General features: G+C 40.5%; 4 protein-coding genes across 4 annotated transcripts in view; 1 reads left to right on the top strand and 3 right to left on the bottom strand.

The window, feature by feature from the left end:
- The window catches only part of nup35 (nucleoporin 35), a 13,142-nt gene extending 7,479 nt beyond the window's left edge, over window positions 1-5,663 (bottom strand). Inside the window, exons 1-2 of the mRNA XM_080018748.1 lie at window positions 5,433-5,663; window positions 1-131 (exon numbers count right to left, since the gene is read on the bottom strand). The exon at window positions 1-131 is cut by the window's left edge and continues 67 nt beyond it. Coding sequence (XP_079874874.1) covers window positions 1-131; window positions 5,433-5,445 — 144 coding nt within the window. The 5' untranslated portion in view covers window positions 5,446-5,663. The remainder of the gene's footprint in view (window positions 132-5,432) is intronic.
- A 14,362-nt stretch (window positions 5,664-20,025) lies between these two features.
- tbc1d8 (TBC1 domain family member 8) lies at window positions 20,026-45,226 on the bottom strand. The gene is made up of 20 exons (XM_080019275.1): window positions 44,591-45,226; window positions 31,420-31,530; window positions 30,854-30,972; window positions 30,531-30,759; window positions 30,078-30,318; window positions 28,529-28,736; window positions 27,829-28,023; window positions 27,529-27,681; window positions 27,323-27,458; window positions 26,898-27,112; window positions 26,639-26,756; window positions 25,757-26,042; window positions 25,509-25,635; window positions 25,289-25,384; window positions 25,128-25,196; window positions 24,760-25,006; window positions 24,189-24,254; window positions 23,695-23,778; window positions 23,503-23,591; window positions 20,026-20,523 (listed from the first exon to the last, which is right to left on the bottom strand). The coding sequence occupies exons 1-20, from the start codon at window positions 44,712-44,714 to the stop codon at window positions 20,107-20,109; spliced, it is 3,330 nt and encodes a 1,109-aa protein (XP_079875401.1). The 5' UTR covers window positions 44,715-45,226; the 3' UTR covers window positions 20,026-20,106.
- Window positions 45,227-46,052: 826 nt separating this feature from the next.
- Window positions 46,053-57,479, top strand: pdcl3 (phosducin-like 3). The gene is made up of 6 exons (XM_080019708.1): window positions 46,053-46,111; window positions 53,920-54,040; window positions 54,126-54,216; window positions 55,227-55,370; window positions 55,580-55,788; window positions 57,117-57,479. The coding sequence occupies exons 1-6, from the start codon at window positions 46,106-46,108 to the stop codon at window positions 57,257-57,259; spliced, it is 714 nt and encodes a 237-aa protein (XP_079875834.1). The 5' UTR covers window positions 46,053-46,105; the 3' UTR covers window positions 57,260-57,479.
- A 226-nt stretch (window positions 57,480-57,705) lies between these two features.
- On the bottom strand, window positions 57,706-59,847 carry nms (neuromedin S; the record flags this gene model as incomplete). The annotated part of the gene is made up of 4 exons (XM_080018995.1): window positions 57,706-57,792; window positions 59,104-59,157; window positions 59,360-59,386; window positions 59,836-59,847. The coding sequence occupies 4 exons, from the start codon at window positions 59,845-59,847 to the stop codon at window positions 57,706-57,708; spliced, it is 180 nt and encodes a 59-aa protein (XP_079875121.1).
- Window positions 59,848-72,089: the final 12,242 nt, after the last annotated feature.

Here is a 72,089-nt window from a genome sequence, read left to right as displayed (position 1 = left end):
ATGGCTGAAGGTCCGGGGCTGGGGGCTGGCAGGGGCTGGCACGTCGCCCATCAGGAAGCCGGGCAGGAACTGGGCCCCGGTTCCGGCTTTGGGGGACGTTGGCGACCCCAAGGTCATTGGCTCCGAGCCCGCTAGGAGGATAAGAAGGGCAAATGGTAATTTGTTACTAAATGCTATGTTTTATAGGTAGCGCAAGAGAAATAGTACCACGGTAGTAGTACCGCAGTAGTCGTACAGTGAGAGAAGACGGTTCAGGAGCTGTCACAGCAAACGCTCAATCATCCTTGGTTTGTAGCTTGGATTTGGGGACAGCCAGGGGCCCCTGGTCAGAACACCAGGCCAGGGGACTCAGTCATTGAGGTCAGCCCGTGTAGGTTAGAGGAGATTAAGAGAATTTAAAATCTATTCTGCAGTCGATGGGTATCCAATATAGAGCGGCCAACACCGGATGATGTGCCACCTCCGTCAAGTCAGTCTAGCAGCCGCAATTTAGGGCAACTGGAGCCGAGACACAGAAGAGGCTCGCTCAGGGGGAACAGGACATCGCCATGATCAAGACGGCGGAGAGAAAAACCTGAAGTACTTTTTCCAGACTGTGAAGGAAAGTTTCTATCATTCATTTCATTTTGAATCATTATGTTGAATCATTATGTTGAATCATTAAGTTAAATAATGATGTTAAAATCATGTTAAATCCTAAAGTTGAATCATGATGTTGAATCCTAAAGTTGAATCATGATGGTGAATCCAAAAGTTGAATCATGAGATTGAATCATGGTGTTGAATCATGGTGTTGAATCATGGTGTTGAATGATAATGTTAAATCATAAAGTTGAATCATAATGTTAAATCATAAAGTTGAATCATGATGTTAAATCATAATGTTGGAATCAAATTATGGAATCAAAATGTGGAATTAAAATGTGCAATCAAAATGTGGAATCATAAAATTGAATCATGATGTTAAATCATGATGTTAAATCATGATTTTAAATCATGATGTTAAATCATGATGTTAAATCATGGTGTTGAATCATGAAGTTGAATCATGAAGTTGAATCGTGAGATTGAATCATGAAGTTGAATCGTGAGATTGAATCAGGATGTTGAATCATGGTGTTGAATCAGGATGTTAAATCATGATGTTGAATCATAAAGTTGAATCATGATGTTGAATCATAAAGCTGAATCATAATGTTGAATCATGATGTTGAATCATAATGTTAAATCATAAAGTTGAATCATGATGTTGAATCATAAAGTTGAATCAGGATGTTGAATCATGATGTTGAATGACAATGTTAAATCATAAAGTTGAATCAGGATGTTAAAATCATGTCAAATCATGATTTTAAATCATGAAGTTGAATCATAAAGTTGAATCATGAAGTTGAATCATAAAGTTGAATCATATAGTTGAATCATAAAGTTAAATCATGATGTTAAATCATGATGTTGAATCATAAAGTTGAATCATGGTGTTGAATCATAAAGTTGAATCATAAAGTTAAATCATAAAGTTGAATCAGGATGTTAAATCATCATGTTAAATCATAAAGTTGAATCAGGATGTTAAATCATCATGTTAAATCATAAAGTTAAATCATAAAGTTAAATCATAAAGTTAAATCATAAAGTTAAATCATCATGTTAAATCATAAAGTTAAATCATCATGTTAAATCATCATGTTAAATCATAAAGTTAAATCATAAAGTTAAATCATAAAGTTAAATCATAAAGTTAAATCATAAAGTTAAATCATCATGTTAAATCATCATGTTAAATCATAATGTTAATTCATAAAGTTAAATCATAAAGTTAAATCATAAAGTTGAATCAGGATGTTAAATCATAAAGTTAAATCATCATGTTAAATCATAAAGTTAAATCATAAAGTTGAATCAGGATGTTAAATCATCATGTTAAATCATAAAGTTGAATCAGGATGTTAAATCATCATGTTAAATCATAAAGTTGAATCAGGATGTTAAATCATAAAGTTGAATCATAAAGTTAAATCATCAAGTTAAATCATAAAGTTAAATCATAAAGTTAAATCATAAAGTTAAATCATGTTAAATCATCATGTTAAATCATCATGTTAAATCATAAAGTTGAATCAGGATGTTAAATCATCATGTTAAATCATAATGTTAAATCATAAAGTTAAATCATAAAGTTGAATCAGGATGTTAAATCATAAAGTTAAATCATAAAGTTAAATCATAAAGTTAAATCATGAAGTTGAATCAGGATGTTAAATCATAAAGTTAAATCATCAAGTTAAATCATAAAGTTAAATCATAAAGTTAAATCATCATGTTAAATCATAAAGTTGAATCATCATGTTAAATCATAAAGTTAAATCATAAAGTTGAATCATAAAGTTGAATCAGGATGTTAAATCATAAAGTTAAATCATAAAGTTGAATCATAAAGTTAAATCATCATGTTAAATCATCATGTTAAATCATCATGTTAAATCATAAAGTTGAATCAGGATGTTAAATCATCATGTTAAATCATAAAGTTGAATCAGGATGTTAAATCATCATGTTAAATCATAAAGTTGAATCAGGATGTTAAATCATCATGTTAAATCACAAAGTTGAATCAGGATGTTAAATCATCATGTTAAATCATACAGTTGAATCATAAAGTTAAATCATCATGTTAAATCACAAAGTTGAATCAGGATGTTAAATCATCATGTTAAATCATAAAGTTGAATCAGGATGTTAAATCATCATGTTAAATCATACAGTTGAATCATAAAGTTAAATCATCATGTTAAATCATACAGTTAAATCATAAAGTTGAATCAGGATGTTAAATCATCATGTTAAATCATAAAGTTGAATCAGGATGTTAAATCATCATGTTAAATCATAAAGTTAAATCATAAAGTTAAATCATAAAGTTAAATCATAAAGTTGAATCATAAAGTTAAATCATCATGTTAAATCATCATGTTAAATCATCATGTTAAATCATAAAGTTGAATCATCATGTTAAATCATAAAGTTAAATCATAAAGTTAAATCATAAAGTTGAATCATAAAGTTAAATCATAAAGTTGAATCAGGATGTTAAATCAGGATGTTAAATCATCATGTTAAATCAGGATGTTAAATCATAAAGTTGAATCATAAAGTTAAATCATCATGTTAAATCATAAAGTTAAATCATCATGTTAAATCAGGATGTTAAATCATAAAGTTAAATCATAAAGTTGAATCATAAAGTTAAATCATCATGTTAAATCATCATGTTAAATCATCATGTTAAATCATAAAGTTAAATCATAAAGTTGAATCATAAAGTTGAATCATCATGTTAAATCATCATGTTAAATCATCAAGTTAAATCATCAAGTTGAATCATAAAGTTAAATCATCATGTTAAATCAGGATGTTAAATCATAAAGTTGAATCATAAAGTTAAATCATAAAGTTAAATCATCATGTTAAATCAGGATGTTAAATCATACAGTTGAATCATAAAGTTAAATCATCAAGTTGAATCATCAAGTTAAATCATAAAGTTGAATCAGGATGTTAAATCATCATGTTAAATCATCATGTTAAATCATCATGTTAAATCATCATGTTAAATCATCAAGTTAAATCATAAAGTTAAATCATAAAGTTGAATCATAAAGTTAAATCATAAAGTTGAATCAGGATGTTAAATCATAAAGTTAAATCATAAAGTTGAATCATAAAGTTAAATCATAAAGTTGAATCATAAAGTTAAATCATCATGTTAAATCATCATGTTAAATCATAAAGTTGAATCATAAAGTTGAATCATAAAGTTAAATCATCATGTTAAATCATAAAGTTGAATCATACAGTTAAATCATAAAGTTAAATCATAAAGTTAAATCATAAAGTTAAATCATCAAGTTGAATCATAAAGTTGAATCATAAAGTTAAATCATAAAGTTGAATCATCATGTTAAATCATCAAGTTAAATCATACAGTTGAATCATAAAGTTAAATCATCATGTTAAATCAGGATGTTAAATCATACAGTTGAATCATAAAGTTAAATCATCATGTTAAATCAGGATGTTAAATCATACAGTTGAATCATAAAGTTAAATCATCATGTTAAATCAGGATGTTAAATCATACAGTTGAATCATAAAGTTAAATCATCATGTTAAATCAGGATGTTAAATCATAAAGTTGAATCATAAAGTTAAATCATCATGTTAAATCATAAAGTTGAATCATAAAGTTGAATCATAAAGTTAAATCATCATGTTAAATCATAAAGTTGAATCAGGATGTTAAATCATCATGTTAAATCAGGATGTTAAATCATCAAGTTGAATCATAAAGTTAAATCATCATGTTAAATCAGGATGTTAAATCATACAGTTGAATCATAAAGTTAAATCATCATGTTAAATCAGGATGTTAAATCATAAAGTTGAATCATCAAGTTAAATCATAAAGTTGAATCAGGATGTTAAATCATCATGTTAAATCATCATGTTAAATCATCATGTTAAATCATCATGTTAAATCATCAAGTTAAATCATAAAGTTAAATCATAAAGTTGAATCATAAAGTTAAATCATAAAGTTGAATCAGGATGTTAAATCATAAAGTTAAATCATAAAGTTGAATCATAAAGTTAAATCATAAAGTTGAATCATAAAGTTAAATCATCATGTTAAATCATCATGTTAAATCATAAAGTTGAATCATAAAGTTGAATCATAAAGTTAAATCATCATGTTAAATCATAAAGTTGAATCATACAGTTAAATCATAAAGTTAAATCATAAAGTTAAATCATAAAGTTAAATCATCAAGTTGAATCATAAAGTTGAATCATAAAGTTAAATCATAAAGTTGAATCATCATGTTAAATCATCAAGTTAAATCATACAGTTGAATCATAAAGTTAAATCATCATGTTAAATCAGGATGTTAAATCATACAGTTGAATCATAAAGTTAAATCATCATGTTAAATCAGGATGTTAAATCATACAGTTGAATCATAAAGTTAAATCATCATGTTAAATCAGGATGTTAAATCATACAGTTGAATCATAAAGTTAAATCATCATGTTAAATCAGGATGTTAAATCATAAAGTTGAATCATAAAGTTAAATCATCATGTTAAATCATAAAGTTGAATCATAAAGTTGAATCATAAAGTTAAATCATCATGTTAAATCATAAAGTTGAATCAGGATGTTAAATCATCATGTTAAATCAGGATGTTAAATCATCAAGTTGAATCATAAAGTTAAATCATCATGTTAAATCAGGATGTTAAATCATACAGTTGAATCATAAAGTTAAATCATCATGTTAAATCAGGATGTTAAATCATAAAGTTAAATCATCATGTTAAATCATAAAGTTGAATCATAAAGTTAAATCATCATGTTTATTGAAATGTACCTTGTAGCTCCATGGCTGCCGGTCAGGACCGTCTCGCGCGGATCTAAGGACCCGGAAGCGTACCAACAGGCTAATGCTAACCTGACGCTACCGCTAAATAAGTTGCTGCTTAACCACAACGTAAATAACATATATATACTGTATGATAATTAAGATATAAGATAGATACAGATGTGTTGGGTCTTTATCCGTATTATGTTTAATGGGACCGTTTATCGTCTCTTTTAAATGCCTCGCTTCGCCGTACGAACCATTAATGCTGGATTCTACTTCCGGGTCAAAGATGCGTTCACGGCGAATTGGAAGTGTGAACTTCCGGATATCTGGCCAAGTGATTGTAGTTTGGAGGCGGGTTGCTGTGTCTGTTGGACATCTGTATTATTATTAATACGAATATTAATATTTAAGAAGTTGTTTCTGCGGGTTTCTGCGGGGTTCTGCGGGTTTCTGCGGGTTTCTGCTTCTCAGTGTTGGAGGAGCTGCTGTGAAACGCCAGCGCGCGTCACGGTGACGTTTTGACGAACCGGAAGTGGTTTGAAACTTTTTTTATTGAATCTTTTCAAGTTGACGAGGATAAAAGCAGAGATTCTATGAAACATTATATGATATAATCATTTCAATACTATATAATAACATATACTGTCTAATACATGAATTATATTCATCTATATTATCAGAAATATTACTCATATTTATAATCTACTTGAATCATATTTACAATGTATTTCAATCATATTTACGATGTCTTTTAATCATATTTACAATATATCTTAATCATATTTACAATATATCTTAATCATATTTACAATATATCTTAATCATATTTACAATATATCTTAATCATATTTACAATATATCTTAATCATATTTACAATATATTTTAATCATATTTACAATATATCTTAATCATATTTACAATATATCTTAATCATATTTACAATATATCTTAATCATATTTACAATATATCTTAATCATATTTACAATATATTTTAATCATATTTACGATGTCTTTTAATCATATTTACAATATATCTTAATCATATTTACAATATATTTTAATCATATTTACGATGTCTTTTAATCATATTTACAATATATCTTAATCATATTTACAATATATCTTAATCATATTTACAATGTATTTTAATCATATTTACAATGTATTTTAATCATATTTACAATATATCTTAATCATATTTACAATGTATCTTAATCATATTTACAATGTATTTTAATCATATTTACAATGTATTTTAATCATATTTACAATGTATTTTAATCATATTTACAATATATCTTAATCATATTTACAATATATCTTAATCATATTTACAATGTATTTTAATCATATTTACAATATATCTTAATCATATTTACAACATATCTTAATCATATTTACAATGTATTTTAATCATATTTACGATGTATTTTAATCATATTTACAATGTATTTTAATCATATTTACAACATATCTTAATCATATTTACGATGTATTTTAATCATATTTATAATCTACTTTAATCATATTTACAATATATCTTAATCATATTTACAATGTATTTTAATCATATTTACGATGTATTTTAATCATATTTATAATCTACTTTAATCATATTTACAACATATCTTAATCATATTTACAATGTATTTTAATCATATTTACGATGTATTTTAATCATATTTACAATGTATTTTAATCATATTTACAACATATCTTAATCATATTTACGATGTATTTTAATCATATTTATAATCTACTTTAATCATATTTACAATATATCTTAATCATATTTACAATATATCTTAATCATATTTACAATATATTTTAATCATATTTACGATGTCTTTTAATCATATTTACAATATATCTTAATCATATTTACAACATATCTTAATCATATTTACAATGTATTTTAATCATATTTACAATATATCTTAATCATATTTACAATGTATTTTAATCATATTTACAATATATCTTAATCATATTTACAATATATCTTAATCATATTTACAATGTATTTTAATCATATTTACAATGTATTTTAATCATATTTACAATATATCTTAATCATATTTACAATATATCTTAATCATATTTACAATGTATTTTAATCATATTTACAATGTATTTTAATCATATTTACGATGTCTTTTAATCATATTTACAATATATCTTAATCATATTTACAACATATCTTAATCATATTTACAATGTATTTTAATCATATTTACAATGTATCTTAATCATATTTACAATGTATTTTAATCATATTTACGATGTCTTTTAATCATATTTACAATATATCTTAATCATATTTACAACATATCTTAATCATATTTACAATGTATTTTAATCATATTTACAATATATCTTAATCATATTTACAACATATCTTAATCATATTTACAATGTATTTTAATCATATTTACAATATATCTTAATCATATTTACAACATATCTTAATCATATTTACAATGTATTTTAATCATATTTACGATGTATTTTAATCATATTTACAATATATCTTAATCATATTTACAATGTATTTTAATCATATTTACGATGTATTTTAATCATATTTACAATATATCTTAATCATATTTACAATATATTTCAATCATATTTACAATGCATTGTAATCATATTTACAATGTATCTTAATCGTAGATTATATAGTTTAGGGTGTTTTATAGGATATAGTTAAGGATATAGTTTAGGATTTTGTTTAGGATATAGTTTAGATATGGTTTAGGGTATTGTTTAGGATATGGTTTAGGCAATAGTTTTATTGTATTGTTTAGGATATAGTTTAGGGTATTGTTTAGGATATTGTTTAGGGTATAGTTTTATTGTATTGTTTAGGATATAGTTTAGGGTATTGTTTAGGATATGGTTTAGGGTATAGTTTTATTGTATTGTTTAGGATATAGTTTAGGGTATTGTTTAGGATATTGTTTAGGGTATAGTTTTATTGTATTGTTTAGGATATACTTTAAGACAGGGGTGGGCAAACTTTTTGGTTCAGGGGCCACATTGACTTTTAGAATTTGACAGACGGGCCGCGTCAGCACAAGATGCATACATATCAAACATAAACAGAAAAAAGGGATTACAGTGTTAATACGCTTACCTTTTCGTGGGAACAGTGTTGTTGATCACCCATTTTTGCCAGTGCATCCAAGTCTGGTGTTAGTTTTGTTATGGTCATTTTCAGAACAGATCTGAGGTGTTCATCACTCAACTGGGGTCTGTGGGGTGCTTTGTTGGTGTTCATTACACTAAAAGTCTGTTCACGCACATATGTAGAGCCAAACAACACCAGCATCCTCTGTGCCATCTTCTGAAATTTGGCTGCGCTTAATGAAGCATAAAACTCATCTGGTTAAAGAGAGTTGAACTTCTCCTTTAAGACAGTGTCACATTGGAGATCAATCAGTTCCAATTGCAACTCCTGTGGCGCCGTTTCAGGGTCTTGTTAGAAGGGACATGACACCAGCTGAAGTGACTTGTCAATTTTTCCAAAATCAGAGAGCCGACAGCAGAATTCTTCATGCAGGTCATCCAGTGATTTCCTGTATTTTTTCACGTTGCGTGGCCTTTTTCAACGTAGCCAGTGTGGGGAAATGAACGAATGACTTGTTTGGCATTTGCTTTGAGAGTAAAGCCAGCTTGGTTTTGAAGGCTCTGACATTTGTTTGCATTTCATGCACAAACTGGTCTTTCCCTTGTCGCTTCACGTTCAGCTCATTCATGTGTGTCAGTATGTCCATAGCAAAAGCTGAATCACAAATCCAATCTGTGTCACTCAGCTCAGGAAACTTGTCAGCGTTCTCAAGTAGCTCCAAAAATGAGATAATCTCCTGTTTGAGCTCCCACACTCGTTGACATACTTTCCCCAAACTTAACCAGCGGACATTAGAATGGTAAAGCAAGTCCTTATGATCAGCGTCAGTTTCTTCAAGAAACGTAATAAACTGACGACTGAAGAGAAGTCCCCTCGCTCAAATAAAGTTAACAAGTTTTACAACTGGCTTCACCACGTGGTCAAGCTGCAATACAGATTTACACAGTGCTTCCTGGTGAATTATGCAGTCTAGGAAAATTACCTCCTGCTCAGGGTTTTCCTTTTTCACCCTCTCCTGGATTCTTTTGAGCAGTTCGACGTTTTTTCCCATCATATTTGGCGATCCATCCGTGGTAACGTTGGCGAGCGTACTCCAAGGCAGCTTGTGCCTCTTGATGACCGCCGACACACTGTCATACAAGTCCTCTCCCTGTGTTTTCCCTTTTAGGGATTCCATGGCCAAAAACTCCCCCCTTTTCTCAAAATTTTCATTAATCCCTCTGATAAAAATTAAAAGCTGAGCGGTGTCCTTTATGTTATTATTTTCGTCCAGTGCCAAAGAATATAATGTAAATGACTCCGCTTTTTTGTTTAGCTTGCTAGCTAGCTTCGTCAATTAATTCAACACGGCGAGTCACTGTCCTGGGTGATAAGCAATTTTTTTCAAATTTGTTCTTGCTCCCAGGACACAAGATACCTGCTTTTGTTTGTCGGATAAAAGTGTTTTGCTGATCCTGCAAGCCAGCTGCCAACCTCTGAGCGGTAGCCGTCCATTATGCGTTGATTGGTTGTAAGCGTAATTACCATGCTTGGGAGAAAAGTGAGGGCTGATGTATTCCTTTATAACCGCAATTGTTCAAGTTCAAGTTCAAGTTCAAGAGATTATTTGTCACATACATATACATACGTTCATACTTTGTTGACAAATAAGACATACAGCCTTTGACCAGACTTAGGTAAAAAAGTATTTAGTTGTCCATTCCTTATTAAACACTCGGCACTCACTGTCAAATTTTCTTTTCTTTGGCTCACTCATTGTTGCAGATGGGTTCAGAGTAGTAGCAGAGTAACAACAGAGAGAAGCTCGGGCTCCGCAAAATCAAGTCACTGTGCCTAATGCGCCACCTGGTGAAACGCCAGGCATTACAGGTCAAGGTCAAATGAATGCAGTCATAATTATGAATTCTGTACCAATCTTCGGCGGGCCGGATTAAAAAGGCCAACGGGCCGGATGTGGCCCGCGGGCCGTAGTTTGCCCACCCCTGCTTTAGGATATAGTTTAGGGTATAGTTTAGGATATAGTTCAGGGTATAGTTAAGGATATAGTTTAGGATTCAAGAGATTCAAGATTCAAGATTTTTTATTTGTCACATACACATACATATTTAGGATATAGTTTAGAGTATAGTTTAGGATATAGTTTAGGACATAGTTTAGGGTATCGTTTAGGATATCGTATAGGATATCGTTTAGGATATTGTTTAGGATATAGATAAGGTATTGTTTGGGATATGGTTTAGGGTACAGTTTAGGACATAGTTTAGGACATAGTTTAGGGTTAGGATATATTTTCGGGTATAGTTTAGGATATCGTTAAGGGTACAGTTTAGGATATAGTTTAGGGTAAAGTTTAGGATATCGCTTAGGATATCGTTTAGGATATCGTTTAGGATATCGTTTAGGATATAGTTTAGGGCATAGTTTAGGGTATTGTTTAGGATATAGTTTAGGATATAGTTGAGGATATCGTTTAGGATATTGTTTAGGGTATAGTTTAGGCTATAGTTAAGGGTATAGTTTAGGATATGGTTTAGGGCAGGCCTGGCCAACCCGCGGCTCGCGAGCCTCATGCGGTTCTTTGGCTGGTTTCATGCGGCTCTTAAGGGGCTTTCACATGACAAGCGTCAAAAACGCAGAAAAAAAAAGCGCAACCATTCATTCCCTATTGTGATTATAAAATCGCTATGATGTATCACTCGTTTTCCACCGCGGATCACTTCCTCATTTACTCAAAGCGGACAGCAGCAGGAGTCATGTCCCATTAACGCCTGTTTTATTAGTCCTAATGCCACGTTTACACCAAAAGCGCCGGGGCGGCGCGCCTCCATACAAAGTCAACGTATAGACGCGTTCCAGTCGACTGGAACGCGCTCCAGTATAGACGCGTTCCAGTCGACTGGAACGCGCTCCAGTATAGACGCGTTCCAGTCGACTGGAACGCGTCTAACGCGGCACAAGGACTAATAAAACACCAAATAAGATTCGAAAAGCTTTGGAAGTTTATTTTCAACACTATTGACATGGTTAGTAGTCAACATATAAGATGGATCGGCCGGTGAATTGCGTTGCGTATCCGACATCCCCGATGAAGGCTGGAGGGGTGTGTGTGTGTGTGTGTGTGTGTGTGTGTGTGTGTGTGCGTGTGCGTGTGCGTGTGCGCGTGCGTGTGTGCGCGTGCGTGTGTGCGTGTGCGTGTGCGTGTGTGTGTGTGTGTGTGTCGCGACTCGCGAGCGACACGCGAGCTGCAGCCAGTGTTGCCAGATTGGGCCAATCTGGCAACACTGATTTCTAGGGTCGCGAGCGGACCGTGAGATCATTTCAGTAGTAAACAAAGTGTCAAGTTCGCTCTCATAATGGAGAAAAAGCACAGCAAAACGAAAATATGAAGATGAACACAGGACGCTTTTGACAGAGTGGGAGAGTTTATATTTTTTTGTTGAACGTAATGGCAAGCCATTCTGCCTTATATGTCAGGCGTCATTAGCGCATTTCAAAACTTCAAATCTTCAGCGCCACTTCAGCTCACTCCATGCTAACATCGACCAGGAACTTCCAAAAGGGACTGAACCCCGCAAGCACAAGTTGGTCACTTTGAAAAGTCAGGCAGAAAAGCAGATACAGTTTTTCCAAAAATTTACGAAGCACTCAGAGACCGTAACGCTTGCATCATATCAACTGGCTTGGAACATTGCACAGGCTAAAAAGCCATACAATGAAGGGGACTTCGTTAAAAAATGCCTCAGTGACACTGTTGAAATCATGTCTCCTGAAGACCACAAACTAAAACGAAGTGTATCAGACATCCAACTGTCCCGCAGCACTGTTGAACGCAGAATATCGGACATTCACACGGCTATTGAATCACAGTTGCACTCTGACCTTCAAGCATGTGAGTATTTTAGTGTCGCATTGGATGAGAGTTGTGACATACAAGACAAACCTCAGTTGGCAATATTTGTACGGTCTGTGTCAAATGATTGTGTGATCAAAGAAGAACTCCTTGATATTGTGCCATTAAAAGACAGAACCCGTGGCATAGATGTGAAAGAAACAATGATGGCTGCATTTACGAAAGCAAATCTGCCCATACAGAAACTAACTGCAATAGCCACGGATGGAGCGCCAGCCATGATCGGATCTGTGAACGGGCTTGTGGGGCTGTGCAAAGCTGACCAAACATTTCCCGAGTTTTGGAATTTCCACTGCATCATCCACAGGGAGCAACTCGTGTCTAAATCATTGAATTTAGACAACGTCATGAAGCCTGTGGTGGAAATCGTCAACTACATCCGCACACATGCGCTTAACCACAGGCAATTCAGGAATCTTATCGCTGAGCTGGACCAAGGGCTTCCAGGTGACCTGCCGCTGCACTGCACTGTGAGGTGGCTGTCAAAAGGCAAGGTAGTCTCTCGCTTCTTTGAGCTTTTGGATGCCGTGAAACTGTTCCTGGAAGAGAAGGACAAGGACTATCCCCAGCTCTCGGACCTCGAGTGGATTATGGATCTGGCCTTTTTGGTCGACTTGCTGTGTCACTTGGACAGACTGAACCTGACCCTGCAGGGTAAGTTAAAAATGCTGCCTGACCTGGTGCAAAGTGTGTTTGCGTTTGTCAACAAACTGAAGCTGTTCAAAACGCATATTCAAAAGGGAGATTTAACGCATTTTCCCACTCTGCTAAAAGCCAGCGGGCAAGTCACCAGCGCCGCCCTGAAAAAGAAAAGAGACAGATATGCAACACTGGTTGAAAACCTGCACGAAAGTTTTGTGACCCGGTTCCGTGATCTACAACTGAAAAGGCCACAGATTACATTCCTCGTCGACCCATTTAACGCGGATACGGACTGTTTGAAAGCCTCGCTCGTCACAGATGAGGCTACGGCTGAGTTGGAGATGATCGATTTTTGTGAGGAGGACCGACTGAAAGCTGCTTTAAGGGAAGGGACCATTGAGTTCTGGGAAAGTGTGCCAATGGAAAAATACCCCAATGTCAAACGGGCTGCGCTTAAGATACTGTCAATGTTTGGGTCAACATACGTCTGCGAGTCTGTGTTTTCTACCCTAAAACACGTGAAATCAAAGCATCAATCTGTTCTGACTGACACCCATGTGAAAGAATTGCTTCGAGTGGCAACAACGGAATACAAGCCAGATTTGAAGAGGATTGTTCAAGACAAGGAATGCCAGAAGTCCCACTAAGCAACATGCATAATAAGAGAAAAACGCTATTGTTAATTATTATATTTTTGTTTGTGGACTTGGTTGAACTGAGAGGTATACCGCGGAAAAGCAGTACTTTCATTTAGGAGTCCTGGCTTAATGGTAGCGGCTTTGAACTCGAGATCCGATAGAGGGGTTCGATCCTTGTAACCACACATTTTCAAAAATGTGGCCAGGGCTCCGGAACACCTAGTCCCAGGTATATGTGGATGGCCAAAGCATCGGATCGTGTATGGTCGGCAAGAGCCAAAACTGATTCTTAAAGGTTAGGGTTTAAGGGACACTATTGAATAAATTGACCCAACATGAAAAAAATACATCCTTATCATTAAACTCGAAGTCCAATTCCCCCCTCTATGAATAAATAAACAACAGTACTTTTTGAACTGAGAGTTTGTGTGTGTGAGACAGTGCACACAATGTTATATTTTTGTTTGTGGACTTGGTTGAACTGAGAGTTTGTGTGTGAGACAGTGCACACAATGTTAATTGTTGAAAATATTTCTGTCATTATCATGTTGGTGTGTGACATTTACAATAAATCTGGCTGAGCAGAGGTCTGTGTGTGTGTGTGTGTGTGAGGAAGGGATGGGGTGATGTTCATGTGTGCCCATGTGTATGATGTGGCTCTTTGCAGTAACACAGTAAAAAAAGTGGCTCTTAGTCTCTGACTGGTTGGCCACCCCTGGTTTAGGGCATAGTTTAGGGTATTGTTTAGGGTATAGTTTAGGATATTGTTTAGGATATAGTTTAGGGTATATTTTAGGATATGGTGTAGGGTATAGTTTAGGATATAGTTTAGGGTAAAGTTTAGGATAAAGTTTAGGATATCGTTTAGGATATAGTTTAGGGTATAGTTTAGGATATAGTTTAGGGTATAGTTTAGGGTATAGTTTAGGATATACTTTAGGATATCGCTTAGGATATCGTTTAGGATATAGTTTAGGGTATAGTTTAGGGTATAGTTTAGTGTATAGTTGAGGGTATTGTTTAGGGTATAGTTTAGGATATAGTTTAGGGCATAGTTTAGGGTATAGTTTAGGGTATAGTTTGGGGTATAGTTTGGGGTGTAGTTTAGGATATAGTTTATGATATATTTTAGGGTATAGTTTACGGTATAGTTTAGGGTATTGTTTGGCCTAAACTATACCCCAAACAATACCCTAAACTACTAAACTATACCCTAAAGTTTAGGGTATAGTTTAGGATATAGTTTAGGATATAGTTTAGTACATAGTTAAGGGTATAGTTTAGGGTATCGTTTAGGATATTGTTTAGGATATCGTTTAGGATATTGTTTAGGGTATTGTTTATGATATAGTTAAGGGTATAGTTTAGGATATAGTTTAGGGTATAGTTTAGGATATAGTTTGGGGTATAGTTTAGGATATAGTTTAGGATATAGTTTAGGGTATTGTTTGGGGTATAGTTTAGGCCCTAAATTATACCCCAAACAATACCCTAAACTACTAAACTATACCCTAAAGTTTAGGGTATAGTTTAGGATATAGTTTAGGGGATAGTTTAGGTCAGGGGTCGGGAATCTTTTTGGCTTGGAGAGCCATATAAGCCAAATTTTTCTAAATGTATTTCCTTGTGAGCCATATAATATTGAATTATGTATTTATTTATGAAAATTTTAAGCTCAAAATTGTCTGCGAGCCATATACCATCATCGAAAGAGCCATAGGTTCCCGACCCCTGGTTTAGGGTATAGTTTTTAGGATAAGGTTTAGGATACCTTAGGGTATTGTTTAGGATATAGTTTAGGATATAGTTTAGGGTATTGTTTGGGGTATTGTTTAGGATATAGTTTACGGTTCCCTGAGACCCGCTGCCTGTACAGCCCCCTGAGGGCCACTGCCTGTGTGGTCCACCCTGTGCTTGGTGCTCATGTCCTGCAGGTGCTCGTCTACACTGGCTCCCAGTGTGTTTGTATCGTTCCTTTCTTCTCTATTAGTATTAGTGGCATCGCATTCCCTCCCATGTGTTTGTTGGAGTTGGCAACCTCGATGGGTGTAGCACGGTTTTGGGTGGAGCAGGGTGTTTGAACGAGAGGGTTTCAGATGCTGCAGGATTCTTATTTTTTTGTGTCTGCTCAGCTCCATCCAACCCCAAAATAACAGCGACACGTGGATCATCGTTGGGACAGGAAGTCAGTGTCAACACTTCGAGGTGAAATGCAGGATCCACGGATGAAAAATGTTTTTTGTAAACGTTTATCAATCTTTTTTAGTGTTTGTGGAATGTCTTTATTTACAGATTTCACATCGATTGTTTATATGTTCACACAAATCATTTTGACACAAATCGATCTCCCCATCGTTGGAATTTCACACTTTAAAGATGGAAGTGTTGCTCGGAAAAACACAGCCACAGACAGCTAAATATATACATTTATATATATTTATATGTACTGTATATATATATAAAAATATATATATAAAAACACTGCCACAGACAAAGAGCAACCCGTAGCATTCCCGACACAGAAACATAAAAGGGGCTCGTACTGAAATAAAAACTGAGAATAAAGATCATTTCAGTTTTCCTGCTTCCATGAATTTTTAATGAAACATACAATTGTGACAAATCCTTGAAGAAAATAATGAATTTTGGGGATATCAGAAATCTGCATTTCTGAAGAATTAAGTTGAAATGAATAAAATGTTCTTCACCCTGGTCCTCTATTATTACTCCAAATGTAATGTATTTTGTATGCAGCAAACAAAAATGTTGTTTCATTTCATAACGTTGCAATGAAAGAATGGATTTGTGGTTCGATATGGTTACAATATTCAAATATTATTATATCATTGGAAGCCCCTGTGCTCCGCCCCCTCAGCTGTTTGATCGCATCCTATCAGGGACGTGCTCCCATGATGCCGAGCCCCCAACACCATGATAACTGTGTTAGCTCAAAGCATGACTGCAGAGGGGATCAGCTAGTCTAGTTCCCAGCGTCAAAGTGAGATGTATCTTGAAAACATTTGTTTTAAATGCAGCGATATCTTGAATTACTATGAATTAGAAAAATCATAAAAAGCTCATCTCTCCCCAAAAAAGTGCAGCTTCCCTTTGTGCCCCAGGAAACATCAAAGCGGTTGCTTTGATGAATAAAACACATTTATTTTCCATTTAAATGCAGAAAACACAGAAACAAAGAATCTATGTTTCTAATCAAACCGTGTAGTTCTGTATGGGTGTAGTTCTGTATGGATAGTTCTGTATGGGGGTGAATTTGTATGAGCGGGGTTCTGTATGGGTGTAGTTCTGTATGGGCGTGGTTCTGTATGGGCGTGGTTCTGTATGGGGGTGGTTCTGTATGAGGGTGGTTCTGGGACAGTGTAGTTCTGTATGGGTGTAGTTCTGCATGGGGGTGGTTCTTTATGGGTGTGGTTCTGTATGGGCATGGTTCTGGGATGGTGTAGTTCTGTATGGGTGTGGTTCAAGCATGGCGTAGTCCTGTATGGATGTAGTTCTGTATGGGTGTAGTCCTGTATGGATGTCGTCCTGTATGGGTGTGGTTCTCTATTGGTGTGGTTCAAGCATGGCGTAGTCCTGTATGGATGTAGTTCTGTATGGGTGTAGTCCTGTATGGATGTCGTCCTGTATGGGTGTGGTTCTCTATTGGTGTGGTTCAAGCATGGCGTAGTCCTGTATGGATGTAGTTCTGTATGGGTGTAGTCCTGTATGGATGTCGTCCTGTATGGGTGTGGTTTTGGGACAGGGTAAATCTGTATGGGTGTAGGTCTGTATGGGTGTGGTACTGTATGGTGTAGTTCCGTATGGGTGTTGTTCTGGGACGGTGTAGTTCTGTATGGGAGTGGTTCTGGCACGTGTAGTTCTGTATAGGTGTGGCTCTGGGACGGTGTAGTTCTGTTTAGGTGTGGTTCTGTTTGGGTGTGGTTCTGTTTGGGTGTGGTTTTGGGTGTGGTTCTGTTTAGCTGGCTACTGTATGGGTGTGGTTCTGTATGCGTGTGGTTCTAGGATGGTGTAGATCTGTTTGTGTGTGGTTCTAGGACGGTGTGGTTCTGTATGGGTGTAGTTCTGTATGTGTGTGATTCGAGGATGGTGTAGATATGTATGTTTGCAGTTCTCTACGAGTGTGGTTCTGGGATGTGTCATTCTGTATGGGTGTGGTTCATGGACAGTGTAGTTTTGTATGAGTGTGGTTCTGTATGGGAGCGGTTCTTGGATGGTGTAGTTCTGTATGGGTGTGGTTCTGTATGAGTGTGGTTTTGGGACGTGTCATTCTGTATGGGTGTAGTTCTGTTTGGGTGTAGTTCTGTTTGGGTCTGGTTCTGCATGGGTGTGGTTTATGGACGGTGTAGTTCTGTTCGGGTGTGGTTCTGTTCGGGTGTGGTTCTGTATGGATGTGGTTTTGGGTTTGGTTCCGTTTAGCTGGGTACTGTATGGGTGTAGTTCTGTTTGGGTCTGGTTCTGCATGGGTGTGGTTTATGGACGGTGTAGTTCTGTATGGGTGCGGTTCTGTGTGGGAGTGGTTCTGGGATGTGTGGTTCTGTATGTGTGTGGTTCTGGAATGGTGGTGTTCTGTATTGGTGTGGTTCTGTTTGGGTGTGGTGCTAAATGGGTGGGGTTTTGCGACGGTGTAGTTCTGTATGGCTGGGTACTGTATGGGTGTAGTTCTGTATGGGTGTGGTTCTGGGATGGTGAAGTTCTGTATGAGTGTGGTTTTTTAGGGGTGCGGTTCTTTATGGGTGTGGTTCTGTATGGGACTGGTTCTGGGACGTGTGGTTCTGTATGGGTGTGGCTCTGGGATGGTGTAGTCCTGTATGGGTGTGGTTCTGTATGGGTGTAGTTCTGTTTGGGTGTGGTTCTGGGACGGTGTAGTTATGTATGGGTGTGGTTCTGGGAGTATATTTCTGTGTGGGTGTAGTTCTGTATGGGTATGGTTCTTTATGGGTGCAGTTTTGTATGGGTGTGGTTCTTTATTTGTGCAGTTTTGTATGGGAGTGGTTCTTTATGGGTGCAGTTTTGTATGGGAGTGGTTCTGGGACATGCGGTTCTGTATGGGTGTGGTTCTGTTTGGGTGTGGTTCTGCATGGGTGTGGTTCTAGGATGGTGTAGATCTGTATGGGTGTGGTTCTGTTTGGGTGTGGTTCTGCATGGGTGTGGTTCTAGGATGGTGTAGATCTGTATGTGTGTGGTTCTAGGATGGTGTGGTTCTGGGATGGTGTAGTTCTGTATGGGTGGGGTTCTGGGACGTGTCATTCTGTATGGGTGTAGTTCTGTATGGGTGTGGTTCTGGGACGGTGTAGTTCTGTATGGGTGTGGTTCTGGGACGTGCGGTTCTGTATGGGTGTGGTTCTGTTTGGGTCTGGTTCTGCATGGGTGTGGTTTATGGACGGTGTAGTTCTGTATGGGTGTATTTCTGTATGGGTGTGGTATGTGGAACTGAATGAAGCATTTCAGATTTGGCAGCAAATTAAAACATTTTAAATTTTTGAAACTTTCGTCTTCACAACCTGGTCTGCTTCCATGGTGATGAGGACACTCGATATCAATGATATCAATGACATGATATTGATCTATTGTACCATTATACCTGCATATATTTCTATGTATATATATATATACACACACAGTCCCACACCCCAGGGAACGACTGCCCTTCCCACCGGGTGCGTGACAGAGACGAGGCTTCTCCAGGACTGGATGAGGATCTGGGACCCGCCCAGTCCTTCTTTTTGCACCCTAAGCCTTTCTAAGAGGCTGTGCAGTAGGAGTATATTCATATGATAGAAATGATGTGATATGACCTGGTGCATCATGGGAAGAGCAGAGGTGGATTTCACCGGATCAATAAAACTGATTAGTGTCTGTACTGCAATCATACAGTAGTTATTGATAAGAGGATCAATAAACTATTGTCGCGATACTTGTGGCTTTGGACTTAAACTACCAACAGCCGCAGCTTTTACTTCTCCCAAAGGAAACTGAAGCTGAAACAGGAAGTTGAATTCAGTGAGTTTCCCCATTTCTCTTGAAGAAATTAAAATGAAGAAGAACTGAAGGTTTTTGGTCGTTAAACTGCAGAAAGCATCGCCCTGGCTGAGAACCACAACCTGGTCCAAACAGGACCAGGACCAGTGCTTCACCAACCGGTGAATACTCTGTTACATTCCAGCAATTTGACACGATTCCTTTGAACTTTACGTCAGAAGCAGCAAAATGCAGGTTTCAAAGATTTGGAACGGACCGGACCTCTGGAAAGAGGAGAGCGACTGGTCCAAACTGGATCCTTTCTCCACCCGGAGTCTCTGACAGCCCAGCTCCTCTTCCTTCCAGCCACAATCTTGGATCAGCTGTTCCCGTGCAGTGCCAGCAGGGCGGCACGCTGCTCGTACTGCTTCTCCTTGGCCTCGGCCACCCTCGCCGCCAGGTCCAGCGGCTTCTCCAGGAAGCTGACCAGCGCCGGCTCCGTCAGCAGCGAGGCCAGAATCTGAGCCAGACTCACCCTCCAGCCAGGGTCCGGAACTCCCCCTTTTGCTGCTTCCTGATGGGGCTCCGCCTCTTCCCGTAAGGTACTGGCCTCTTCCTGTCGGGGTTCCGCCTCTTCCTGCCCGGCGACCTCGCAGTGGCCCTGCCCCCGGTTGCCCGCCTCTCCAATCTGTAGCAGCAGGCTGGTTACCGTGCCGATGGCATGGAACAGCTCGCTCTCCTCCGAGTCGCCATGAAACAAGCTGTAGAGCGTCTTGACGAACTGGATGAACTGTCTCTGCGGGGGGGTGGGTTACAGGTCACATGATCTGGGTGGTTCTACATGTGGGTCTTTCCAGAGGGTCCAGGGTATCCCCAAAATGATCACTAGTTAAATTTTACTGTTATGTCATCTAAATGAGATATTGTCTAGTAATGACTGGTTGGATCCTATTATCACTAACGAGAGCAGAGACACCAACCAGAGCAGAGACACCAACTAGAGAAGAGACACCAACTAGAGAAGAGACACCAACTAGAGCAGAGAGACTAACTAGAGCAGAGACACCAACTAGAGCAGAGAGACTAACTAAAGCAGAGACACCAACTAGGGCAGCTAGAGCAGAGACTAACTAGAGCAGAGACACTAACTAGAGCAGAGACACCAACTAGAGCAGAGAGACTAACTAGAGCAGAGAGACTAACTAGAGCAGAGACACCAACTAGAGCAGAGAGACTAACTAGAGCAGAGAGACTAACTAGAGCAGAGAGACTAACTAAAGCAGAGACACCAACTAGGGCAGCTAGAGCAGAGACTAACTAGAGCAGAGACACTAACTAGAGCAGAGACACCAACTAGAGCAGAGAGACTAACTAGAGCAGAGAGACTAACTAGAGCAGAGAGACTAACAAGAGCAGAGACACCAACTAGAGCAGAGACACCAACTAGAGCAGAGAGACTAACTAGAGCAGAGACACCAACTAGGGCAGCTAGAGCAGAGACTAACTAGAGCAGAGACACCAACTACAGCAGAGAGACTAACTAGAGCAGAGAGACTAACTAGAGCAGAGACACCAACTAGAGCAGAGACACCAACTAGAGCAGAGACACTAACTAGAGCAGAGACACCAGCTAGAGCAGAGACACCAACTAGAGCAGAGAGACTAACTAGAGCAGAGACACCAACTAGAGCAGAGATCCTAACTAGAGCAGAGACACCAACTAGAGCAGAGACACTAACTAGAGCAGAGACACTAACTAGAGCAGAGACACCAACTAGAGCACAGACACCAACTAGAGCAGAGACACCAACAAGAGCAGAGAGACTAACTAGAGCAGAGACAGTAACTAGAGCAGAGACAGTAACTAGAACAGAGACTAACTAGAGCAGAGACACCAACTACAGCAGAGAGACTAACTAGAGCAGAGAGACTAACTAGAGCAGAGACACCAACTACAGCAGAGACACCAACTAGAGCAGAGACTAGCTAGAGCAGAGACACCAACTAGAGCAGAGACACCAACTAGAGCAGAGAGACTAACTAGAGCAGAGACACTAACTAGAGTAGAGAGACCAACTAGAGCAGAGGGACTAACTAGAGCAGAGAGACTCACAAGAGCAGAGAGACTAACAAGAGCAGAGAGCAACTAGAGCAGAGACACCAACTAGAGCAGAGACCCTAACTAGAGCAGAGACACCAACTAGAGCAGAGAGACTAACTAGAGCAGAGACTAACTAGAGCAGAGAGACTAACTAGAGCAGAGACACCAACTAGAGCAGAGAGACTAACTAGAGCAGAGACACCAACTAGAGCAGAGAGACTAACTAGAGCAGAGACACCAACTAGAGAAGAGAGACTAACTAGAGCAGAGACACCAACTAGGGCAGCTAGAGCAGAGACTAACTAGAGCAGAGACACCAACTACAGCAGAGAGACTAACTAGAGCAGAGAGACTAACTAGAGCAGAGACACCAACTAGAGCAGAGACTAGCTAGAGCAGAGACACCAACTAGAGCAGAGACACCAACTAGAGCAGAGGGACTAACTAGAGCAGAGACACTAACTAGAGTAGAGAGACTAACTAGAGCAGAGACACTAACTAGAGCAGAGAGACTAACTAGAGCAGAGAGACTAACAAGAGCAGAGAGTAACTAGAGCAGAGACACCAACTAGAGCAGAGACACTAACTAGAGCAGAGACACCAACTAGAGCAGAGAGACTAACTAGAGCAGAGACTAACTAGAGCAGAGAGACTAACTAGAGCAGAGACACCAACTAGGGCAGCTAGAGCAGAGACTAACTAGAGCAGAGACACCAACTAGAGCAGAGACACCTAGAGCAGAGAGACCAACTAGAGCAGAGAGACTAAGAAGAGCAAAGACACCAACTAGAGCAGGGACACCAACTAGAGCAGAGACACCAACTAGAGCAGAGACACTAACTAGAGCAGAGACACCAACTAGGGCAGCTAGAGCAGAGACTAACTAGAGCAGAGACACCAACTAGAGCAGAGACACCTAGAGCAGAGAGACCAACTAGAGCAGAGAGACTAAGAAGAGCAAAGACACCAACTAGAGCAGGGACACCAACTAGAGCAGAGACACCAACTAGAGCAGAGACACTAACTAGAGCAGAGACACCAACTAGAGCAGAGACACTAACTAGAGCAGAGACACCAACTAGAGCAGAGACACCAACTAGAGCAGAGAGACTAACTAGAGCAGAGACATTAACTATAGCAGAGACAGTAACTAGAGCAGAGACAGTAACTAGAGCAGAGACACCAACTAGAGCAGAGACACCAACTAGAGCAGAGAGACTAACTAGAGCAGAGACACTAACTAGAGCAGAGACACCAACTAGAGCAGAGACACCAACTAGAGCAGAGAGACTAACTAGAGCAGAGACACCAACTAGAGCAGAGACAGTAACTAGAGCAGAGACCCCAACCAGAGCAGAGACACCAACTAGAGCAGAGATCCTAACTAGAGCAGAGACACCAACTAGAGCAGAGACACTAACTAGAGCAGAGACACCAACTAGAGCAGAGACACTAACTAGAGCAGAGACACCAACAAGAGCAGAGAGACTAACTAGAGCAGAGACAGTAACTAGAGCAGAGACAGTAACTAGAGCAGAGACAGTAACTAGAGCAGAGACACCAACTAGAGCAGAGACAGTAACTAGAGCAGAGACAGTAACTCTCAGCCTGGCTCAGGGACCTGGTGGAAGGGGCAGGCTGTGCAGCACATGGAGTCTCCTCCTGGTGTCGTACCTGGCTCATCAGTGGCAGAGGCTTCTCCACCTCCTTCTCCACCTCCTTAAGCATCTGCTGCAGCTGCTGCTCGTAGTCCGTGCCCTCGCCTGGAGCACCTGCACAGGGTTATTACACAATGTGTTGGATATTCATAACAACTACTACAACATGATGATGTTATGTGTTGGAACATAGAGAAACAGGAAATACGTTGGAGGGATGCGTCCACCTGGAGAGGACGGCTGGTGGACAGCAGAGCACTCTTCATCACGTCCTCCTCATCCTCAGTGAGAGCTGGACACACACATTTACTTAGAGATTAAATGTCTCAAAGTAGTGGTGCTGTGCGGTGAGCGGTGAGGTGAGGTGAGGTGAGGTGCGCTGCGCTGCGGTGCGGTGAGGTGCGCTGCAGTGCAGTGAGGTGGGGTGAAGTGCGGTGAGATGCGGTGAGGTGGGCTGCGGTGCGGTGAGGTGCGGTGAGGTGAGGTGAGGTGAGGTGCGCTGCGGTGCGGTGCGGTGAGGTGCGGTGAGGTGCGCTGCAGTGCAGTGAGGTGGGGTGAAGTGCGGTGAGGTGCGGTGAGGTGGGCTGCGGTGCGGTGAGGTGCGGTGAGGTGCAGTGAGGTGTGGTGAGGTGCGGTGAGGTGAGGTGCGGTGAGGTGCAATGAGATGCGATGTGATGTGATGATGTCAGCAGGTCCTCCTACCCGGGGGGAGGTGCAGGGAGTACAGGAGCCGGAGCTTCTGGTTCAGATCTTCACAGTACAGAGTGTCTGATGGACAGAAGAGACAGATGACCTAGATGTTCACTCCAAGTCAACAGCACAGGAAGTGACCAACTTCACATGACTCGCTATCCACCAGTGCGGTTCGGCACCAATTACAGCGTCCATTTTTCTTTGTCTCGTGCAGGAAACACTGAGTTAAAGATGATTTTTCTAATTAAAGGTTTGACTAAAAACTCCTTTTACCAGAAAGAAAGTTTGTGTACAGACCTGAGTTTGATTCTGTGTCTGATGCTGAAGAGATAAACAGATAAACAGGAATAAAGCTACTCAGTTTCTACGCCTAGTGATCAATACTGCTAGTAATCAATACTCCTAGTGATCAATACTCCATCAGTGTCATCAGGAGCAGTAGTACTATTACTACTACTGAGAGTAATCATAGTCAAGGTACTAGAGTTACAACAACAGCATTATTGTTATACAAGTAGTAGTTGTAGTATTATTATTATATAATTACTAGCAGTAGTAGTACTACTAGTAGTGTCCTCACCCAGCCAGCATGCAAACTCCCTGAAGCTGACCAGTCTGTCCTGGTCCTGGTCCAGCAGGGTGAAGCTCTGCTGTGCCAGGGCATCGCTGCAGCGGGGTCCACCCTGCCAGGGGGCCAGCAGGCCATACAGGCTCTGGAACTGGACCCGGTCCACCCGGTACTGGTCCACGTAGGGACGTCCCGGGTCGTGGTGCCGCAGGGCCAGCGCCGAGCCGTCCCCCCAGTACAGACTGATGAAGTGCTCTGTCTGGACAGGTAGGACAGGCTAGGAGCTAGGAGACAGGCTAGGAGCTAGGAGACAGGCAAGGAGCTAGGAGACAGGCAAGGAGCTAGGAGACAGGCTAGGAGCTAGGAGACCGTGAGCATACCTTGAAGAGGTTGTAGACATTGGAAAGTTGTTCTGGAGGGATGGAAACCTCCGGGGTCACGACCCTCAACTGGGGGGGCGGAGACAAGGATAAAATATTTCAAATTACGGATAAGAGAGACGGACAGACAGACAGAGGGACAGACAGACAGGAGGTCTCACTGTGTTCTCCTTGCTCGTGTCCTCGTGGCTCTGTAGAACTTGGATTCTGTGGCGACACCTCAGTCTCTCCAGCTGTCTCACTGTCAGCTCAAACCTCTGGACGGACAGACAGACAGACAGACAGATAGACAGAGAGACAGACAGACAGACAGACCTCCTTAAAACCAGTCCTAAGTTCCATGATGGGTGTCAGCATGTGTGCATGTGTGCCTGGGGTTACCTCGTGGGAGTGTGTGATGAGTTGAGTAATGTCCGTGTTCCCTGTGGAGCTGTTGCCATCGCGGTCCTCCTGCAAAGCATGCTGGGAAGGAGGGGGATCCCCTTCACTGCTCACCTGCTCCAGGAAGCTACACACACACACACACACACACACACACACACACACACACACACACACACACACACACACACACTCAGAACAAGGCAGTGTATGTGACACATAGCAGACGACCTCAGGTGACCTCTGACCTTGTGAGGACCATCAGTGCCTGGCCGTCATCTGTGCTGGTGCAGAGCTGCGTGGTGTTGGCCTGGAGCACGGCGAGGCCCAGCTGGAAGACAGTCTGGACGCCGTGCAGGAAGAAGCAGTCCAGGACCAGGACGGCGCTGGGGAACGGCAGCGCGCTGAGGAACAGGGTCAGGAACCAGGACAAGGACACAGAGGACAACGGGGACAGGTCCACAAAGTGCTCCGCCAACTCCGGAAGACGCTCCCGGATCAGCTCTTCAAACACAGATTGGTCCACCTGGGCTCCTGCAGGAATCCGGGGTCAGGGAGGGACCAAGGGACAGGGAGGGACCAGGGGACAGGGAGGGACCATGGGACAGGAAGGGACCAAAGGACAGGGAGGGACCAGGGCTCAGGGAGGGTACAGAGGTCAAGGAGGGACCAGGGGTTGGGGAGGGACCAGGGGTCGGGGAGGGACCAAGGGACAGGGAGGGACCGAGGGACAGGGAGGGGCCAGGGGTCAGGGAGAGACCAAGGGACAGGGAGGAACCAAGGGACAGGGAGGGACCAAGGGACAGGGAGGGACCAAGGGACAGGGAGGGGCCAGGGGTCAGGGAGAGACCAAGGGACAGGGAGGAACCAAGGGACAGGGAGGAACCAAGGGACAGGGAGGGACCAAGGGACAGGGAGGGACCAGGGGTCAGGGAGAGAGCAGGGGTCAGGGAGAGACCAGGGGTCATAGAGCGACCAAGGGACAGGGAGGGACCAGGGGTCAGGGAGAGACCAGGGGTCAGAAGAACAGCAAAAGCTTAATGTCGACCTTGATGTGACATGGGCCAGTTGCCCATATTTCTATATGCACTACTTAGCTGCTATACCTAGTTTGACCCCTGACCTCTCACCTATGACTCTGCGGTTGAAGTAGTTTGGCAGCATCCGCTCGCACACGGCCACCAGCAACCAGAAGGCCTCCTCCTCCCTAGAGTAGAGCAGCAGCACCGAGGCCACAATGTTCATGGACTAAAGAGAGAGGTCAGAGGTCAGGGTGTTCATGGACTAGACAGAGGGGCCAGAGGTCAGGGTGTTCATGGACTAGAGAGAGAGGTCAGATGTCAGGGTGTTCATGGACTAAAGGGAGAGGTCAGAGGTCAGGGTGTTAACCTGGCAGTATCCTATCTTTGGGTTGCGGTGGGCGTAGGCGGTGAGGACCCTCCTGAGCGCTGCGATGCCCTTGGGGTTCTGGAAGGCCGGGTGGTCCGGCAGCGAGCGGTGCAGGTCCCGCTCGATCTCCTCGGTGGCCAGGCTGCTGAGGCCCATGGACCTCTGCACCAGAGCAGGGTAGTAGCCCGGGTGCGAGGCCAGGTCCGAGCAGGCGTCTGGAGACAACAACACCAAGTCACTTCTTCATCTGCTAATGCTTACGCAAGCACCACCACGGAAGACACACACGCACAGTGAGCGGTGAAGGGGAGCCCCCTCCTTCCCAGCATGCTTTGCAGGAGGATGGCGACAGCTCCACAGGGAATAAGACAGCACACACACACACACACACACACACACACACACACACACACACACACACACACCAGAGAAGCTCATCCACAGCTCTCCTCGCAGCGACTCGGGGATCCCCATGGCAACCAGCTTGTGGGTCTCCTCCGTGCGGAACATGTGAACTCCTCGTCCAAACTCGGAGAAATGCTTCTCCCACAGCTCCACCTTCTGTAACACACAGAACAAAACGTCTACACACATCCAGACAGACGCTGCTGCATTGGGTGGGGGTCTGCACCTTGCTGCTGTGGCCGTGGTCTCCAGGGAGGGTGTGGTTGAAAGCGATCATCAGGGCCTCTGTGTTGACGGTGTTGCGGAGAACCTGCTCCTCCACCTCCTCGCCATCCGAGCAGGTGTCGTAGTAGAAGGTGTAGTAGGGCGTTGTCAAGCTCTGCGGGAACACCAACCAGCACAGTACTGTCACATACCGAGGAACCAGGACAGGATCTGCTCCACCTACCAGGCCCTCACGGAGCTCTGGTTCTCCCGCTCCACCTACCAGGCCCCCACCAAGCTCTGGTTCTCCTGCTCCACCTACTTGGGCCCTCTTGCTGGGCTTGCTGCATAGTACGGAGCTCTTCCACTGCAGGTCCCTCAGTTTGGAGTTGAGGCTGTGAACCAGGAGGTCCCGCTCCTGCAGCTCGATGAGCTGGAAGGCTTTCTTACTGCGCACGCTCACGATCACAGGGTTCGGGAGGAGGTTGGTGCTCTCCGCCTTCTCTATGGACAATACCTGGCAGGGCCACAAGGGGGTGTCACCATGTGGAGAGCCATGTTTCCATTTGGCCACAGGTCAAGGTCTGGCCACAGGGGATTTAAAAACATGTTTTCAACTCATAATACCATCTATATATATATATATATATATATATATATATATATATATATATATATATATATATATATATAGATGGTGGTGTTGGACCCTCCTTAGGGTCTGCTCTTAAACTGCCTGGTGCCATCTTCATGTTATATATATATATATATATATATATATATACATACTGTAAATTCTATTAAAAATACTATACTGTAAATGCTATTAAAATCATTATTATAAATACAATAATAAAAATGACTATACTGTAAATACTATTATAATTATAACTATACGGTTAATACTATTATAAACATTACTATACTGCAAATACTATTATAAACATTACTATACTGTGTCTATAAATGCTAGCGTCCCTCCTGTCTTACTGTCTGTCTAACTGCCTGCTTCTCAGGGGTACCTGTGCCAGGGGGACCAGCAGGAGGCAGCGTCCCTCCTCCCGGCTGCAGAATCCCAGGTAGTGCTGTGTGGCGTACAGGGTTCCCGCCGTGTGGCAGCGGGCGTGGGGTGTCCAGATGGAGCACGGCGCCACCTGATGGAGCTGCTCGGTGCGGGGCAGGCGGAACAGGGCCAAGACGTAGTCCCTGAGGGCCTGGTCTTCCAGGACCCTGCGGAGGGGGGTGGGGGGAGATCCTGATCTATGATCGTCACATCTTTTTGGGAAAGAACATGATCCACACACAATAAGAAACACAACATCCCCTTCATCTCTCTGAATGATGTCCCATCATATTACCTGCAACTGATCATTTTCTTTCATATGAATTATATTTAAAAACAACATTATTTTGGGCTTTGCAACGGCTGTTGCCTAGCAACCGCCCGACAGGTGTCAGTGCGTTGGCATGCGATGGGTTGAGGACGAAGGGACCTGTCACCATGAGTCACCCTGGCCTCTTTCAGGTCCTCAGATCACACCCCCACTTCACAGGTTCCATCATTAGAGTGACCGTCACCTCTACACCACCCACACCAGGGCGGACCAGTTAGGGATCCATCCCCTGCAGTGCTGAGTGGAACCTGCTTGGTTTCCTTTAGGTGTGGACGCTCTCAGAGCATCTGGAGAACAGGAAGTGGACCAAACACGCTCTGCGTTAAGGGCTAGCCGGCGGCCATTTGATTTCAAGTGGGCTGACGCGCCATCTTCTTGAGAAAGACCCACAGCTGGACCAGTTAAACCCACAGCGTGACCAGTTAGAACCACAGTTAGACCAGTTAAACTCACAGTTTGACCAGTTAGAACCACAGCTGGTCCCGTTAAACCTACAGCTTGACCAGTTAGAACCACAGCTGGACCCGTTAAACCCACAGCTTGACCAGTTAGAACCACAGCTGGACCAGTTAGAATCACACCTGGACCAGTTAGAATCACAGCTGGACCAGTAAGAACCACAGCTGGACCAGTAAGAACCACAGCTGGACCAGTTAGAACCACAGCTGGACCAGTTAGAACCACAGCTGGACCAGTTAGAACCACAGCTGGACCAGTAAGAACCACAGATGGACTAGTAAGAACCACAGATGGACCAGTAAGAACCACAGATGGACCAGTTAGAACCATAGCTGGACCAGTAAGGACCACAGCTGGACCAGTAAGAACCACAGCTGGACCAGATGTTTGGTCCACTTCATACTCGCCAGACGCTCTGGGAGCATCCACTCCTGAAGGAACCGAACCAGGTTGCACTTTAACCACTGAACTCTGTGACCTTACAGACAGGAAGTGGCAGTCAGAGGACAGGAAGTGCACGAGCAAGAAACCAGGACCAATCGTCCTGTGGTCACTGTGTTGGAATACAGATTATCATTATAAATATCAGGTATGAGATGGTAACTAGGACCCCCGGGTCCTGGTCCAGCTCAAGAACCCCACCCTCCCTCCTCCTCACCTCCTGGTTATGCCCCCAGGTCTCTGCAGGTCCGGGCCTAGCTCCAGAACCCCTCCTCACCTCTTGGTTATGCCCCCAGGTCTCTGCAGGTCCGGGTCCAGCTCCAAGCCCTCACTGTCCAGCAGGCGTCTCAGGGCGATGTCGGCCAGCTGGCCCATCAGGCTGAAGACCTCGTCCAGGTTCAGGAACATGGAGAAGTCCCTCTGCCGCCGTCGGGTGCTGACCCGGATCACCTCGCTCATCAGGCCCGCCGAGATCCGGTCCAGCCGGGTCACCTCGGCCCACGGGACCATCAGCTTCACTGCAGGATGGAGAAGGGGGGTTAGAGAACAAGGACCAAGAGGAGTCAGTAACTAGTCACACAGAGGTTTGAAACTGTTCAAGGTCTTTGAAGGCCTATTACTTGACAAGCCAAAAACAGATGGCGAGCGAAGGCTACTGACAGCTACCGAGGACTACCAAAGGCTAGCGATGGCTACTGATGGCTACCGAAGGACTGGTTCAGAGGCCCACCTTCCTTGCCCAACAGGAAGGAGTAGAAGGCGAGGTGGTTGGTGCTGAGGAACAGGACTCCCTGGCGCGGGACGCGGCCTTTCCAGCAGCAGCAGGAGAAGTGGCCCACCAGCTTCTCCTGCGCAGGGAGGCCGAAATGCAGCTGGAACCTCAGCACCGCCTCCAGGAACTTCTCTGGCTCCGCCTCCTGGGCCGCCTGCCGGCCCCGGGACTCCTCTGCTATGAGGGCCTGGGGGTAAAGTGCAAAGTAGAATCATTCCATCTTCCTCTGTTGCCCCCCCACCCCCCCACCCCACCCCCACCCCGCCCGCCCCCCCCCTCACCTTGACCTTCCCCCTCACAAAGCCGGCCAGGTCCTCCTTATTGTCGAACACTGACAGTGAGTGCAGCAGGTTGAGGTTGAGCCAGTCCCAGTGCCGCTTCACCTCCTCCACAGTGGCCCCTGCAGGACCAGAGCAGGACTACAAGAGTCTCTTCTGATCTATTGATTGTGCTGATATTTCTTTGGTTTTTTTTTGCAAATGTTCATCCATAGAGACAGTTTACTGAGCACCGCTTGCTACGCTGATTTAGCTGATTCACTGCAGCTGTGGCGGACCACGCCAGCAACAATGCAAGCAGGATAGAAGAGCACATACATTGAAAAGCCGTTTCTTATAAAGTGCCAGATAAATATCATCTGAAGTAGCAAATATAAGATTTTGATAACAAAATAATCGACAGGATTACCACTTTAATCACGATGAAATTCACATTCTATGATGTTTTCAAAATGTCATCCTCCTGCATCTTTGCTTTTTGAGATATTTAGTCATTTATCAATGTGTGGGAACAGACGTGATAATGTGATAAGTGATAGGCACTGTTGGACAGAAGATGGCTGCCTCACCGCTGGCGATGACCCAGCTGATCTGGGATCCAGGGACCTGCAGCAGGATGCGGAACGGCGTGACCCGTGCGTTGGAGTCCAGCACCGTGTCGAGCGCCCCCACCAGGAGACCTGCGGAACAACAGCTCTTAAAAAGGACGAACCGCAACTAAATAACATTTACATTTACATTTACATTTACATTTAGTCATTTATCAGACGCTTTTATCCAAAGCGACTTACAAGGGAGAATAACATTCAGCTACATTGCGACAGAGAATAAACAATCACCTTCGCAATGAATGAAGACTAATACAGGTTCCAGGGCAAGTGGAATGTAGAAAGCTCTGGAGGCCAAGCTGTCAGTACAGAACTCATCACATGACAGATGTGGAAACACATTCAGCCACAGGTTTGATGATCTGAGAGGACTATATCATCACATTAATATTCTATATATTCTACATGTTGGAAGCTCTCACAGCCACATGGAAGTCATCGCACCAAAGCAATCATCTTCAACACAAGACTCATTAACACCTTCAATGAAGTGAACAGTATAATTTTATAACTTTGTCTTAAAGAATACTGTTTATTTCCATGTCTGTATAGAGTCATGGAAGTTGCATCACCAAGATTACAGAATAAAAAATGTATCACAGTATTGGTATTTTCAGAAGTTAATTTGTCCATCAGTTTTGCTTTCCTCCCGTCACACTCCATTCAAAATCTGGTAAAAAAAAAACAATCGTATTTATTAACGATAATTTGATGTTTACTGGGGTGTGTCACGCATAACCTCTCACAGAGAAAACAGAGAAACAGAGAAAGCAGTCTTTAAATACATTTGTTGTGATATTTATGAAATGAATAATGGTATTTACTACCTAATCATTAGATAATGAATTTAACCCAGAGTACATTTTTTGTTTGGAGGCCATTTTAGGATGAATGTCCACCAAGGTGGGAAAACATGTTTTCTGGGATGTTGGTTAGGGCTAACCCTAACCCTTGATATGGACTGCAGGCAACTGTACCTTCCCTTTAAGTCTGATGTAAATCCACCCGGGTGGGTGTTACATGGTGTAACCCATTACGTGGTGTTGCATGATTGCATGACTTGCCCACCGCCCCCACACTCGTTTTCTTTTTTTTTTTGAGAAATAAAACCCATTTAGTTAATTTTCGCCTATCAGCGCAGACGTTCATCAAATAAAAACATTGAATTTGTAAAACACTAAGCGTGTTATCAATACTGAGTCAGAAACGATGAAAGTGAAAGTGTGCGCTGGGTGCACGTGCACATTTCACTGATCAGAAGAGAGGAAGACGGCTGTGTAAGACCTTGGATCAGGTCCAGATTGGGACCTGTCTCACTTTCCATGTGTCATTTGTGGCCCGCGATCTCTGTCCGCTGCCCGTCCCCGTTCCTCTCATTAACACATTGAGGAAAAAAAAGCAGCACTGTGCATAACAGCGCATAACGGCCCGTTGTAAAATGTCATGAGTTTATTAACTGGTGGGATAAATTCCCCACCATGGCACCCATCCATCCATCCACTCATCCACCCGCCCTTCCTTCCACATTTCCACAATCTATCCACCCATCCATCCACCCCATCTTCCATCTACCATCTATCCACCCACCCATCCACACGTCTGTCCATCCACCCAATCAACAATCCATCCATCCATCCATCTCAACAGACTGCTACAACATTTACATTTACATTTAGTCATTTAGCAGACACTTTTATCCAAATCGACTTACAAGGGAGAATAACATTCAAGCTACATTGCGACAGAGACATTAGTGTAACAATAAATACTGCAAGGTAGTGCTAAGTAATTGTAGGTTAGGAGAGGAGGTACTCACTGAAGAGCTGGGTCTTCAAGTGCTTCTTAAAGACAGAGAGGGAGGTCCCTGCTCTGGTCATTTTTGGCAGCTCGTTCCACCAATGTGGAACTACAAATGAGAATAGCCTGGATTGCCGTGGCTGTATGGCCGGCAGAGCCAGGCGGCGCTCATTTGACGAGCGCAGCACCCGGGGGGCAACATGTGCTCTTACAAGAGCATTTAAGTAGGTGGGAGCATTCCCAGCAATCACTCTGTAGGCCAGCATCAGAGACTTGAACTTGATGCGGGCGGCTACAGGTAACCAGTGAAGCTCGATGAGCAGCGGAGTGACATGTGCCCTCTTTGGCTCGTTGAACACCAGTCGCGCCGCCGCATTCTGAATCATCTGTAGTGGCTTCAACGCACAGGCCGGCAAGCCTGTTAAGAGGCCGTTGCAGTAGTCGAGACGGGACATCACCAAGGTTTGTACCAGCAATCTGCTATAGAACCAGTTCCTCTCGAAGGAACAATCACATGATCCAGTAAATAGAAGAACAAAGTAGATTAAAAGCAGAAGTTCTGTACTGTACTATACTACATTAGTCGTGTATCTGTACAAGTACTTATTCATTTCCACAACCAAGACCTCAACAGTGAAACAGGCAGAGGGTGATGGCCGACTTTTAGGGGAGCATCACAACGGGTGGGAAGGCGGATGAATTCTGCAGCAGAAAAGGGCCTCCAGTCGTCTTGTACTCCATACAACTGGATCCTGACCCGGATCTGTCAAGGACCGTGCAGTGGCTGTCCATGCACCAGTCTCCCCACGCTAAACAAAGTCATGCACAGGCGCCCTCCATGAAGAGAATGCACCTAACATCCCAGATTAAGTCCTATGGCCACTAGCAAGTGGCGACGAGGACAGGATTGTGAGATCTGGAAGACCCTAGTCATGTAATATCACAACAGAAACTACAACAACAGCAACAGAAATAGCAGCAGCAGCCACAAAACAACAGCAGCAGCAACATCAACTCCAGCAGCAGCAACAAAAAACAACAGCAAAAAATACAACAGCAACGCAAATGCAAAGAAGTCACCGGAACCAGAAGTGGTAGCTCTCACCGGAACCGGAGAAGTCACTCAGGTTAGAGACGGTTAAGTTGAGGTATAAGGTTAGAGGTGTTTTAGTTAGAGTATAGGGTTAGAGATGTTTAATTTTAGCCATAAGGTAAGCGAGGGTTACGTTTAGGTATAAGGTTAGCAGCAGCCACAGCACCAGCACCAGTAACAAAGACAGACAGACAGACAGACAGACAGACAGACGTCAGTCAGTCATAGACTGTAATGAACAACAAAGTTTTTAAGCTGCTTTTAAAAGTATTCAGTGTGGGGGCCTCTCTGGCGATTGTGGCGCCGCCCCCTGCGGTCGCCTGCGCCGGCGCTCCGGTTGACTTTTGCACATTTTAGTATTTTTTTCCGTTTTTATCATAATGTACGCCAAAAAAGCATCGGCAGTTACCTCATACGACCGCGATGCACTCATGGATAGAAAATTTTCCCTAAACGAACAACTTTGGGACTTTTTATCCGTCGAAGCAGAGTGGCCAGCGGAAATCCTACGCGGGAACACCTCTCACACAACAACAACAAAAATGGAGCCGCTGTTCCACGAGCGGGCCCACGGAGGAAGCAACGAGGAAAACGAGGTGGCATTCGGGTCAGAATGAGTACACGACCTTACTGTCCACCGCTGCCAAGCATCCTTCTTGCCAACGTCCAGTCCCTGGAAAACAAGATGGATGAACTTCGAGCGAGGATTAAATTCCAACGAGACACGAGGAACTGTTGCGTCCTCTGTCTGACAGAAACATGGTTGAACCTACTAGTGCCGGATGAAGCCATCCGTCCAGCTGAGTCCTTCTCCGTGTTCCGTGGCGACAGAACGGGGGAGTCGGGGAAATCCAAAGGTGGAGGCGTCTCTAATGGTAAATAGCTGCTGGTGTAACCCCGAAAACACCAAGTTCCTCTCCCACTCCTGCTCGCCGAACCTGGAACAGCTGACCATCTCATGCCGTGTAATCACCGCCGGGAATTTAGCATGGTCATCATCACAGCCGTTTATATCCCACCACAAGCGGACACCGAGACAGCTAGGTCGGTCCCTGTTATGATGTGTTGTGCGGATTTCAGAACAGACATCCCGACGCGGCTGTGGTGGTGACTGAGGACTTTAACAGGGCCAACCTTAAAAAAAGTTCTGCCTAATTTCCACCAACACATCACGTGTGCCACCAGGGGAGATAGAACTTTGGACCATTGTTACACACCGTACAAGAACGGATACAAGACCGTCTCGCTCCCTGCTTTCGGGAAATCTGACCACGCCACGATCTCGCTGGTTCCCGTTTACAGGCCTCTGATCGCGCGAGCTGGTGGTGACGAGGGAAGTGAAGCGGTGGACGGACCATTCAGAGGCTGCGCTTCAGGACGCTCTGACTGACGTAGACTGGGACATGTTCCAATCAATTTCAAGTGACGTCAGCGAGTTTATAGAGGTGGCAGTGAGTTTTGTAGCTACGCTAGCAGATAATATCATTCCCACGGTGAAAGTTTGGATATTTCCAAACCAGAAACCGTGGGTTGATAAATCCATCTGCTGCGCTCTGAATGACCGCACGACCGCTTACAACGACGGTCTTGTATCCGGAAATATGGACAATTACAAAGCAGCGTCGTACAATCTGCGGAGGGCGGTGAGGGACGCTATACGGGTGTACAGAGAGACCGTGGAGCTACAGATGGAGCAGGGGGACACAAGACGCTTGTGGCAGGGGCTGCGGATGATCACAAACTACAAGAGCAGCCCCTCCCCAGCCACGAGTGTGGACGCCTCCCTAGCCAACGAACTGAACTCCTTTTATGCGCGGTTCGAGTCTGGCAACAGCACCGCTAGCTCGCCGGCTAATTGGAGTTACACCGCTGGGGATGAGCGCGCACTCTCTGTGTCCGTGCACGAGGTCAGGAGGGCTCTGATGCGGGTGAACACCAGGAAAGCTGCGGGCCCAGATGGCATATCTGGGCGAGTACTGAAGACCTGTGCTAACCAGCTAGCCCCGGTGTTCACAACAATATTCAACATCTCCCTGGCTGAATCAGTGGTCCCGTCCTGCTTCAAGAGGTCCACCGTCGTTCCTGTCCTGAAGATCGCCTCTCCTGCCTGCCTGAATGACTACCGTCCGGCGGCCCTCACCTCGGTGGTAATGAAGTGTTTCGAGAGGTTGATTAAGGACTACATCTGCGCCTCCCTCCCCCGCACCTTGGACCCGTTGCAGTTCGCGTACCAGCAGAACAGATCCACGGATGACACGGTTTCCCAGGTACTGCACACCACACTCACACACCTGGATGGCCAGAAGGGGGCCTATGTGAGAATGCTGTTCATCGATTACAGTTCAGCCTTCAACACCATAGTCCCCACCAGACTGGCTGTCAAGCTGAAGGAGCTCGGACTGAATGCTTCGCTGTGCGCCTGGACCCTGGACTTCCTCACAGCCCGCCCCCCGGTGGTCAGGGTGGGGAAGCACATGTCAAGCTCCCTCACCCTGAATACAGGATCCCCCCAGGGCTGCGTCCTCAGCCCCCTACTGTGCTCCCTGTACACACATGACTGTGTGGCCAGGTCCAGCTCCAACACCATCATCAAGTTTGCTGACGACACCGTTGTCGTGGGCCTGATCACCGACTGCGACGAGAAGGCCTACCGCGAGGAGGTGGCTGACCTGTCACTCTGGTGCCAGGACAACAGCCTCCACCTGAACGTCAGCAAAACTAAGGAGCTGATTGTGGACTTTAGGCGTGGATCACAATCGAGGACGCACGTGCCCTTGGTGATTAACGGGATTTCTGTTGACAGGGTGAGCAGCTTCAAATACCTGGGAGTCCACATCACAGAGGACTTAACATTGATTTTACAAACAGACACTCTGGTGAGGAAGGCGAGGCAGCGTCTCTACCACCTCAGGCGGCTGAGCAAATTCCGGGTCTCGGTGAGGATCCTCAAGTCCTTCTACTCTGGAGCAGTGGAGAGCATCCTGACAGGCAACATCACTGCCTGGTTTGGGAGCTGTACTGCCCAGGACAGGCGGGCCCTGCAAAGGGTGGTGCGTTCAGCTGAACGTACCACTGGAACTACCCTCCTCCCCTTGCAGGAGTTATACACCAGGAGGTGTAGTAGCAGAGCCCGCAGGATCATGAAGGATCCTCATCACCCCAACAACGGTCTGTTCCAGCTGCTGCAGTCAGGCAAGCGCCTCCACAGTCACACAGTGAGAACAGAGAGACTGAGACAGAGTTTTTTCCTGCAAGCCATTAGAACTGTCAATGCTGACCTCTCCAGGGGTCCTCACTGAGCCATACACATAGGCTCCACTACCTACTGTACTATATGTAGCATACTGTGTCACTGTTCAGGGTTGTTCGTGATGCCGTATTGCTGCGCCGTACTGTTGTATTGTTGTACTGTGCTGTATTATTCATAACACTACTACCCCCCCACTGCCTATTCCATATACATAAGCATATTCCTTCTATCTATTCCATTTTATCTCATTTTATTTTATTTTTATTGTATTTTATTTCATTTTATTTTATTCTATATATTTTTACTTCATTCTTTAAGTATTCGACTTACTGTATTACGTTTTAGGAGTCAGTTAGTTGGTCTATTAGAAATACGTTTTTCCTAGGACATATTGTGTGTTATCACAGGGAGCGTTGCATTACATTTCACTGCATATATTACATTACATTTAGTCATTTAGCAGACGCTTTTATCCAAAGCGACTTACAATTGTTCAAACACCGACGGACGCAGCCATCAGGAGCAATTAGGGGTTACGTGTCTTGCTCAAGGACACTACAGCATGCTAGCAGGAGGAGCCTGGGATCGAACCAGCAACCTTTGGATCACTAGACCACCAGCTCTACCTCCTGAGCTACCATGTATGAAAATGTATGAAATGTATGTATATATATATGTATGAAAGTATGTATATGTATGTGACGAATAAACCTCTTGAATCTTGAATCTCTTGAATCTCAGGTCCCTCGGTAGGGTGTTCCATTTACTTGTGGCATAGATCCAGAAAGCAGCTTCTCCTGCTTTAGAGTTGGTATGAGGGATAGTTAAAAGACCACTGCCTGTGGACCTGAGAGTTCTTACTGGTTTGTGTATAATTAGCATTTATTTTATATACTGAGGTGCAAGGCCATCTATAGCTTTACATACAAGCAGTAGAATCTTAAAATCAATTCTAGTTTTGATGGGGAGCCAATGTAGAGATGTAAGAACAGGTGTGATATGTTCAAACTTTTTATGTTCCAGTGATAACGTGTGCAGCCGCATTTTGAATTAACTGTAGTCGCTGCACAGCTGATTTCGGAAGGCTGGTGAATAGGCCATTACAGTAGTCCAATCTTCTCCTTATGAATGCATGGATACATTTTTCAGAGTCTGCTTTTGACAGGAAGCCTCTTAATTTTGAAATGTTTTTAGATGGTAGAAGGCTGATTTTGTGATTTGATTGATATGGCTCTTAAAATTTAGATCGCTGTCTATGATTACACCCAGATTTTTGGCTTCATTCTTGCTCTCTAGGGACAGAGAACTAAGATGAGCTGCAATTTTCTGTCTTTGAGCCTTTGCACCAAAGATGAGTATTTCTGTTTTGTCTTTGTTCAGTTGTAAAAAGCTCTTTGACATCCATGCATTTATATCATTAATACACTCAGTGAGGGGGTGTATGGGGAGTAGGTCATCAGGAGATAGGGATATGTATAGTTGTGAATCATCTGCATAATTATGGTCATTTATTTTGTGTTTCTTTACAATATGTGCCAGTGGAAGCATATAGAGGTTAAACAGTCATGCCTCAGAATCGAACCTTGGGGCACTCCACATACAATATCCACTTTGTTTGACACAAACTCTCCAATTGACACAAAGAACTGCCTGTCCTGTCGGTAGGTTTTGAACCAATTTAGAACCGGGCTAAATAGGCCAACCCATTTTTGTAATCTCGCTGATAAAATGGGATGGCCAACAGTGTCGAAGGCAGCACTGAGATCCAGGAGCAGAAGAACAGATCGTTATTTTGCATCAGTGGTTATGTGTAGATCGTTCAGAACTTTAATAAGTGATGTTTCTGTGCTATGGTGAGGTTGAAAGCCAGATTGATAGGTTTCTAAAAGGCTGTTTGAGGTTAGATAGTTGTTAAGCTGAAGGAAAACTGTTTAAGTATTTTGCTGAGGAACAGCAGGTTGGAAATGGGCCTGTAGTTGGCAATAACTGTTGCATGGAGATTGCGCTTCTTCAGGAGTGGTTTAATGACAGCTCTTTTAATGCTGCAGGGAATATAGCTGATTGAAGAGAGCCATGTATAATGTCTAATACCTCATGTGCCAGGCAAACTGTTTTAAAAATGTGGTAGGGAGGGGGTCCAGGCAGCAGGTGGAGGACCTAAGCTGACCAACAATATCGTCCAGTCCTTTTATGTCTAAGGGGACGAAATGAGACATGGCAGCAGTCATATTACTGGGGAACTGAAGGAAGGTTCATTTCTGGATGTTGAGGCACTAATATTCTGCCTGGTAACACTCTCTTAAGCCGCCTAATAACTGCTCCATTTCTCCAGGGGGCTTTTTGTTTTTCTATGTTTTTAGTTTTAACAGGTGCAATCTTATCAATGATATTTTGATTTTGGAGTTAAAGTTGTTCACAGGATCCTCAGTTGATGATGCCTTAAACAGCGGTAACTAATTAACAAGACTCTTAAAGGTTTCAATGGTATTATTGTTAATGATACTTTTTTTAATTGTTCAGGTACCCCTCTGTTGTACAGGAAGAGCAGACAAGTCAAAGAAAATGCAACAGTGATCTGAAATAGCAACATCCATGATATAGGGTACAGCGATATTTAGTCCTCTTGATATGACTAAGTCCAGAGTTTGCCCCTTATTGTGGGTGGGTCCAGAAACGTGCTGAGTCAGGTCAAACGCCTCCAATAGGCTCATGAAGTGTTGAGCATCTGGGTCTGTTTGATTGTCAACATGAATATTAAAATCCCCTGAAATAATTACACAACATAATCAGTGGAGACCTTGGACAGTAGCTCAGAGAATTAATCAAGAAAGCCACATTTAGATTTTGGTGGCCGATAGACAGCGATGATTAAAATGGGGGCACTTCAGTTGATAATAGCAAGGTGTTCAAAAGACGTGAATTCTCAGAGGAGGATTTCCTTGCAGGTGTAGATATCAGAGAAGACAGCAGCTACTCCACCGCCTCTCTGGTCAGCTCTAGTGGTTTGGATGAACTTGAAATTAGGAGGCGCTGACTCAATGAGTGCGGCTGAGCCATTTCTATCCACCCAGGTCTCAGTTAATAGAGCGTAATCCAGGTTATGAGTACTTATAAGCTCATTAACTAAAAATGACTTGTTAGTTAGTGACCTTACGTTTAATAGAGACATTTTATTGTTCTGGGTGCGTGGCTTTGCGTGGTACTGAGAGTTTGAGTCCGAACCAGGAGTAAATTGTTTAGATTCCTGTATGTTATAGGGAAGTTACGTAATTTCGGTCTATGGTTTATAAGTACAGGAATTTGTAGAGCAGAGTGACAGTCATTATTGTCAGAGTGGATCGGACTCACCAAACATCAGCAGCGAACAGAAGATTTCAGCGTGAGTTTCATGTTTAAGGCAAGGAGATGTGATCTGTGAAAGTTTGGATGAACTCCATCATGTCTGAGGATGTTTGGACGGTTCAAGAAGGTGCCAAAGTTGTCCACAAACAGTACGTTGAGGGAGCAGCAGTATCCCTTGAGCCATGTGTGTAGCTGAAGGACAAGCGTGAATTTTACGTCTCTGAAGCTGGGACACGGCAGCGGGCCGGAGATGATGAACCGGCGGTCCGACTGTAGAAGACTGTCAATAAGCTTCGTAAAGTCTTCTTTAAGTGTCTCCAATTTTTTGTTCCTGAGATCGTTGGTTCAGACGTGGATAAGAACAGTGGAGGCAAACGGGTTTTGATCCAGCAGCTGGGGGATTCTGGAGTCTATATCCGGACGCAGGCACCCAGGTAGCAGATGGTTTTAGCCGCAGGCAGGGTGATGTGTCGAACCATGGAGGAGCCGACAATGAGCATGGATGGAGGTCGGGCAGCAGAGGAGTTCCAGGGGACAGGAGCAGTTGAGCCAGGAGAGCACCGCCTTCCCGGAGGCGGCGCAGGCAGGCGGTCCAAGTCAGTGGCTGCGGGGCGTCCCCGACGGGCGGAGATCGCGCTGCGGGAGCCGAGGCGGCGCTCTGCAGTGTTAAATACAGCTGGGCCCTCGATGGCACTGTGGACTGTGAGACCCTCCCCCCCCCAAAGGAGGGAATTCCCGCATATCTATGGCATCGACCGTGGGCTCCAGGGCTGGAATCTGTTCTCCAGCTGATTCCAAGTGGTAGCTCCACTCTGCCCACCCCACCTGGGGAAGGGGCTAGAAAAGGTTCCCAAAAAATAGCCTGCCTTAAACCTCCCGACTGGATTACAGCATCCAGAGGGATCAGAACAAAAATATGAATTTTGGAGGCTGGAATGTGCGTATACTGATGGATGGTGCAACCAGTGACAGACCAAAGAAAGGAACCGCGATCATCGCTAGAGAACTGAGGAGATGCCAGATTGACCTAGCTGCCTTCTCTGAACGGGCAGACGAGAGCAACTGAAGGAGACGGGCTGCTGATGAGCCCAGGATCCATGGTGTTGGATTTGTCATCAGGAACCAGCTCAGTCACCTCTCCTAACTTCCTGTGGGAAACAGTTTGCGTCTCATCACCATCCATCTGGTGCTTGCCAACAACCAGATGTCAAGAATCCCCAGGGAGGAAAGAGATTATTCTCCTAGGAGACTTCAATGGCAAGGTCAGCCGGGACCAACACCTCTGGAAGGGCACTACAGGAAAGGAAGGCATCTGGAACATCAACTACAATGGAGTTCTGCTTCTCAGCAAATGTGCTCAGAACGACCTCACCATCATTAACACTCTTTTTCGCCAAAAAAACAAACGTAAGGCTTCTCTGAACAGATCATCATCCTAATTCACTCCTTAATGTCCATCACACTCAAGAGAAAGAGGAGGGTTCAAAAGCAGCAGATCCGACCAAGACTAAACCTTAAAAGCCTGGATGGCTCTCTTGGAGAAAGCCTCCAACAGGAATATCCCGATGACATCGAAGAGCACTGAAGACCTCAAAAAGCCACCATCTTCAATACCTGTATATTCACCCTTGGGTCCATGTCCAGAAAACACCAGGACTGGTTTGATGAAAACAATACAGAGATGGAATAACTCATCTACAAGATAAGGAAAACCTTTCATGCCTGGCAAAATGATGTAACCTGCAAGGCCAAAACAGTGGCTCACTCCAGAGTCAAGGCAGATGTCCAGAACCGGGTAAGAGAGCTTAGGACCAGGCTGAATATGGAAACTACAGGGGCATCTCGCTCCTGTCAACAAGAGGCAAGGTCCTTGCTTGTGTCCTCGCAAACCGACTGCTACCACTGTCTGAAGAAGTACTCCCAGAATCACAGTGTGGCTTCCGGCCATCCAGAGGTACAGTGGACATGATATTCACAGCACACCAATAACAGGAGAAAATGCAGTGAACAAAGGTAGCCTTTTTACATGGCTTTCAAAGACTTGACAAAGGCCTCTGACAAGGTAGACCACCAGGCTCTTTGGAGCATACTATCTAGATATGCCTTCCATGATAAGTACATCAGAATATTGTAGCTCCTACATGATGGCATGTCAGCCACAGTGATCAGGAACAGCGGCTCTGAGTCTGAGCCCTTCCCTGTGGAAAAGGGGGTCAAACAGGTATGCATCATCCCACCCACACTGTTTGCCATCTTCATTGCTGCCGTACGCCACCTCATTGGCGAAGGGCTGGCTCTTCAACCTTAATAGGCTCAAGGCCATGAGTGAAGTCAGCAACACCACCATAATGGAGCTTCAGTACACGGACGACCACAACAACGCCATGGCAGCTTACTCTGCTGAACCCCCCAGGGAATCCTGAATGCCTTTGCCAAGGCATACAGAACCTTGGGCCCTGAGTCTTAAACGTCATTAATCAGGTCTTACATCAACCTCCACCCAATCAGCTATCTACCCAGCCCACCATAAAAGTGGACAACACCACTCTTGAAAACATTGACCACTTCCCCTTCCAAGGCAGCCGCCTTTCCTCAAAAGCTGACATCAACTCTAGGGTAAACCCTCTTCAGAGTTGTGCCAGTGGAGCCTACGCCAAACTCAGGAAAAGAGTCTTTGAAGGCAGAGCCCTAAAAGCCCAAACAAAACTACAGAGCTGTGGTCTTCCTAACTGTGCTGTACGGAGCCGAGTCATGGACCACCTACAGAAGGCACCCGGGAACCCGACCAACAAAGATTCTCCCAGCTGAGTCTGAGGATCAGCTGGGAGGACAGATGCACCAACTTCGGCATTCTGGAGGAACCAACATGACCAGGATCACCACCACAATAATGCAGCACCAACTCCGATGGACAGGCCATGTCATCCACAAGTCCAACAGACCTCTCTCTAAACAGATTCTGTACTCCCAGCAGAAGGAAGATCAGCAAACCCCCAGCGGGCAAAGGAAACGTTTTAAAGGACAATATCAAGTCCAGTCTGAAGAAATTCCACATCACATCAAGCAACTTGGAGCACATTGCACTGGACAGGCGCTCCTGGAAGAAATCCGTGCAGGAAGCAGCTGCACATCATGAAATGGAACTCTGCCGTGCCAGAGACAAAGCGACAGCACCGCAAAGAGGAGCAAGAAAACAGCTCAACCACCTACGACCACCACCACTCTGCCCTGCCCACACTACACTAAAAGATGTGGACGGCCTCTACAGCCAAGAGCCACAAGTAGACGACCCGAACACAGAGGACGGTCATACTCGCCTCAAGTGACCACCGATGATGACTTATTCACTTCTTCAGTCAAGTAGAAACGTTGTATTTTTACTGCAGTAAAAGCTCAGAGTACTTCTCAGTGTGTAGGGTGGTGTACCTGCGATCCTCCCGGTCTCCCCATGTACTCTCCTGTGTCGTGTAGGGTGGTGTTATGGTGTATTGGGTGGTGTAGGGTGGTGTGACGGTGTGTTGGGGGGAGGAGTAGGTTGGTGTTATGCCGTATAGGGTGGTGTTAGTGTATTGGGTGGTGTAGGATAATGTTACATGTGTTGCAGTGTGTTGGGTATTGTATTGTGTATTGGGTGGTGCAGGGTGGTGTACCTGAGATCCTGCCGGTCTCCCCATGTCCTCTTCTTCGCTGTAGCAGGAAAAACGTGTTGCTCTGCTCCGTCACCCAGAGCTTTAGAGCGTTTTTCAGGCCCACCTCCTCTGGATTCAGCCACATGGTTCAGCCAGGGAGCACCGGGCACTTCACCCCTCTGTCCCTATTTATCTATCTGTCTATCTGTCTATCTATCTATCTATCTATCTATCTATCTATCTATCTATCTGTCTATCTATCTATCTATCTGTCTATCTATCTGTCTGTCTGTCTGTCCCTCTATCTATCTGTCTGTCTGTCTGTCCCTCTATCTATCTATCTATCTATCTATCTATCTGTCTATCTATCTGTCTGTCTGTCTGTCCCTCTATCTATCTGTCTGTCTGTCTGTCTGTCCCTCTATCTATCTATCTATCTATCTATCTATCTATCTATCTATCTATCTATCTATCTGTCGGTCTATCTATCTGCCCCTCTATCTATCTATCTATCTATCTATCTATCTATCTATCTGTCTGTCTATCTTTCTATCTATCTATCTATCTATCTGTCTGTCTATCTATCTTTCTATCTATCTATCTATCTATCTGTCTGTCTATCTTTCTATCTATCTCTCTATCTGCCCTCTATCTATCAACCTGTGTATCTATCTATTCCTTGGAGTTAACGCCACACTCGGAGCTCGGCTCTTCGCGTCATGTTTGCTTTTACTTCCGCATTCCAGCCTGTCAACGTCACTTCCGGGGCGCAGCCAGCCCTGTTTTCATTGGCTGGTCAGGATTTAATTTAACATGAATCTTGTCTTTGGTCTGAGATGTCATCAGCGCAACCCGGGGCCTATAATAATAATAATAATAATAATAATAATAACAATAATAATAATAACAATAATAATAATAATAATAATAATAACAATAATAATAATAATAATAATAATAATAATAATAACAATAATAATAATAACAATAATAACAAAACATTTATGACCACCCTATTATTATTATTATCATTATTATTATTATTATTATTATTATTTTACATTTATGTATCTACTGGAAGTCTGATTATACCCCCTGTATCTCTTTTATTCCAGGTATGTGTATTTATTGTGTTTATTCTATGTATTCCATATAAAGTCCACCTGTCTCTCCTCCTGAGCACATGGGACTCCCTAAAAAGCCTCACAGCAGCTGCTCCGCTCCCGCTCCTTATATGGACAGGTAGGAGACGCCAAGCGGAAGTCGGCGCCACGTTATTATTGTCCCCTTGACGGTGGTTCCTACGTGTTTTATAACAGTTACAGGCATTAAACCTTGTAGAAATATACAACCATCTCACGAAATGAAACAAAAAACATCATTTAAAAGCCATATGGGGAACAGATAATGGTTTATTATCATCCACCGGGGATACGTTTACTGTTTCTTCCGGACTCTTTAGCGGGTCGCTTCTTCCGCTTCCGGTTCTTGGTGCGAGTCGAGTGACTTCTGGAACTCTTGCTGTTTTGTGTTAAAATGCAGGTTTGTAAAGGTTATTTAAGTCCACGAATATGAAGATTATCATGTTATTATCATGTTATTATCATGTTTTTGATCATATTTCTGTCACCTTATTATCATCTTATTATCACCTGGTCTGGAGTGTTTGTGGCGTTTTAACAGATTTCTGAGAATTCGTATGAATTCACCTGAACTGGTTTCATTTGTAGTAGTTTGATATTTATAGTTATGGTTATATTGAGCTATAGTTATATTGAGTCATATTTATTGTTATAGTTATATTTATATTTATGGTTATATTGAGCTATAGTTATATTGAGTCATATTTATTGTTATATTTATAGTTATGGTTATATTGAGCTATAGTTATATTTATAGTTATGGTTATATTGAGCTATAGTTATATTGAGTCATATTTATTGTTATATTTATAGTTATGGTTATATTGAGCTATAGTTATATTTATAGTTATGGTTATATTGAGCTATAGTTATATTGAGTCATATTTATTGTTATATTTATAGTTATGGTTATATTGAGCTATAGTTATATTTATAGTTATGGTTATATTGAGCTATAGTTATATTGAGTCATATTTATTGTTATAGTTGTATTTATAGTTATGGTTATATTGAGCTATAGTTATATTGAGTCATTTTTATTGTTATATTTATAGTTATGGTTATATTGAGCTATAGTTATATTGAGTCATGTTTATTGTTATAGTTATATTTATATTTATGGTTATATTGAGCTATAGTTATATTGAGTCATATTTATTGTTATAGTTGTATTTATATTTATGGTTATATTGAGCTATAGTTATATTGAGTCATATTTATTGTTATAGTTGTATTTATAGTTATGGTTATATTGAGCTATAGTTATATTGAGTCATTTTTATTGTTATATTTATAGTTATGGTTATATTGAGCTATAGTTATATTGAGTCATGTTTATTGTTATAGTTATATTTATATTTATGGTTATATTGAGCTATAGTTATATTGAGTCATGTTTATTGTTATAGTTATATTTATAGTTATGGTTATATTGAGCTATAGTTATATTGAGTCATATTTATTGTTATATTTATAGTTATGGTTATATTGAGCTATTGTTATATTGAGTCATTTTTATATTTATAGTTATGGTTATATTGAGCTATAGTTATATTGAGTCATATTTATTGTTATATTTATAGTTATGGTTATATTGAGCTATAGTTATATTGAGTCATATTTATTGTTATATTTATAGTTATGGTTATATTGAGCTATAGTTATATTGAGTCATATTTATTGTTATATTTATAGTTATGGTTATATTGAGCTATAGTTATATTTATAGTTATGGTTATATTGAGCTATAGTTATATTGAGTCATATTTATTGTTATATTTATAGTTATGGTTATATTGAGCTATAGTTATATTTATAGTTATGGTTATATTGAGCTATAGTTATATTGAGTCATATTTATTGTTATAGTTGTATTTATAGTTATGGTTATATTGAGCTATAGTTATATTGAGTCATTTTTATTGTTATATTTATAGTTATGGTTATATTGAGCTATAGTTATATTGAGTCATGTTTATTGTTATAGTTATATTTATATTTATGGTTATATTGAGCTATAGTTATATTGAGTCATGTTTATTGTTATAGTTATATTTATAGTTATGGTTATATTGAGCTATAGTTATATTGAGTCATATTTATTGTTATATTTATAGTTATGGTTATATTGAGCTATTGTTATATTGAGTCATTTTTATATTTATAGTTATGGTTATATTGAGCTATAGTTATATTGAGTCATATTTATTGTTATATTTATAGTTATGGTTATATTGAGCTATAGTTATATTGAGTCATATTTATTGTTATATTTATAGTTATGGTTATATTGAGCTATAGTTATATTGAGTCATATTTATTGTTATATTTATAGTTATGGTTATATTGAGCTATAGTTATATTGAGTCATATTTATTGTTATATTTATAGTTATGGTTATATTGAGCTATAGTTATATTGAGTCATATTTATTGTTATAGTTGTATTTATAGTTATGGTTATATTGAGCTATAGTTATATTGAGTCATTTTTATTGTTATATTTATAGTTATGGTTATATTGAGCTATAGTTATATTGAGTCATGTTTATTGTTATAGTTATATTTATATTTATGGTTATATTGAGCTATAGTTATATTGAGTCATGTTTATTGTTATAGTTATATTTATAGTTATGGTTATATTGAGCTATAGTTATATTGAGTCATATTTATTGTTATATTTATAGTTATGGTTATATTGAGCTATTGTTATATTGAGTCATTTTTATATTTATAGTTATGGTTATATTGAGCTATAGTTATATTGAGTCATATTTATTGTTATATTTATAGTTATGGTTATATTGAGCTATAGTTATATTGAGTCATATTTATTGTTATATTTATAGTTATGGTTATATTGAGCTATAGTTATATTGAGTCATATTTATTGTTATATTTATAGTTATGGTTATATTGAGCTATAGTTATATTGAGTCATATTTATTGTTATATTTATAGTTATGGTTATATTGAGCTATAGTTATATTGAGTCATATTTATTGTTATAGTTGTATTTATAGTTATGGTTATATTGAGCTATAGTTATATTGAGTCATATTTATTGTTATAGTTGTATTTATAGTTATGGTTATATTGAGCTATAGTTATATTGAGTCATATTTATTGTTATATTTATAGTTATGGTTATATTGAGCTATAGTTATATTGAGTCATATTTATTGTTATATTTATAGTTATGGTTATATTGAGCTATAGTTATATTGAGTCATATTTATTGTTATAGTTGTATTTATAGTTATGGTTATATTGAGCTATAGTTATATTGAGTCATTTTTATTGTTATATTTATAGTTATGGTTATATTGAGCTATAGTTATATTGAGTCATGTTTATTGTTATAGTTATATTTATATTTATGGTTATATTGAGCTATAGTTATATTGAGTCATGTTTATTGTTATAGTTATATTTATAGTTATGGTTATATTGAGCTATAGTTATATTGAGTCATATTTATTGTTATATTTATAGTTATGGTTATATTGAGCTATTGTTATATTGAGTCATTTTTATATTTATAGTTATGGTTATATTGAGCTATAGTTATATTGAGTCATATTTATTGTTATATTTATAGTTATGGTTATATTGAGCTATAGTTATATTGAGTCATATTTATTGTTATATTTATAGTTATGGTTATATTGAGCTATAGTTATATTGAGTCATATTTATTGTTATATTTATAGTTATGGTTATATTGAGCTATAGTTATATTGAGTCATATTTATTGTTATATTTATAGTTATGGTTATATTGAGCTATAGTTATATTGAGTCATATTTATTGTTATAGTTGTATTTATAGTTATGGTTATATTGAGCTATAGTTATATTGAGTCATATTTATTGTTATAGTTGTATTTATAGTTATGGTTATATTGAGCTATAGTTATATTGAGTCATATTTATTGTTATATTTATAGTTATGGTTATATTGAGCTATAGTTATATTGAGCCATTTTTATTGTTATATTTATAGTTATGGTTATATTGGGCTATAGTTATATTGAGTCATATTTATTGTTATAGTTATATTTATAGTTATGGTTATATTGAGCTATAGTTATATTGAGTCATATTTATTGTTATAGTTTTATTTATAGTTATGGTTATATTGAGCTATAGTTATATTGAGTCATATTTATTGTTATATTTATAGTTATGGTTATATTGAGCTATAGTTATATTGAGTCATATTTATAGTTATATTTATAGTTATGGTTATATTGAGCTATAGTTATATTGAGTCATATTTATTGTTATATTTATAGTTATGGTTATATTGAGCTATAGTTATATTGAGTCATTTTTATTGTTATATTTATAGTTATGGTTATATTGAGCTATAGTTATATTGAGTCATTTTTATTGTTATATTTATAGTTATGGTTATATTGAGCTATAGTTATATTGAGTCATATTTATGGTTATAGTTATATTTATAGTTATGGTTATATTGAGCTATAGTTATATTGAGTCATATTTATTGTTATAGTTATATTTATAGTTATGGTTATATTGAGCTATAGTTATATTGAGTCATTTTTATTGTTATATTTATAGTTATGGTTATATTGAGCTATAGTTATATTGAGTCATATATATTGTTATAGTTATATTTATAGTTATGGTTATATTGAGCTAAAGTTATATTGAGTCATTTTTTGTTATATTTATAGTTATGGTTATATTGAGCTATAGTTATATTGAGTCATATTTATTGTTATATTTATAGTTATGGTTATATTGAGCTATAGTTATATTGAGTCATATTTATTGTTATATTTATAGTTATGGTTATATTGAGCTATAGTTATATTGAGTCATATTTATTGTTATATTTATAGTTATGGTTATATTGAGCTATAGTTATATTGAGTCATATTTATTGTTATATTTATAGTTATGGTTATATTGAGCTATAGTTATATTGAGTCATATTTATTGTTATAGTTATATTTATAGTTATGGTTATATTGAGCTATAGTTATATTGAGTCATTTTTATTGTTATATTTATAGTTATGGTTATATTGAGCTATAGTTATATTGAGTCATATTTATTGTTATAGTTATATTTATAGTTATGGTTATATTGAGCTAAAGTTATATTGAGTCATTTTTTGTTATATTTATAGTTATGGTTATATTGAGCTATAGTTATATTGAGTCATTTTTTGTTATATTTATAGTTATGGTTATATTGAGCTATAGTTATATTGAGTCATTTTTTGTTATATTTATAGTTATGGTTATATTGAGCTATAATTATATTGAGTCATATATATTGTTATAGTTATATTTATGGTTATATTGAGCTATAGTTATATTGAGTCATATTTATTGTTATAGTTGTATTTATATTTATGGTTATATTGAGCTATAGTTATATTGAGTCATATTTATTGTTATAGTTATATTTATAGTTATGGTTATATTGAGCTATAGTTATATTGAGTCATATTTATTGTTATAGTTATATTTATAGTTATGGTTATATTGAGCTATTGTTATATTGAGTCATATTTATTGTTATAGTTATATTTATAGTTATGGTTATATTGAGCTATAGTTATATTGAGTCATTTTTATTGTTATATTTATAGTTGTGGTTATATTGAGCTATAGTTATATTGAGTCATATTTATTGTTATAGTTTTATTTATAGTTATGGTTATATTGAGCTATAGTTATATTGAGTCATATTTATTGTTATATTTATAGTTATGGTTATATTGAGCTATAGTTATATTGAGTCATATTTATAGTTATATTTATAGTTATGGTTATATTGAGCTATAGTTATATTGAGTCATATTTATTGTTATATTTATAGTTATGGTTATATTGAGCTATAGTTATATTGAGTCATTTTTATTGTTATATTTATAGTTATGGTTATATTGAGCTATAGTTATATTGAGTCATTTTTATTGTTATATTTATAGTTATGGTTATATTGAGCTATAGTTATATTGAGTCATATTTATGGTTATAGTTATATTTATAGTTATGGTTATATTGAGCTATAGTTATATTGAGTCATATTTATTGTTATAGTTATATTTATAGTTATGGTTATATTGAGCTATAGTTATATTGAGTCATTTTTATTGTTATATTTATAGTTATGGTTATATTGAGCTATAGTTATATTGAGTCATATATATTGTTATAGTTATATTTATAGTTATGGTTATATTGAGCTAAAGTTATATTGAGTCATTTTTTGTTATATTTATAGTTATGGTTATATTGAGCTATAGTTATATTGAGTCATATTTATTGTTATATTTATAGTTATGGTTATATTGAGCTATAGTTATATTGAGTCATATTTATTGTTATATTTATAGTTATGGTTATATTGAGCTATAGTTATATTGAGTCATATTTATTGTTATATTTATAGTTATGGTTATATTGAGCTATAGTTATATTGAGTCATATTTATTGTTATATTTATAGTTATGGTTATATTGAGCTATAGTTATATTGAGTCATATTTATTGTTATAGTTATATTTATAGTTATGGTTATATTGAGCTATAGTTATATTGAGTCATTTTTATTGTTATATTTATAGTTATGGTTATATTGAGCTATAGTTATATTGAGTCATATTTATTGTTAAAGTTATATTTATAGTTATGGTTATATTGAGCTAAAGTTATATTGAGTCATTTTTTGTTATATTTATAGTTATGGTTATATTGAGCTATAGTTATATTGAGTCATTTTTTGTTATATTTATAGTTATGGTTATATTGAGCTATAGTTATATTGAGTCATTTTTTGTTATATTTATAGTTATGGTTATATTGAGCTATAATTATATTGAGTCATATATATTGTTATAGTTATATTTATGGTTATATTGAGCTATAGTTATATTGAGTCATATTTATTGTTATAGTTGTATTTATATTTATGGTTATATTGAGCTATAGTTATATTGAGTCATATTTATTGTTATAGTTATATTTATAGTTATGGTTATATTGAGCTATAGTTATATTGAGTCATATTTATTGTTATAGTTATATTTATAGTTATGGTTATATTGAGCTATTGTTATATTGAGTCATATTTATTGTTATAGTTATATTTATAGTTATGGTTATATTGAGCTATAGTTATATTGAGTCATTTTTATTGTTATATTTATAGTTGTGGTTATATTGAGTTATAGTTATATTGAGACATATTTATTGTTATTGTTATATTTATAGTTGCGGTTATATTGAGCTATAGTTATATTGAATCACATTTATTGTTATAGTTATATTTATAGTTGTGGTTATATTGAGTTATAGTTATATTGAGACATATTTATTGTTATTGTTATAGTTATATTTATAGTCATGGTTATCTTGAGTTATAGTTATATTGAGTCATATTTATAGTTATATTTAGTATTCATAATATAGCAGCTGCTGTCATATAATATACTGAATAATACTACTAGTATTATACTACTACTCGGCTAGTACTCCTAATGTCTCCTACTACTACTGGATTTACTGGATTTCTACTACTGCTTTAGTTAGTATTAATATCAGTATTGGTATTTCTAGATTCAAGATTCAAGAGGGTTATTTGTTACATACATATGCTTTCATACATATATGCAGTGAAATGTCAATGCAACGCACCCGGTGATTACACACAATATGTCCTAGTATTATTACTAGTATTCCTAGTGCTGTAGTTAGTATTCAAGTTTCAAGATGTTTATTTATCACAAACTTATACATACGATCATACATACTGTATATGCAGTGAAATGGCATTGCAACGCACCTGGAGATAATGCACAATAAGTACTAACTGACACAATAGCTACCTAATTAACAAACTAATGTTGGTGAAATTCTGCCTGCGTGGTCGGTGAGGTTAATCTGCCTGCTACAGGAAAACAGAGTATTAAATATATTTATTCTGCAGAATAAAGAAAAAGATTCAGAGCTGCTTCAAAGCAGTGTTCTGATCAGTCTGCCCCTACTTCACTTGAAGAGGCTTTTAGAGCGATGAAAGTTTGTGTTCCATTGGTCAGGTGCCATTTACAAGATTATGGCCCCTCAATCATAGCCCCGGGTGTGACCCTCAGTCCATCTGTAGGTCTGTCTGTAGGTCAGTAGGTGGTGTCAGTTGTGTAAACTGATGTGATCGTGACTCCAGGATCCAAACGAAGACACAGAGTGGAACGACATCTTGAGGAAGAAGGGAATCCTTCCTCCTAAGGAGGTTCCCAACGAGGACGAGGGGGAGGAGGCGCTGGCCCTGCAGCAGCAGTCAGTCGGTACGACGCCACGCCCACACCTGTACTACTGTTCTAATGCTCAATGATACTGTTGAATATGGGTTTGATATTTAGTGAATTCCAGTGAAAAGCTATGAGAGCATGACGCTAGAGGAGCTGGAGGAGAACGAAGACGAGTTCAGCGATGAAGACGAGGCGGCCATCGAAATGTACCGGTAAGACACACACATACGCACACACACATACACACACATACGCACACACACACACACACACACATACGCACACACACATACGCACACACACAGTAGTAATGTATTATTTTGAAGTACTAGTATTGTATAGTAGTGCTAGTATTCTATTGTATAGTAGTGCTAGTATCGTATTGTATAGTAGTACTAGTATTGTATTGTAGTACTAGTATTGTATTATATAATAGTGCTAGTATTGTATTGTAATACTAGTATCGTATTGTAGTACTAATGTTGTATAGTAGTGCTAGTATTGTATAGTAGTGCTAGTATTGAATTGCATTGTAGTACTAGTATTGTCTAGTAGTGCTAGTATTGTATTGTATGGTGGTACTCATTGTGTAGTAGTGCTAGTATTGTATTGTATTATAGTGCTAGTATTGTAATACTAGTATTGTATAGTATTACTAGTATTGTATAGTAGTGCTAGTGTTGTATAGTAGTGCTAGTGTTGTATAGTAGTGCTAGTGTTGTATCGTAGTGCTAGTGTTGTATAGTAGTGCTAGTGTTGTATAGTTGTGCTAGTGTTGTAAAGTAGTGCTCATATTGTACAGTAGTGCAAGTATTGTACAGTAGTGCTACTATTTTATAGTAGTACGAGTATTGTATAGTAGTGTGAGTATTGTATATAAGTGCTAGTATGACATATTAGTACTAGTATTGTATGCTAGTGCTAGTATTGTGTTGTATAGTAGTGTAGGTATTGTATAGTATAGTAGTGATAGTATTGTATAATAGTGCTAGTATTGTACAGTAGTACTAATGTTATATTGTAGCACTAGTATTGTATTGTGTAGTAGTGCTAGTATTGTATAGTAGTGATAGTATTGTATACCAGTACTAGTATTGTTATTTATAGTGGTACTAGCACCAAACGACAGCATGACATGGTCCGAGTTTCTGTGACGAGCTGGTTGCAGGTACTGATGTGTCCCATGTGGCCCCGCCTCCATGTGGCCCCGCCCGCCCCCCAGGCAGCAGCGCCTGGCGCAGTGGAAAGCCTCTCAGCTGAGGAACGTGTTCGGGGAGCTGACGGAGATCTCTGGCCAGGACTATGTCCAGGAGGTCAACAAGGCGGGGGAGGGGATCTGGGTGGTGCTGCACCTCTATAAGCAGGGGTGAGGGACACAGTCACATCATATGAAATACTACAGTGTACTATACTACTATATACTGTACTTTGGTGGATTTTATCTACCAACCTCCTGGGATTTGTTTTCTCATCATTAAGAACAAAAATACTAGATTTTGCAGCGATGACTTGCTCCATCCTCTCAGCTCCACTGGGCAAAGAAGCCTCACCCTCTTCCTGTTTCCTGTTTCCCAGCATCCCTCTATGCACCCTGATCAACCAGCACCTGGCTGAGCTGGCCAGGAAGTTTCCTCAGACCAAGTTCCTCCGCTCAATCTCCACCACCTGCATCGCCAACTACCCCGACCGCAACCTGCCCACGCTGTTCGTCTACCACCAGGGGGAGATGAAGGCCCAGCTGATCGGAGGGCTGGTGTTCGGGGGCATGAGCCTCAAGGCGGACGGTACGACAGGGGGTAACTCCAAACTGAGGGAGTAGTAGTCCACTAGTAACTAGGGAACCACCAGGTGGGTGGAACCCAAAACTTAGGTAGTAGTAGTAGTCCACTAGTAACTAGGCAACCACCAGGTGGGGGTAACCCTAAACGTAGGTAGTAGTAGTCCACTAGTAACTAGGGAACCACCAGGTGGGTGGAACCCAACAGGTAGGTAGTAGTAGCCACTAGTAACTAGGGAACCACCAGGTGGGGGTAACCCTAAACGTAGGTAGTAGTAGTCCACTAGTAACTAGGGAACCACCAGGTGGGTGGAACCCAAAACGTAGGTAGTAGTAGTCCACTGGTAACTAGGGAACGACCAGGTGGGTGGAACCCAAAACTTAGGTAGTAGTAGTAGTCCACTAGTAACTAGTGAACCAGCAGGTGGGTGGAACCCAAACTTATGTAGTAGTAGTTGTCCACTAGTAACTAGGTTACCACCAGGTGGGTGGAACCCAAAACTTAGGTAGTAGTAGTAGTCCACTAGTATCTAGGCAACCACCAGGTGGGGGTAACCCTAAACGTAGGTAGTAGTAGTCCACTAGTAACTAGGGAACCACCAGGTGGGTGGAACCCAACAGGTAGGTAGTAGTAGTCCACTAGTAACTAGGGAAACACCAGGTGGGTGGAACCCAAAACTTAGGTAGTAGAAGTAGTAGTCCACTAGTAGCTAGGGAACCACCAGGTGGGTGGAACCCAAATCTTAGGTAGTAGTAGTAGTCCACTAGTAACCAGGGAACCACCAGGTGGGGGTAACCCTAAACGTAGGTAGTAGTAGTCGACTAGTAACTAGGGAACCACCAGGTGGGTGGAACCCAAACTTATGTAGTAACAGTGCTCTACTAGTAACTAAGGAACCACTAGGTGGGTGAAACCCAAAACGTAGGTAGTAGTAGTAGTAGTCCACTAGTAACTAGGGAACCACCAGGTGGGTGGAACCCAAACTTATGTAGTAGTAGTAGTAGTAGTCGTCCACTAGTAACTATGGAACCACCAGGTGGGTGGAACCCAAAACTTAGGTAGTAGTAGTAGTCCACTAGTAACTAGGGAACCACCAGGTGGGGGTAACCCTAAACGTAGGTAGTAGTAGTCGACTAGTAACTAGGGAACCACCAGGTGGGTGGAACCCAAAACTTATGTAGTAGTAGTAGTCGACTAGTAACTAGGGAACCACCAGGTGGGTGGAACCAGCTGGATGATGGGTGGAGCACAAACACAGGGGGACTTGCACTTCCTTTATTATTTGGAAGCATCGTTCTTCCTTATGTTTGTATCCGTCTTATGTTTGGATGCAGAGCTGGAGTGGAGGCTGGCGGAGGTCGGTGCCGTCCACTCGGACCTGGAGGAGAACCCCAGGAAGCAGATTCAGGACCAGCTCATGTCCTCAATCAGGTCCTCAATTCCCAGGAGAGACAGCCAATCAGAGGACGAGGACTGACCACACCCCCTACAGACATTGGCTGCCTGAAGGCCCAGCACTGAGCCCCCAGGCGCTGCGGCAGCACGGGCATCGAACCTGGGAATCCCGCTCTGAACAAAGCTCCAGCAGCTTCCCAGGATGCACCTCACTTCCTGTCCTCACAGGAAGTGGAATCCAGAGGAATTTGGTTGTTTTTGAAGTTTTGATGTGTTTGTAAATGTGGATTAAAACAACATTTCATCCAAAGTGTGTGGATCACATTTTATTTAAGTGAAAACAGCTGAAACTGAAACTAGTTTCGTGTTCATGGTTAGTCGGCCATTTTGTGTCTGTCATCCGGAGTGGGACTTCCTGTTTCCTGTTGTCATGAGGTCCAATCGGGACGCTGGACCCTCTGTTGGAGGAGAAAGGAGAAGAAACTTGAAAGGAACTTTCACCTGAATTTCAGTGTTTTAGTTCCAGTTTCAGAGTTTTACCATCAACACGAGCTGCTTCTTCCTCCGCTGGGACAGTTTGGGAGACAGATGCATCAGAGGATGCACCGATTGAGACTGCAGGGAACACGTTCACATGTTAACATGTTAACACATCAGAGCGTGCCCCGAGTGGGACTGCACATTAACAACACGTTAACACATTAACAACACGTTTAAACACTAACAACACATTAACACATTAACAACACATTAACACCATGTTAACACATTAACAACACGTTTACACATTAACACGTTAATACATTAACACATTAACAACAAGTTAACACATTAACACCATGTTAACACGTTAACATGTTAACACATTAACAACACGTTAACACATTAACAACATGTTACCACATAAACACCATGTTAACACATTAACAACACGTTAACACATAAACAACACATTAACACCATGTTAACACATTAACAACATGTTAGCACATCAGCGTGCCCCGAGTGGGACTGCACATTAACAACATGTTAACACATGACCATGTTAACACATTAACAACACGTTAACACATCAACATGTTAACACATTAACACGTTCACCCATTAACAACACCTTAACACATTAATACCATGTTAACACATTAACAACACATTAACAACACGTATACACATTAACATGTTAACACATTAATATCACGTCAACACATTAACAACACGTTAAAACATTATCAACACGTTTACACATTAACACGTTAACAAATTAACAACATGTTAACACGTTAACACCATGTTACACATTAACAACACGTTAACACATTAACAGCACGTTTACAAATTAACATGTTAACACATTAAAACCACGTTAACACATTAACATGTTTACACATTAGCACATTAACACATTAACACATTACCAACATGTTAACACATTAACAACATGTAAACACATTAACAACATGTTAACACATTAACATCACGTTTACACAATAACAACATGTTAACACATTAACAACATGTTAACACATTAACATCACGTTTACACAATAACAACATGTTAACACATTAACAACATGTTAACACATTAACACCACGTTAACACATTAACAACATGTTTACACATTAACAACACGTTAAAACATTATCAACACGTTTACACATTAACACATTAACAACGTGTTAACACATTAACAACATGTTAACACATTAACAACACGTTAACACATTAACACCATGTTAACACATTAACAACACTTTAACAACATGTTAACACATCAACAACATGTTAACACACTAACAACACGTTTACACATTAACAACACGTTTACACATTAACAACATGTTAACACATTAACACCACGTTAACACATTAACAACACGTTTAAAACATGTTAACAACATCAGCTGTATCAATACTGTGGCACTCACCTGGTGCCGCACAGCGCCAACAACGTTGTGAGCTTTAGAATAGTGGAACAGGAACTGAGAAAGGATAGAGAATCATGCTTTTTTAATGATAATAATAATTAGGTTAATTATAAATAATGATAACAATAATAACAATAATGATCATTATTATTATTATTATTTTAATAATGATAAAAATAATAATGGTAATTATTATTATTTTAATAATGATAATACAGATTCTTGTTAGTAGTAATAAGGTAAGTAAGCAACTTACTCTTTTAAAAACATTCTGTACCTGTTCCTGTGAAGAGACGATCCAATATCAGATCATAAATATCATAAATATCATAAATATCATAACATTATGGAGGTTATTTCCTCTTCCTGTTTCTCTGAAACGTTTGTTGTAACGCGTCATCGATGCAAATAAACTGAATTTAACTATCTCCTACTGCCCCTACTGACCCCTACTGATATCCACTGACCTCTACTGACCCCTACTGACCTATATGACCTCTACTGCCCCCTACTGACCCCTACTGACCTCTACTGACCTCTACTGCCCCCTAATGACCCCTACTGACCTCTACTGCCCCCTACTGACATCTAATGACCTCTACTGACCTCTACTGCCCCACTGACATCTACTGCCCCTACTGACCCCTACTGACCCCTACTGACCTCTACTGACCTCTACTGACCCCTACTGACCTCTACTGACCTCTACTCCCCCTACTGACCCCTACTGACCTCTTCTGACATCTACTGACCTCTACTGCCCCTATTGACTCCTACTGACCTCTTCTGACATCTACTGACCTCTACTTCCCCCTACTGACATATACCGACCTCTACTGACCTCTACTGACCTCTACTGACCCCTACTAACCTCTTCTGACCTCTACTGACCCCTACGGACCTCTTTGACCTCTACTGACCTCTACTGACCTCTACTGACATCTACTGCCTCCTACTGACATATACTGACCTCTACTGACCTCTACTGACCCCTACTGACCTCTTCTGACCTCTACTGACCTCTACTGAATATTCAATATATATATATAGAGAGAGAGAGACTGGGTTTCGATTCCGTGTTATTTTGACTGAATGTGATCACACGTGATGTAATAACTTGCAGTGTGTCCTTGTATCTCGTTGCCGTCGCTCCAAACCACGTTTCCAAAGTCCTCTCTCTGGTGAAGACCTCCAACCTGGACAGACAGGACCTCTGATCAGCACCACCCAGTACTGATCAGCACCACCCAGTACTGATCAGCACTGATCAGTACTGATCAGTATTCACTTCATTCTTTGCTACAGTGCAACAATCAGAAGGAATCCCAGAACCTGCCGGAGCTGGAAGGAAAACGTTCTGCAGGAAATCTGCTCCAAAATGTTTTCAAACCTCATCATTCATCTTCTGTTCCTCCACCCTCACCTCCCTAGGTGGGCGGGGTCCATGACTAACATCTTTCTGGACGCACTGGATCAACTCATGCTACTGTGCTAATGAGCGCCCGTTCCATCCGGTGTTGAACCTGTGACTCAGCAGCCGCCGGGACCTGTTGACAGGAGTTGGATTCTGCTGAAGCTTCTCCCCTTTCATGGACCTGACCCGGAACCCGTCACCATCAGACATCATCACAGGGGGTGACACCATCACAGGGGGTGACACCATTATAATATAAAATGATAATAACTACATATTATAAAATATAATAGCACCAAAAGGTCCAGTGCTCTGGAAGTGCCCTTGAAGTGCCCTTGAAGTGCCCTGGAAGTGCCCTTGAAGTGCCCTGGAAGTGCCTTGGAAGTGCCCTGGAAGTGCCCTGGAAGTGCCCTTGAAGTGCTCTGGAAATGCCCTTGAAGTGGCCTGGAAGTGCCCTGGAGGTGTCCTGGAAGTGCCCTGCAGGCCGACCATATAAAGGAGAAACTTGTCATGGACAAGTTTTATTTTATTCCTTCCTCCCTTCCGGAAGGGAGGAAGGAAGGAAGGGAGGAAGGAACATGAGACATGAGACATTGGAACATGAGAACATGGGAACATGAGACATGGGAACATGAGAACATGGGAACATGAGAACATGGGAACATGAGACATGGGAACATGAGAACAGGGGAACATGAGACATGGGAACATGAGACATGGTAACATGAGACATGGGATCATGAGACATGGGATCATGAGACATGGGAACATGAGGCATGAGAACATGAGGCATGGGAACATGAGACATGGCAACATGAGGCATGGGGACATGAGACATGGGAACATGGGAACATGATGACACGGGAACATGAGAACATGGGAACATGAGAACATGGGGACATGAGACATGGGAACAAGAGGCATGGGAACATGAGACATGGGAACATGAGACATGGGAACATGAGACATGGGAACATGGGAACATGGGAACATGATGACATGGGAACATGAGAACATGGGAACATGAGAACATGGGAACATGAGACATGGGAACATGAGACATGGGAACAAGAGAACATGGGAACATGAGCCATGGGAACATGAGACATGTGAAGATGAGGCATGGGAACATGAGAACATGGGAACATGAGACACGGGAACATGAGACATGGGAACATGAGGCATGGGAACATGAGAACATGGTAAAATGAGACATGGGAATAGGGGGCCATGGGAACGTTGGGACATGATGATATGGGAACTTTGGAACATGATCATATGGGAACATGGGACATGGGGACGTGGGAACATGATGACATGGGAACATGGGGACATGATCATATGGGAAAATGGGACATGGGGACATGAGAACATGGGGACATGGGGACATGGGAACATGATGACATGGGGATATGGGAACATGGGGACATGGGAATATGATGACATGGGAACATGGGAAATGGGAACATGATTATATGGGAAAATGGGACATGATGACATGGGAACATGGGAACATGGGAACATGATGACATGGGAACATGGGACATGGGAACATGGGAACATGATGACATGGGAACATCGGAACATGATGACATGGGAACATGGAACATGGGAACATGGGAACATGATGACATGGGAACATGGGAACATGATGACATGGGAACATGGGGACATGATGACTTTGGGATATGGGGCATGGGGACATGATGACATTTGAACATGGGAACATGATGACATGGTAACGTGGGAACATAGGGACATGGGGAAATGGGAACCCATGACATGGGAACATAGGGACATAGGGGAATGAAAACATGGGACATGGGAACATGGGAACATGGGAACATGCTACATGGGGACATGGGAACGTTGGGACATGATCATATGGGAAAATGGGACATGGGGACATGAGAACATGGGGACATGGGGACATGGGAACATGATGACATGGGGATATGGGAACATGGGGACATGGGAATATGATGACATGGGAACATGGGAAATGGGAACATGATTATATGGGAAAATGGGACATGATGACATGGGAACATGGGAACATGGGAACATGATGACATGGGAACATCGGAACATGATGACATGGGAACATGGAACATGGGAACATGGGAACATGATGACATGGGAACATGGGAACATGATGACATGGGAACATGATGACATGGGAACAAGGGAACATGGGAACATGATGACATGGGAACCAGGGAACATGGCAACATGATGACATGGGAACATGGGAACATGATGACATGGGAACATGGGAACATGGGAACATGATGACATGGGAACATGAGAACATGATGACATGGGAACATGGGAACATGGGAACATGATGACATGGGAACATGAGAACATGATGACATGGGAACATGGGAACATGATGACATGGGAACATGGGAACATAGGAACATGATGACATGGGAACATTTCAACAAGATGACATGATGACATGGGAACATGATGGCATGGGAACATGGGAACAAGATGACATGGGGACATGGAGACATTTTTTTCTTGCTTTTTCCAGCGTATTTCCTGCCTTTTCCTGCTTTTTCCTTATTTTTCTTGCTGTTCCTGCATTTTCCTGCTTTTTCCTGCCTTTCAGTACTTCTGCTGAGATGTACTTCAGGAAGTTAATGTTACACAACATTAACCGCAAGAACTTCAGTCGCCACAAGGTGGTGACAAAGAATCTTTACTGCACGAGGAACACGGTCACTCAGTGGAGCATGTAGAGAAGAGCTGGGGAGGGGGACGGGGGATGGAAAGGGGACATGGACGGGGGACAGGGGGACAGGGGACAGGAACAGGGATGGGGGGGGGTGGGGACAGACCACTTCCTGTGATGAGGGATCTCATTATCTCATCATAGGAGTTGAACAGAAACATCAAGGGTGAGAAGAAGAGACTGATCTGAACTCCTGTGTTGTAAAGTACTGTCCAGCAGTAAAGTCCAGCAGAACTCTTGTATTACTGGTGTAGTACTCGGTGTGGTACTCGGTGTAGTACTCTTCCCCTCAGACAGAGTGTCTTTGACAGACCTCCACCCAAGCTGCGGCCATGACAGAGCAGAAACAAAGCAACGCTTCATCTGTCAAACGTAATGCAGTTAATTTTGCTTTTCAGTGGAATGCCCTTTAAGGGCCGGTCCCTGGCATCCCCCAAGGGCCCTCAAGTCACTGATGTGCACAACAACCTTCCACACCTCCACCACAGATGTTCATCCTTCCATGTCGCCTCAACCCGGCGCAGATCTGGTGAGAAGCAACCAGGACACACCAATGGAGTCTACCGACACGCCTCGTCCCATGCCAAAGCAACCCCAGAGCCACACCCTGCACATACATAACAAATTGGGTGATGATGTCACAAAGTGCCGGCTTCGCAAATGAATCCCACTACGCCAACCTTCTGTGACTTCTGGTAAATTTGGGACAGTTTTTCACTAACTCCTGCTCACAAGTGTGGATTGAAGTGGATCAAACTTGGACAAGAAGATGTCCGTAAAGCCCCGGATCCAACGACGCTTTATTGGTGTCCGTGGCTTCAGATGTTGATCTGCGCCACAAACTTTCGGTCCGAAAAATTTATTTGAGAATAATAATAATCAAGCAAAAATAAAATGTACATGTGATTTAGAATTAAAACTCCATAGAAAAACATCCTAGTTGTGGACGATGACGGAACATATTAAAATAAATATGTTCATTAAAACACAGACAGGAATTTGAAAGAAAGACAAAATATAAAACAGAACGTTACCTTCCTTACAGTCTCTCCATCTTCCCACCCGCTCAAATGGTTCGCAGACTCTAAAATAGTATTACATGAAGTATTACAATATATGAAGTTTTACATTAACAGTATTTAAAAAGATTAAGTATTACATGAAGTACTTAAATATATAAAGTATTAGATTAACAGTATTTAAAAAGATGAAGTATTACATGAAGTATTTAAATATATGAAGTATTGCATAAGTATTTGAATATATGAAGTATTGCATGTAGTATTTTTATATATTAAGTTTTCCATGTCGTATTTAAATATATTTAGTATTACATGAAGTATTTGAATATATTAAGTTTTATATGTAGTATTTAAATATATTAATTATTACACGAACAGCATTTGAATATACAAAGTATTACATGCAGGATTTCAAAAGATTAAGTATTACATTAAGTATTTGAATTAATTAAGTTTTACATGTAGGATTTAATTATATGACGTATTACATGAACAGTATTTAAATATATGAAGCATTATATGTAGTATTAAAATATATGATGAATTACATGTAGTATTTATATATTTGAGGTATTATATGAACAGTTTTTAAATATATGAAGTAGTTCATGTAGTATTTAAATATATACAGTATTACATGTAGTATTTACATTTATGAAGTATTACGTGTACCGTATATAAAAAGATGAAGTATTACATGATAAGTATTTGAATATATCAAGTATTACATGTAGTATTACGATTTATGAAGTATTACATGAACAGTATTTAAATACATGAAGTATTACATGTAGTATTACGATTTATGAAGTATTACATGAACAGTATTTACATATAGGAAGTACTACATGTAGTATTACGATGTATGAAGTATTACATGAACAGTATTTAAACACATGAAGTATTCCATGTAGTATTACAATGTATGCAGTTTTACATGAACAGCATTTAAATACATGAAGTATTACATGTAGTATTACAATGAATGAAGTATTACATGAACAGTATTTAAAGGGTTAAAAGTCTCATCCAAACAACTTCATCCACGTGCGTAACTGTGCGTAATTGCGCGCGCACCAGATGTTTTAAGAATCATATTTTTTGGATCCAAAAGTTCTGACCTGCGGGTGAGTGCCAGGGAGCAAGGCAGCAGAGCAGCCAGAGGAGTCGGACCGTCCGTAGCAACATGTCCAGGTCTGGGAGCTGCGGAGGAGCGGTGCGGTGCGGTGCGGTGCGGTGCGGTGCGGTGCGGTGCGGTGCGGTGCGGTGCGGTGCGGTGCCGGTCTGAACCTGGACCTGGACACTTTATAGGCTCAAGCTCCATCATCCTTCATCACCTCCAGGTTCAACACCCCCCCCCCCCCAACCATGGACCACGGACCCTGTAGGTGGGGTGGGCGTGACGTCACCACGTGTGTCTTCGACTGACGTCACACGTGGGGACTGACCAGGTGGGTAGGAGTGAACGCCTCATCAATGCATCAAGTTGATTTTTTATTATTTTTTAAATGACATTAGTGAAACTTTCCAAAACACAGAACGATTTGGTAAATGATACATTTATTAGAGTAATAGTGTTATAGTGTTATAGTGTTATAGTGTTATAGTGTTATAGTGTTATAGTGTTATAGTGTTATAGTGTTATAGTGTTATAGTGTTATAGTGTTATAGTGTAATAGTGTTATAGTGTTATAGTGTTATAGTGTTATAGTGTTATAGTGTAATAGTGTTATAGTGTTATAGTGTTATAGTGTAATAGTGTTATAGTGTTATAGTGTTATAGTGTTATAGTGTTATAGTGTTATAGTGTAATAGTGTTATAGTGTTATAGTGTTATATTGTAATAGTGTTATAGTGTAATAGTGTTATAGTGTTATAGTGTTATAGTGTTATAGTGTTATAGTGTTATAGTGTAATAGTGTTATAGTGTTATAGTGTTATAGTGTTATAGTGTTATAGTGTAATAGTGTTATAGTGTTATAGTGTTATAGTGTAATAGTGTTATAGTGTTATAGTGTTATAGTGTAATAGTGTTATAGTGTTATAGTGTTATAGTGTTATAGTGTTATAGTGTTATAGTGTTATAGTGTTATAGTGTTATAGTGTAATAGTGTTATAGTGTTATAGTGTTATAGTGTTATAGTGTTATAGTGTAATAGTGTTATAGTGTTATAGTGTTATATTGTAATAGTGTTATAGTGTAATAGTGTTATAGTGTTATAGTGTTATAGTGTAATAGTGTTATAGTGTTATAGTGTAATAGTGTTATAGTGTTATAGTGTTATATTGTAATAGTGTTATAGTGTAATAGTGTTATAGTGTTATAGTGTTATAGTGTTATAGTGTAATACTGTAATAGTGTTATAGTGTTATAGTGTTATAGTGTAATAGTGTAATAGGGTTATAGTGTTATTGTGTAATAGTGTAATAGTGTTATAGTGTTTTAGTGTTGAATAGTGTTATAGTGTTATAGTGTTATAGTGTTATAGTGTAGTAGTGTTGTAGTGTTATAGTGTAATAGTGTAATAGAGTAATTGTGTTATAGTGTTATAGTGTAATAGTGTTATAGTGTAATAGTGTTATAGTGTTATAGTGTAATAGTGTAATAGTGTTATAGTGTTTTAGTGTTGAATAGTGTTATAGTGTTATAGTGTTATAGTGTTATAGTGTAGTAGTGTTGTAGTGTTATAGTGTAATAGTGTAATAGTGTAATAGGGTTATAGTGTTATTGTGTAATAGTGTAATAGTGTTATAGTGTTTTAGTGTTGAATAGTGTTATAGTGTTATAGTGTAGTAGTGTTGTAGTGTTATAGTGTTATAGTGTAATAGAGTAATTGTGTTATAGTGTTATAGTGTAATAGTGTTATAGTGTAATAGTGTTATAGTGTTATAGTGTTATAGTGTAATAGTGTTATAGTGTTATAGTGTTATAGTGTAATAGTGTAATAGTGTTATAGTGTTATAGTGTTATAGTGTAATAGTGTAATAGGGTTATAGTGTTATTGTGTAATAGTGTAATAGTGTTATAGTGTTTTAGTGTTGAATAGTGTTATAGTGTAATAGTGTTATAGTGTTATGGTGTAGTAGTGTTGTAGTGTTATAGTGTTATAGTGTAATAGAGTAATTGTGTTATAGTGTTATAGTGTAATAGTGTTATAGTGTAATAGTGTTATAGTGTTATAGTGTTATAGTGTAATAGTGTTATAGTGTAATAGTGTTATAGTGTTATAGTGTTATAGTGTAATAGTGTTATAGTGTTATAGTGTTATAGTGTAATAGTGTTATAGTGTAAGAGTGTTATAGTGTAATAATGTTATAGTGTTACAGTGTCATAGCGTAATTGTATTATAGCGTTATAGTGTTATAGTGCAAAAGTGCAATTGTGTTATAGTGTAGTAGTGTTATAGTATAATTGTGTTATAGTGTAATTGTGTTATAGTGTTATAGTGTAATTGTTTTATAATGTTGGTTCTTTTTGATGAAATTTAAAACTATAGATCCTCGTGACATAGCGGTTTCAACAACACCTCAACCGTGTTCATAGCTTGTGCCGACGTATGTGTTCCAGATAGTTAAAAATAATAATAATAATAATAATAATAATAACTGGGATTTATATAGCGCTTTTCACAAACCCAAGGACACTTTACAATGAAAAAAAAAAAAGACAAAACAAGACAGGGTAGATAAATTGAAATAAATAAAGAACAGAAAAAAATAGAAACCAAAAATGGTCAGGGCACTAGGCCTCGTTGAACACATAGGTTTTGAGGAGGTTTTTTGCCGGGGTGGACATATTTTGGCATCAGATGTACTGGCTCGTCTGTGTTTAAATCGCTCTAAATGTATTTAGTTTTTCACTCATATGCATTTTAACATAACATCGAGGTGCCCCACGCTGAGAACACGCTGCTACGTGTATGGGCACTTGGCACTCACGCCGGGTGGGGCGTCTGGTCGGCTGCCGTGGGGCGGGCCTCCCCGCTCGGGCGGGGTGTCGGTCTCTTGCCTTGGGGCCGGGATCCGGGCCTGCGGTCTGTGCCTGCCGTCCGTGGCCCGGGTTCTGTGCCTGCGGCTGAATCTTGTGCCTGCATCTGGGGGTTGGTTGTATGTGTGCACCCCTGGGGTGCGGTGTCTCCTCGGGCTCCCTGGGACTGGGTAATGCTCCTCGGGGCTGGGCGTGGGGGTTGCTCCACAGTCCTCTGGCTTCTCTGGGGGCTAAGGGGCCTTCTGTGGCCGCAGGGCAGGGTACTCGGGGCTTTCCTGCAGCCGTAGGGTGTCTACAAGGCTGCAGAGTTCGGGGAGCTTTGGGGGCCGTTCTGCTGCTTGAGGGCACCACGACATAATACCTTATACACCAGAACCAAGTGGGATAAGTCCTGTACACACACACACACACACACACACACACACACACACACACACACACACACACACACACACACACACACACACACACACACACACACACACACACACACCCCAGCAGCCTCCTGGTTGCATCCCTCTCCTTTTCTCCCTCATTTACTGTCGTAACTATGACAGGAAGAGGCCACTTCACCAGTTGTAGTTTTACTTTTTATTAGAGCTGATTCACTGTTTTTAAAACATGTTGTCATCCAGTGTTGATGTTTTAGTGTAAATGTTTTTTTGTTTCTATGTTTATTTGTCTCACCCGTGGTGCTTCTCCCTCTTGGAGTGGTGATCAGTTGTTTATAGAGCCAAACATGATGAATAGTTCTCCAAAGAGGGTGGTTGGTGGTCGCTCTCCATAACCAAAAACTGTGCTCTTGTCATTCTACAGGGCATCCACAGGACAGAGTTATTGCAGCAGTTCTTGATGATTGAAGAATTAATAAAGAGTTGCATTGCAGGTTGAGAACTTGAACTCCACTTGCAGACTAACTCTGTCCTAGATGCAATGGAACAAATACTCTGTGTTGTATGTCCAGCATGATGAATATGAAAAAATATATAATAATAATAATAATAATAATAATAATAATTATTATTATTATTATTATTATTATTATTATTATTATTATAAGTTCTTACACATGCAGTTGTGTCATATCAATGTCTGTGTTTTCACCCATTGTACAATTTTCAATCAGACCTTTTGAGGCCTGAGTACATAAATGTTTTTCTCAGCACAAGGAATGTCACTGAATCAGAGGTTCTGAGAACGATTAGATCTCTAAAACCATCCAGAGCAGGGGACATATTCGGTATGGATGCAGTTATGCTCATAGAGCTCAATACAACACTAAACAATCCTATCACCAAAATTATTTACATCTTGGTTTCTCAGGGAATGTTTCCATGGATACTTAAATGGATATATTCATATCTGTTAAATGGATCTCAGTATGTCTGAGTACAGAGTCATCAATCAGCTGCCCTCCGTCTGTCCACAGGTGTCCAACAAAGATCTATCCTGGGCCCATTGCTATATACATCAATGATTTTCCATGTGTCATGACACTAACATCCAAAGATATGTGGATGACACTGTAATATGTACCTGGTAGCAGAATGACACAAGATGCTCATGGCTAATTAACACACTGCTGAATGGGCCAATCCCCACCAGCTCAACAACACACAACTAATTTTGTTTTGAAAAAAGCTTTTATTTAACAGTAAGAATAAACATGTTTTATAAAAGTGGAATTATTTTGGAGTTTAAAAGTATGGACAACACAACAAAATGTAGAGTCTATCAATAATATGAGTCTCAGAAAATGTGAAATCTAAAAATCTGTCACCAGCCTCAAAGGACTTCATCACGTCATCAACTTCTTCAGTTGTAATGACAATGGACGTATCGTCGGTCTCCTCCGGTGGTTCTTGAAAATATTCTGCTTCATCGTCACATTAAGTTTGAAATCCGCTGTTTGAAATGTTCTCCGAGTCCGGAGTAATATCAGATTCAGTATCGCTGTCGTTCTCCGCGTCGCTGTTGAAGAACTGACTATCATCGCGGAAAATGAAGTCCAGTACGCGCTTCTTACACTGACTTGGATCTGTCGCACTGGTCAGATTAAGGTCCGAAATATGATTCAGAGCTTTCTCCACCCGCTTCACCTAATCCATACTATACAGAGAAGAACGTTTTCACAGAAAAGTGAGACCAAAACAGCCCCGTGCTGCACTTTAACCGCAAATAGTTCTTCTTCTTCTCCGTTTCACAACAATGGCTCTGTGTTTGTAAAAGTAGAACAACTTAAAGGTTTGAAGGAATATGGAGGAATGATCTTCACCTGGACGCTCGCTTCAAAGGAAATGATCGATTGTCGTTGTTCAGCGCTCTTCAGCCTGTTGGTAAGTGGACTTCCCCATGTCATCTAACGGGAATATTTAACTCAACAGTTTTAACATTTTTCTACTATTTAAAAATCAAACTTCAGTTTTGAAAATACATTGAGGGATTAAAAAAAACCCACAAAGGAACACGAATCTGGAAAAATCTATTTTTCCTTCAAGAAAGGTTTTTTCAACTTATTTGGCTGCTCCTGGCGATTTTAGAAATGCGCGAGATGGCGTCTTTTGCTGTGGTGGGACATATACTGTACATAACTCTCTGAGTTGGGAAAACATGATTAAATATGAAAATCTTTGTCTTATGTATAAGGTTATATATGGCTATACTTCTCCACTCGGACACTTTGTCACATAAGAACAAGTGCATATCGGTTCACTAGAGGTATGGTAAGGGGGGATTGTATGTTCCCACTCAGAAAAAGTACTTTCATTCAGTCTGTTTCTCTTTTCAAGCTGCACTAGAATGGAGCTCCATCCCAGCAACCGTCAGATAAGTGGGCACGCCCTTTATTTACAGCTAATTTCAACCAATGGTTCATGAGCACTCAGCACTACAACTCAACCGCACTGTAATGTCCTCGGTCTGTCTGTGCTGAACTTACCTTGCTGTCTGCTGTCACCTGTCCCTGTCTGCTGTCACCAATCGCTGTCTGCTGTCTGCTGTCACCTGTCCCTGTATGTCTGTCACCTGACCTTACATTTCACTGCATATATGAACGAAAGTATGTATATGTATGTGACGAATAAACTTTTTGAATCTGTCCCTGTATGCTGTCACCTATCGCTGTCTGGTGTCACCTGTCACCTGTTGCTGTCTGCTGTCACCTGTCACCTGTTGCTGTCTGCTGTCACCTGTCACCTGTTGCTGTCTACTGTCACCTGACGCTGTCTGCTGTCACCTGTCCCTGTATGCTGTCACCTATCGCTGTCTGCTGTCACCTGTCACCTGTTGCTGTCTGCTGTCACCTGTCACCTGTTGCTGTCTGCTGTCGCCTGACGCTGTCTGCTGTCACCTGTCACTTTCAGCAGTCACCTGTTGCTGTCTGCTGTCACCTGTCCCTGCATGTCTGTCACCTGTCACTGTCTGCTGTCACCTGTTGCTGTCTGCTGTCACCTGTCAACTGTTGCTGTTGTTGATACAGAATGCGGCGGCGCGATTGGTGTTCAACCAGCCAAAGAGGGCACATGTCACTCCGCTGCTCATCGAGCTCCACTGGTTACCTGTAGCCGCTTGGTTACCTGTAGCCGCTCGCATCAAGTTCAAGTCTCTGATGCTGGCCTACAGAGTGATTGCTGGGAATGCTCCACCTACTTAAATGTTCTTGTAAGAGCACATGTTGCCCCCCGGATGCTGCGCTCGTCAAATGAGCGTCGCCTGGCTCTGCCGGCCATACAGCCACGGCAATCCAGGCTATTCTCATTTGTAGTTCCACGTTGGTGGAACGAGCTGCCAAAAATGACCAGAGCGGGGACCTCCCTCTCT

This window comes from Zeus faber (genome assembly GCF_960531495.2).
Source record: "Zeus faber genome assembly, chromosome: 18".
Taxonomy (NCBI): Eukaryota; Metazoa; Chordata; class Actinopteri; order Zeiformes; family Zeidae; genus Zeus; species Zeus faber.
This window is presented reverse-complemented; position numbering and strand designations above follow the sequence as displayed.

Bases quoted from the DNA above. Each gene is read 5' to 3' on its own strand.
- pdcl3 (XM_080019708.1), top strand. The intron at 54,217-55,226 runs GTAAGACACACA...CCCGCCCCCCAG, and splicing joins GCGGCCATCGAAATGTACCG to GCAGCAGCGCCTGGCGCAGT. The intron at 55,371-55,579 runs GTGAGGGACACA...CCTGTTTCCCAG, and splicing joins CTGCACCTCTATAAGCAGGG to CATCCCTCTATGCACCCTGA.
- tbc1d8 (XM_080019275.1), bottom strand. From the start codon at position 44,714: ATGTGGCTGAATCCAGAGGAGGTGGGCCTGAAAAACGCTCTAAAGCTC. The intron at 31,531-44,590 runs GTACACCACCCT...GTTGTTCCGCAG, and splicing joins GGAGACCGGCAGGATCTCAG to GTCTCCTGGTGGGGGCGCTC. The intron at 27,113-27,322 runs GTGTGTGTGTGT...TGTTGTCTCCAG, and splicing joins GCTGTGGATGAGCTTCTCTG to ACGCCTGCTCGGACCTGGCC.